General features: G+C 45.3%; 1 protein-coding gene and 1 pseudogene across 5 annotated transcripts; both read left to right on the top strand.

Moving 5' to 3' along the window:
• Positions 1–27,092: 27,092 nt before the first annotated feature.
• LOC123122646 (uncharacterized) lies at positions 27,093–39,933 on the top strand. Of its 5 annotated transcripts, none has more exons than XM_044542936.1 (13): positions 27,093–27,472; positions 28,209–28,847; positions 29,274–29,623; positions 30,340–30,609; positions 30,732–30,905; positions 32,351–33,416; positions 33,488–33,576; positions 34,677–34,781; positions 34,879–36,015; positions 36,754–37,473; positions 37,574–37,769; positions 37,887–38,882; positions 39,597–39,933. In XM_044542936.1, the coding sequence occupies exons 2-12, from the start codon at positions 28,244–28,246 to the stop codon at positions 38,795–38,797; spliced, it is 5,622 nt and encodes a 1,873-aa protein (XP_044398871.1). In that variant the 5' UTR covers positions 27,093–27,472; positions 28,209–28,243; the 3' UTR covers positions 38,798–38,882; positions 39,597–39,933. The 5 variants fall into 5 exon arrangements, with proteins under 5 accessions (XP_044398871.1, XP_044398870.1, XP_044398867.1 ...); XM_044542932.1 differs by having other exon boundaries at positions 27,094–27,472; positions 30,310–30,609; XM_044542934.1 differs by lacking the exon at positions 27,093–27,472 and adding an exon at positions 27,601–27,621 and having other exon boundaries at positions 30,310–30,609.
• Positions 39,934–70,056: 30,123 nt separating this feature from the next.
• Positions 70,057–72,089, top strand: part of LOC123125458 (wall-associated receptor kinase 3-like) — a 2,547-nt pseudogene continuing 514 nt past the window's right edge.

Consider the following 72,089-nt stretch of genomic DNA (forward strand, 5'->3'; position numbering starts at 1 on the left):
GTGCATATGACATGGCTTTCTGTGTCTAGAATACACTGCATCTATCTATCATACCATGTTCTTACATCAAAGTACTGTTGTTGTGTATCCCGCATCAGTCACTCATGATTGGACGCTTTTAACATGGCAGTTTGATAGTGGTTGCATCTTGCATTGATTTCTACGTTGTACTGCTTCTGATTTTTCGAATTGCCACTTATGACAAGACACTTTTAACTTGGCAGAGTAATATTGGTTGCATCTTTCATATAGTGTCTAGCTTGCATTACTTCTATTTTCTGGAAAATCCTTCTGCTTAGTTTGCACATCGTAGCTGTGAATATGTCATGCCGTCCTGTTTTTCTTACATATTCCATCCTCATACGGTTGTCTTACATCAAAGTATTGCTTGTCTGTATCATGCATCAATGAGTTCTGAAGAGTGATTTTATTCTTTTGTGTTGTGGGTACAGCTTGACATGGCAAAGTCAAAAAAGAGCAAGGAAAATAATATAGTAGGGAGTGCTGTTACTCGTCGGGTGAAACGGAAAAGGTTCTGCCGTCGAGATTCTGCTAGTACTTATAGTGCAGTAGAAGGTCCAAGTCCACCGGCTAAATCTACAAACACAGTATCACCTGCTCCACCAGCTGCGGCATCCGCTTCAACTGTACCAGCATCTCAACCAGTTACTCGTTCGTTTGCTCTGGAACTGGCCAGTTCCCAAGCTGCCTTCACACCTAACACTACTTCCGAAGCACTGCTGACACAACAGGACTTGGCAAGATCAGATGAACCTCATGAGCATCAACACCAAGACGGTACCTGACCGAGTCAAGTTGCAGTTGCATGCTCCTTTATATGTACTCTCACAGTTTGATGTACACTAACACTTTCCATATTTGTTGTTGAACTAGCACCACAGCGCAAGCGGAAACAGACATCAGGGATAATGCTTGACAGATTAACAAAATCTAAAGGAGGAAGAATGGAGATCCATTTTGAGGCAGGTTTAAAAAGGCCACGTGATGCTACAGAGTCAGCCAAGTTAGTATCAGAGGCAGCCGTTGCCGTTAGGTGTCATGCACGTATCCTCCCAACGTGGATCCAGTACAGGAATGAGAAAGACAATACCCAGTTTAACACCTTCCTTGACCATTTATCCGTAAGTAATGTTATTCATCGCAATTAGTAATATTGTCTTCCTCTGTCCCATACTTTCTAGCTTCCTCCTAATAAGACTCACATTCTTTTTTCAACATATGAGGTTCAAGTTGGATCAGAAAGATGATGCAACTAAACAAGCATGCACTCATGTTTTTCAGTCTGCTCTGCGACAGTATCGGTACCACCTTAGAAAATCTCACTTTGAAGGCAAGGCTAACAATGAAATCGCCCAAACATCTCCAGTGGAATATATTACAGATGAAGACTGGACAGCCCTCGTTAAACACTGGTCTGATCCAAAGTATCAGGTAGGCTATATGTATTTGATCAGACCACATATTGAACTTGTATTTATGTATGTGCCTTACAAGTGTATCTTCTTCTAGGCTAACTGTTTGAAGAACAAAACCAACCGTTCTAAAGTGAAATTCCAACAGACAACAGGATCTCGTAGCTATATTGCACACTGCGAGGCTCTTGTAAATAGCTGCTACTTCCTTCTTTTTTTGTGCCATATTATCGTATCTATATTGACTTGTTCCAAATACAGAGGAAAGCCCGTGCGGACCAAAAAGAACCTGAACCGAATGCAGTGCAAATCTTCAAGGATTGCCACACCAGCAAGATGAAGGGCATGAGCACACCAGTTCAAGCCGCTGTTGTAAGTCCTTACTCCTCCTGCCTTGAACTGATTGGTACTGTGATGTGTTCATTTAACTACTTGGTTTGCAGCCAATGTCAGTTACTCTGTTCACTTTTATTCACAGTTGTCTTAACGTATCATTTCACCTTACATGGTTTAAAAGAGAGAAGGATATTCTTTTGGTCTTGATATGTAATCTAGTTGTTATGTTCACGTGCGCACACAATGATAAAATAGCCTGTTTGTTTTATATCTGTTTGCCCATGATATGAATGATGTCATACTATGTTCATCCTACTTTAAACCATGTCTCTTTATCCTTAGATGTCAACGAATGTGAGGAAATAGACAATACAGTAGGCATGCTACATGGACATATGTTCCAAAAGTGATTTTATTATGTAGTTGGCACTACAATACATGCTAATGTATTATAGTAGTTCACCAAAATAAGTTATGTATAAACGTTTAACCTACTTTGTTTGTTTTTGTCTCATTAGTAAATTATCTGGTACACTAATCTACAAGTTCAAACTTTCAGGAAGCTATGGAACAAATGATTGAACAGCCACAACCATCTGAAGGTGACGAGGCTACTACAGGCGCAATGTCACCTCTTGCTGCAGTGCGTCAGTATCTCTCCACTAACAGTGCAAAAAGCACCTTCCTGCGTAATTCTGGGTTGGTTGTCAAGGTAACCTCGTCCAAATCGCCTACTGAACAAAATCTTCCTGCTAGACAGAGTGATATATCTGTGCTCCAGACACAAGTCCAATCCCTAATGGACGTTGTTTCGGAAACAAGAATAGTGGTTGAGAAATGTCGTCAAGATATGAATGGTTTTGAAACCAGACTATCAGACATTCGCTTCGTTGTTCAAGAGCAATGGCGGAAAAAGGTTGGAGATTGTGCTGCTCCATCAGATTCTACAACTTGAAACATTAGCACTCAGGTCAAATGATCTGTGCTTCTATACATCTGATGGTGCTTTTATCTGGAAGGACTGTAAACTTTATGCCAACAGGCCTTTTGTTGTATGGTTGGAATTTATTTTGTTGTGATACAACATTTATGATGCTGCCTCAGGCTGCAGTAATTACGATGCTATTTTTGTATAGTGTAGGTTTATCTTAGTAATGTATTCGGCCGAAAGCTTCATAGGAGCCCAACATGCCAACATTCGTCGGGCCCATTCCAATTGGGCTAAAAACGATTACGGGCCGAAATTGGCATGTAGCCCACTAAAAATATCTGGGCCTAAATCATCATAAGCTTTCATATTTTTCTGGTAGGCCTGTGCCCATAGTGGGCCTTTAACAGGCTAAACATAATTTGGGCCCCAGTAAAAATAGGCCGTTTACAGGTGTAAATATCTCGAGCCCATAAAAAACATGGGCCTTTAATAGACCGAAAGTGAGATTGGGCCCTGATTGTGCCAAATAACCCACTGGACTTAGCAGGCCGAAATGGTGGCCCATTTACGATGCGGATCTTTGACAGGCCGAAATTCGGACGGGCCGTAAATGCGCCGACCTAATACACGGGCCTTTAACAGGCCGGAACTTCGGTCGAGCTAGATTATCGTCATTTTTATATGGGCCGTTAATGGGCCCGATATGACGTTGGGCCACATATGGCCCATGGTTTACGTCCGGCGTTAACAGGCCGAAAATGACAACAGGCTGAAAGTGGCCCAAAGCTATAGTGGGCCTCTAACAGGCCGAATGTCAAACATGGCCGAATATGACCCAAATCCTTCACGGTCGTTTATGGGCCAAAAGTTTTGATGGCCTGTAAATGGGCCCAAATGAAGTCGGACCTTTAACAGGCCGGAAATACACCGGGCCGTAATTCGGCCCAATTACTTAGCGGACTGTTAACGGGCCAGAAGTGACCATGGGCCGCGTTGATGACAAGTTTAGGACAGGCCGTTGACGGGCCGATTTGACAAAGAATGTTGGGCCTTTAGCTGGGCCGGCCCATTATGGTCTACAGAATCTTGTGGGCCTTTAGCTGGGCCGGCCCATTGTGGTCCGCAAAAATCTTGTGGGCCTTTAGCTGGGCCGGCCCATTATGGTCTGCAAAATCGTGTGGGCCTTTAGCTAGGCCGGCCCATTATGGTCTGCTAAATTTTGTGGGCCTTTAGCTGGGCTGGCCCATTATGGTCCGCTAAATCTTATGGGCCTTCGGTTGGGCCGGCCCATTTAAACTTTGTGGGCCACTTTTGGGCCGGTCCACGTGTCAACATATCATAGGCCCATCTCGACCGTTGGATGAGTGACACCTGTGCCAACGCGGAGCTGACGCGTGGATCCGTCAGCCAATGAGAATTTTACACGTGGAAAATCGGCATTGGTCGTGGCTGTTAACGGGTTATCGGATCCAAAATCCGACCCGATAGCTTAACGGCGTTCCATTACGGTGGATGCCACGTGTCGGTCACCCTTGACGAAGGCACTTCTGTGACGCGCGATTTATCGTCATGGAAGTGGACACTTCCGTGATGATAATTTTGGCAATGTCATGGAACACTTCTACGACAGCACAGGTATGACTATCTTGATTCTGTCATAAATTTGTCATGGATGTACATGCATGACAGAAAACGCGACCTACTGTGACAAACACGTATCATCACGGAAGTGTATTTTTTTTAGTGATTCCACTTACCAAAGGCGCTTCACTCCCCGGCAACGGCGCCAGAAAAGAGTCTTGATGACCCACAAGTATAGGGGATCTATCGTAGTCCTTTCGATAAGTAAGAGTGTCGAACCCAATGAGGAGCGGAAGGAAATGACAAGCGGTTTTCAGTAAGGTATTCTCTGCAAGCACTGAAATTATCGGTAACAGATAGTTTTGTGATAAGGTAATTTGTAACGGGTAACAAGTAACAAAAGTAAACAAGGTGCAGCAAGGTGGCCCAATACTTTTTGTAGCAAAGGACAAGCCTAGAAAAACTCTTATATAAAGGAAAGCGCTCCCGAGGACACATGGGAATTATCGTCAAGCTAGTTTTCATCACGCTCATATGATTCGCGTTCGTTACTTTGATAATTTGATATATGGGTGGACCGGTGCTTGGCTACTGCCCTTCCTTGGACAAGCATCCCACTTATGATTAACCCCTATTGCAAGCATCCGCAACTACAAAAGAAGTATTAAGGTAAACCTAACCATAGCATGAACATATGGATCCAAATCAGCCCCTTATGAAGCAACGCATAAACTAGGGTTTAAGCTTCTGTCACTCTAGCAACCCATCATCTACTTATTACTTCCCAATGCCTTCCCCTAGGCCCAAATAATGGTGAAGTGTCATGTAGTCGACGTTCACATAACACCACCAGGGGAAAGACAACATACATCTCATCAAAATATCGAACGAATACCAAATTCACATGACTACTTATAGCAAGACTTCTCCCATGTCCTCAGGAACAAACATAACTACTCAAAAATAATATTCATGTTCATAATCAAAGGGGTATTAATATGCATAAAGGATCTGACCATATGATCTTCCACCAAATAAACCAACTAGCATAAACTACAAGGAGTAATCAACACTACTAGCAACCCACAGGTACCGATCTGAGGTTTTGAGACAAAGATTGGATACAAGAGATGAACTAGGATTTGAGAGGAGATGGTGCTGGTGAAGATGTTGATGGAGATTGACCCCCTCCCGATGAGAGGGTCGATGGTGATGACGATGGTGATGATTTCCCCTCCCGGAGGGATGTTTCCCGGAAGAACAGCTCCGCCGGAGCCCTAGATTGGTTCCGCCAAGGTTCCGCCTCGAGACGGCGGTGCTTCGTACCGAAAGCTTCCTCCCGATTTTTTCCAGGGCGAAAGACTTCACATAGCAAAAGATGGGCACCGGAGGCCTGCCAGGGGGCCCACGAGGTAGGGGGGCGCGCCCAGGGGGTAGGGCGCGCCCCCACCCTCATGGATGGTGGGTGGCACCCCTCTGGTTCTTTCTTCGCCCAATATTTTTATATATTCCAAAACGTGCCTCCGTGAAGTTTCAGGAATTTTGGGGTTGTGCAGAATAGGTCTCTAATATTTGCTCCTTTTCCAGCCCAGAATTCCAGCTGCCGGCATTCTCCCTCTTCGTGTAAACCTTGTAAAATAAGAGAGAATAGGCATAAGTATTGTGACATACTGTGTAATAAATATCGATGTAAAAGCATGATGCAAAATGGATGTATCAATGATCGGGTGTGATAAGCTCTACGTTCACATACAACGGGTGCAAGCAAGTTTTGCAGATGCAGAATACTCGGGTTAAACTTGATGAGCCAAGCCTGTGCAGATATGGCCTCGGAACACTGAGACTGAAAGGTCGAGCGTGAATCATATAGTAGATATGATCAACATAGTGATGTTCACCATTGAAAACTACTCCATCTCACGTGATGATCGGACATGGTTTAGTTGATTTGGATCACGTGATCACTTAGATGATTAGAGGGATGTCTATCTAAGTGGGAGTTCTTAAGTAATTTAATTATTTGAACTTTAATTTATCATGAACTTAGTACCTGATAGTATTTTGCATGTCTATGTTGTTGTAGATAGATGGCCCGTGATGTTGTTCCTTTGAATTTTAACGCGTTCCTAGAGAAAGCTAAGTTGAAAGATGATGGTAGCAACTACACGGACTAGGTCCGTCACTTGAGGATTATCCTCATTGCTGCACAGAAGAATTACGTCCTGGAAGCACCGCTAGGTGCCAAACCCGCTGCAGGAGAAACGCCAGATGTTATGAACGTCTGGCAGAGCAAAGATGTTGACTACTCGGTAGTTCAGTGTGCCATGCTTTACGGCTTAGAACCGGGACTTCAACGACGTTTTGAACGTCATGGAGCATATGAGATGTTCCAGGAGTTGAAGTTAATATTTCAAGCAAATACCCGGATTGAGAGATATGAAGTCTCCAATAAGTTCTACAGCGGCAAAATGGAGGAGAATAGTTCTGTCAGTGAGCATATACTCAAAATGTCTGGGTATAACAATCACTTGATTCAACTAGGAGTTAATCTTCCTGATGATAGTGTCATTGACAGAATTCTTCAATCACTGCCACCAAGCTACAAGAGCTTCGTGATGAACTATAATATGTAAGGGATGGATAAGACAATTCCCGAGCTCTTCGCAATGCTAAAGGCTGCGGAGGTAGAAATCAAGAAAGAGCATCAAGTGTTGACGGTCAACAAGACCACCATTTTCAAGAAAAAGGGTAAAGGGAAGAAGGGGAACTTCAAGAAGAACGGCAAGCAAGTTGCTGCTCAAGTGAAGAAGCCCATGTCCGGACCTAAGCCTGAGACTGAGTGCTTCTACTGCAAAGGGACTGGTCACTGGAAGCGGAACTGCCCCAAGTATTTGGCGGATAAGAAGGATGGCAAGGTGAACAAAGGTTTATGTGATATACATGTTATTGATGTGTACCTTACTAATGCTCGTAGTAGTGCCTGGTATTTGATACTGGTTCTGTTGCTAATATTTGCAACTCGAAACAGGGACTACTGATTAAGCGAAGATTGGCCAAGGACGAGGTGACGATGCGCGTGGGAAATGGTTCCAATGTCGATGTGATCGCAGTCGGCACGCTACCTCTACATCTACCTTCGGGATTAGTTTTAGACCTGAATAATTGTTATTTGGTGCCAGCGTTAAGCATGAACATTATATCTGGATCTTGTTTGATGCGAGACGGTTATTCATTTAAATCAGAGAATAATGGTTGTTCTATTTATATGAGTAATATCTTTTATGGTCATGCACCCTTGAAGAGTGGTCTATTTTTGTTGAATCTCGATAGTAGTGACACACATATTCATAATATTGAAGCCAAAAGATGCAGAGTTGATAATGATAGTGCAACTTATTTGTGGCACTGCCGTTTGGGTCATATTGGTGTAAAGCGCATGAAGAAACTCCATTCTGATGGACTTTTGGAATCACTTGATTATGAATCACTTGGTACTTGCGAACCATGCCTCATGGGCAAGATGACTAAAACTCCGTTCTCCGGAACAATGGAGCGAGCAACAGATTTGTTGGAAATCATACATACTGATGTATGTGGTCCGATAAATATTGAGGCTCACGGCGGGTATCGTTATTTTCTCACCTTCACAGATGATTTTAGCAGATATGGGTATATCTACTTGATGAAGCATAAGTCTGAAACATTTGAAAAGTTCAAAGAATTTCAGAGTGAAGTGGAAAATCATCGTAACAAGAAAATAAAGTTTCTACGATCTGTTCGTGAAGGAGAATATTTGAGTTACGAGTTGGTCTTCATTTGAAACAATGCGGAATAGTTTCGCAACTCACGCCACCAGGAACACCACAGCGTAATGGTGTGTCCGAACGTCGTAACCGCACTTTATTAGATATGGTGCGATCTACGATATCTCTTACTGATTTACCGCTATCATTTTGGGGTTATGCTTTAGAGACGGCTGCATTCACGTTAAATAGGGCACCATCTAAATCCGTTGAGATGACACCTTATGAACTGTGGTTTGGCAAGAAACCCAAGTTGTCGTTTCTTAAAGTTTGGGGCTGCCATTCTTATGTGAAAAATCTTCAACCTGATAAGCTCGAACCCAAATTGGAGAAATGTGTCTTCATAGGATACCCAAAGGAGACTGTTGGGTACACCTTCTATCACAGATCCGAAGGCAAGACATTCGTTGCTAAGAATGGATCCTTTCTAGAGAAGGAGTTTCCTTCGAAAGAAGTGAGTGGGAGGAAAGTAGAACTTGATGAGGTAACTGTACATGCTCCCCTATTGGAAAGTAGTTCATCACAGAAATCTGTTCCTGTGACTCCTACACCAATTAGTGAGGAAGCTAATGATGATGATCATGTAACTTCAGATCAAGTTACTAACGAACCTCGTAGGTCAACCAGAGTAAGATCCACACCAGAGTGGTAAGGTAATCCTGTTCTGGAGGTCATGTTGCTTGACCATGACGAACCTACGAACTATGAGGAAGCGATAATGAGCCCAGATTCCGCGAAATGGCTTGAGGCCATGAAATCAGAGATGGGATCCATGTATGAGAACAAAGTGTGGACTTTGGTTGACTTGCCCGATGATCGGCAAGCCATCGAGAATAAATGGATCTTCAAGAGGAAGACTGACGCCGATGGTAATGTTACTGTCTACAAAGCTCGACTTGTTGCGAAAGGTTTTCGACAAGTTCAAGGAGTTGACTACGATGAGACATTCTCACCCGTAGCGATGCTTAAGCCCGTCTGAATCATGTTAGCAATTGCTGCATTTTATGATTCTGAAATTTGGCAAATGGATGTAAAGACTGCATTCCTGAATGGATTTCTGGAAGAAGAGTTGTATATGATGCAACCTGAAGGTTTTATCAATCCAAAGGATGCTAACAAAGTGTGCAAGCTCCAGCGATCCATTTATGGACTGGTGCAAGCATCTCGGAGTTGGAATAAACGTTTTGATAGTGTGATCAAAGCATATGGTTTTATACAGACTTTTGGAGAAGCTTGTATTTACAAGAAAGTGAGTGGGAGCTCTGTAGCATTTCTAATATTATATGTGGATGACATATTGTTGATTGGAAATGATATAGAATTTCTGGATAGCATAAAAGGATGCTTGAATACGAGTTTTTCAATAAAAGACCTCGGTGAAGCTGCTTATATTTTGGGCATCAAGATCTATAGAGATAGATCAAGACGCTTAATTGGACTTTCAAAAAGCACATACCTTGATAAAGTTTTGAAGAAATTAAAAATGGATCAAGCAAAGAAAGGGTTCTTGCCTGTGTTACAAGGTGTGAAATAGAGTCAGACTCAATGTCCGACCACTGCAGAAGATAGAGAGAAAATGAAAGTCATTCCCTATGCTTCAGCCATAGGTTTTATCATGTATGCAATGCTGTGTACCAGACCTGATGTGTGCCTTGCTATTAGTTTAGCAGGGAGGTACCAAAGTAATCTAGGAGTGGATCACTGGACAGCGGTCAAGAACATCCTGAAATACCTGAAAATGACTAAGGATATGTTTCTCATTTATGGAGGTGACAAAGAGCTCGTCGTAAATGGTTACGTCGATGCAAGCTTTGACACTGATCCGGATGACTCTAAGTCACAAACCGGATACGTATTTATATTAAACGGTGGAGCTGTCAGTTGGTGCAGTTCTAAGCAAAGCATCATGGCGGGATCTACATGTGAAGCGGAGTACATAGCTGCTTCGAAAGCAGCAAATGAAGGAGTCTGGATGAAGGAGTTCATATCCGTTCTAGGTGTCGTACCTAGTGCATCGGGTCCAATGAAAATCTTTTGTGACAATACGGGTGCAATTGCCTTGGCAAAGGAATCCAGATTTCACGAGAGAACCAAGCACATCAAGAGACGCTTCAATTCCATCCGCGATCAAGTCAAGGAGGGAGACATAGAGATTTGCAAGATACATACAGATCTGAATGTTGCAGACCTGTTGACTAAGCCTCTCTCATGAGCAAAACATGATCAACACCAAGACTCCATGGGTGTTAGAATCATTATTGTGTAATCTAGATTATTGACTCTAGTGCAAGTGGGAGACTGAAGGAAATATGCCCTAGAGGCAATAATAAAGTTGTTATTTATATTTCCTTATATCATGATAAATGTTTATTATTCATGCTAGAATTGTATTAACCGGAAACTTAGTACATGTGTGAATACATAGACAAACAGAGTGTCACTAGTATGCCTCTACTTGACTAGCTCGTTGAATCAAAGATGGTTAGGTTTCCTAGCCATAGACATGAGTTGTCATTTGATTAACGGGATCACATCATTAGAGAATGATGTGATTGACTTGACCCATTCCGTTAGCTTAGCACTTGATCATTTAGTATGTTGCTATTGCTTTCTTCATGACTTATACATGTTCCTATGACTATGAGATTATGCAACTCCCAAATACCGGAGAAACACTTTGTGTGCTACCAAACGTCACAACGTAACTGGGTGATTATAAAGGTGCTCTACAGGTGTCTCCGATGGTGTTTGTTGAGTTGGCATAGATCGAGATTAGGATTTGTCACTCCGATTGTCGGAGAGGTATCTCTGGGCCCTCTCGGTAATGCACATCACTATAAGCCTTGCAAGCAATGTGACTAATGAGTTAGTTGCGGGATGATGCATTATGGAACGAGTAAAGAGACTCGCCGGTAACGAGATTGAACTAGGTATTGAGATATCGACGATTGAATCTCGGGCAAGTAACATACCGATGACAAAGGGAACACGTATGTTGTTATGCGGTTTGACCGATAAATATCTTCGTAGAATATGTGGGAGCCAATATGAACATCCAGGTTCCGCTATTGGTTATTGACCGGAGACGTGTCTCGGTCATGTCTACATAGTTCTCAAACCCGTAGGGTCCGCATGCTTAACGTTCGGTGACGATCAGTATTATGAGTTTATGTGTTTTGAAGTACCGAAGGTAATTCTGAGTCCCGGATATGATCACGGACATGACGAGGAGTCTTTAAATGGTCGAGACATAAAGATTGATATATTGGACGACTATATTCGGACACCGGAAGTGTTCCGGTTGATTTCGGAGAAAACCGGAGTGCCGGAGGGGTTACCGAAACCCCCCGGGGGCTATATGGGCCTACATGGGCTTTAGTGGGAGAGAGAGGAGGCGGCCAAGAGGTGGGGGCGCGCCCCCCAAGCCCAATCCGAATTGGGAAGGGGGTCGCCCCCCCTTTCCTTCTTCTCCTCTCCCCCTTCCTTCCCCCTCCTATTGTGACTAGGAAAGGGGGAAACTGTTGGAAATATGCCCTAGAGGCAATAATAAAATGGTTATTATTATATTTCCTTGTTCATGATAATTGTCTATTGTTCATGCTATAATTGTGTTATCCGGAAATCGTAATACATGTGTGAATACATAGACCACAACATGTCCCTAGTGAGCCTCTAGTTGACTAGCTCGTTGATCAACAGATAGTCATGGTTTCCTGACTATGGACATTGGATGTCATTGATAACGGGATCACATCATTAGGAGAATGATGTGATGGACAAGACCCAATCCTAAGCATAGCACAAAGATCCTGTAGTTCGTTTGCTAGAGCTTTTCCAATGTCAAGTATCATTTCCTTAGACCATGAGATCGTGCAACTCCCGGATGCCGTAGGAATGCTTTGGGTGTACCAAACATCGCAACATAACTGGGTGACTATAAAGGTGCACTACGGGTATCTCCGAAAGTGTCTGTTGAGTTGGCACGGATCGAGACTGGGATTTGTCACTCCGTATGACGGAGAGGTATCTCTGGGCCCACTCGGTAATGCATCATCATAATGAGCTCAATGTGACCACGGGATCATGCATTACGGTACGAGTAAAGTGACTTGCCGGTAACGAGATTGAACAAGGTATTGGGATACCGACGATCGAATCTCGGGCAAGTATCATACTGATTGACAAAGGGAATTGTATACGGGATTGATTGAATCCTCGACATCGTGGTTCATCCGATGAGATCATCGTGGAACATGTGGGAGCCAACATGGGTATCCAGATCCCGCTATTCGTTATTGACCGGAGAGGCGTCTCGGTCATGTCTGCATGTCTCCCGAACCCGTAGGGTCTACACACTTAAGGTTCGGTGACGCTAGGGTTGTAGAGATATTAGTATGCGAAAACCCGAAAGTTGTTCGGAGTCCCGGATGAGATCCCGGACGTCACGAGGAGTTCCGGAATGGTCCGGGGGTGAAGAATTATATATAGGAAGTCCAGTTTCGGCCACCGGGAAAGTTTCGGGGGTTATCGGTATTGTACCGGGACCACCGGAAGGGTCCCGGGGGTCCACCGGGTGGGGCCACCTATCCCGGAGGGCCCCATGGGCTGAAGTGGGAGGGGAACCAGCCCCTAGTGGGCTGGTGCGCCCCCCATGGGCCTCCCCCTGCGCCTAGGGTTGGAAACCCTGGGGGTGGGGGGCGCCCCACCTGACTTGGGGAGGGGGAGTTTCCCCCCCTTGGCCGCCGCCCCCCCCCCCCATAGATGGGATCCCAGGGCCGGCGCCCCCCCCAGGGGGCCTATATAAAGGGGGGAGGGAGGGCTGCTGTACCCTAGCCCCTGGCGCCTCCCTCTCCCTCCCGTGACACCTCTCTCTCCCGCTTGCGCTTGGCGAAGCCCTGCCGGGATCCCCGCTACTTCCACCACCACGCCGTCGTGCTACTGGATCTCCATCAACCTCTCCTTCCCCCTTGCTGGATCAAGAAGGAGGAGACGTCGCTGTTCCGTACGTGTGTTGAACGCGGAGGTGCCGTCCGTTCGGCGCTCGGTCATCGGTGATTTGGATCACGACGAGTACGACTCCATCAACCCCGTTCACTTGAACGCTTCCGCTCGCGATCTACAAGGGTATGTAGATGCACTCCTTTGCCCTCGTTGCTAGTAAACTCCATAGATGGATCTTGGTGATGCATAGAAAATTTTAAAATTCTGCAACGATCTCCAACAGTGGCATCATGAGCCAGGCCTATGCGTAGTTTCTATGCACGAGTAGAACACAAACTTGTTGTGGGCGTAGATGTTGTCAATTTTCTTGCCACTACTAGTCTTGTCTTGTTTCGGCGGCATTGTGGGATGAAGCGGCCCGGACCGACCTTACACGTACGCTTACGTGAGACAGGTTCCACCGACTGACATGCACTAGTTGCATAAGGTGGCTAGCGGGTGTCTGTCTCTCCCACTTTAGTCGGAACGGATTCGATGAAAAGGGTCCGTATGAAGGGTAAATAGAAATTGGCATATCACGTTGTGGTTTTACGTAGGTAAGAAACGTTGTTGCTAGAAACCTATAGAAGCCACGTAAAAACATGCAACAACAATTAGAGGACGTCTAACTTGTTTTTGCAGCATATGCCTTGTGATGTGATATGGCCAAAAGGATGTGATGAATGAGATAGATGTGATGTATGAGATTGATCATGTTCTTGTAATAGGAATCACGACTTGCATGTCGATGAGTGTGACAACCGGCAGGAGTTGTCTTTATTTTTTGTATGACCTGCGTGTCATTGAATAACGCCATGTAAATTACTTTACTTTATTGCTAAACACGTTAGCCATAGAAGTAGAAGTAATCGTTGGCGTGACAACTTCATGAAGACACGATGATGGAGATCATGGTGTCATGCCGGTGATGAAGATGATCATGGCGCCCCGAAGATGGAGATCAAAGGAGCAAAATGATATTGGCCATATCATGTCACTATTTGATTGCATGTGATGTTTATCATGTTTTACATCTTATTTGCTTAGAACGACGGTAGCTTAAATAAGATGATCCCTCACTAAAAATTTCAAGAAAAGTGTTCTCCCTAACTGTGCACCGTTGCGAAGGTTCGTTGTTTCGAAGCACCACGTGATGATCGGGTGTGATAGATTCTAACGTTCGCATACAACGGGTGTTGACGAGCCTAGCATGTACAGACATGGCCTCGGAACACACGCAATACACTTAGGTTGACTTGACGAGCCTAGCATGTACAGACATGGCCTCGGAACACGGAAGACCGAAAGGTCGAGCATGAGTCGTATAGAAGATACGATCAACATGAAGATGTTCACCGATGTTGACTAGTCCGTCTCACGTGATGATCGGACACGGCCTAGTTGACTCGGATCATGTTTCACTTAGATGACTAGAGGGATGTCTATCTGAGTGGGAGTTCATTGAATAATTTTATTAGATGAACTTAATTATCATGAACTTAGTCTAAAATCTTTACAATATGTCTTGTAGATCAAATGGCCCACGTTGCCCTCAACTTCAACGCGTTCCTAGAGAAAACCAAGCTGAAAGATGATGGTAGCAACTACACGGACTGGGTCCATAATCTGAGGATCATCCTAATAGCTGCCAAGAAAGCATATGTCCTTGAAGCACCGCTAGGTGACGCACCTGTATTCCCAGCAACTCAAGACGTTATGAACGCCTGGCAGTCGCGTAGTGATGATTACTCCCTGGTTCAGTGCGGCATGCTTTACAGCTTAGAACCAGGGCTCCAAAAGCGTTTTGAGAAACACAGAGCATATGAGATGTTCCAAGAGCTGAAAATGGTTTTCCAAGCTCATGCTCGAGTCGAGAGATATGAAGTCTCCGACAAGTTCTAAAGTTGTAAGATGGAGGAGAACAGTTCTGTCAGCGAGCACATACTCAAAATGTCTGGGTTGCACAACCGCTTGTCTCAGCTGGGAGTCAATCTCCCGGATGATGTGGTCATTGATAGAATCCTTCAGTCGCTCCCACCTAGATACAAGAGCTTTGTGATGAACTTCAATATGCAGGGGATGGAAAAGACCATTCCTGAGGTATATTCAATGCTGAAATCAGCGGAGGTGGAGATCAAAAAGGAACATCAAGTGTTGATGGTGAATAAAACCACTAAGTTCAAGAAAGGCAAGGGTAAGAAGAACTTCAAGAAGGACGGCAAGGGAGTTGCCGCGCCCGGTAAGCCAGTTGCCGGGAAGAAGCCAAAGCATGGACCCAAGCCTGAGACTGAGTGCTTTTATTGCAAGGGAAACGGTCATTGGAAGCGGAACTGCCCCAAGTACTTAGCGGATAAGAAGGCCGGCAATACTGAAGGTATATGTGATATACATGTTATTGATGTGTACCTAAACAACGCTTGTAGTAGCTCCTGCGTATTTGATACCGGTGTGGTTGCTCATATTTGTAACCCAAAACAAGAGTTGCGGAATAAGTGGAGACTGGCGAAGGATGAGGTGATGATGCGCGTCGGGAATGGTTCCAAGGTCGATGTGATCGCCGTCGGCACGCTACCTCTACATTTACCTACGGGATTAGTTTTGAACCTCAATAATTGTTATTTAGTACCAGCTTTGAGCATGAACATTGTATCCGGATCTCGTTTAATGCGAGATGGCTACTCATTTAAATCTGAGAATAATGGTTGTTCTATTTATATGAGAGACATGTTTTATGGTCATGCCCCGCTGGTCAATGGTTTATTCTTATTTAATCTCGAACGTGATGTTACACATATTCATAGTGTGAATGCCAAAAGATGTAATGTTGATAATGATAGTCCCACATACTTGTGGCACTGCCGCCTTGGTCACATTGGTGTCAAACGCATGAAGAAACTCCATGCAGATGGACTTTTGGAGTCTCTTGATTATGAATCATTTGACACGTGCGAACCATGCCTCATGGGCAAAATGACCAAGACCCCGTTGTCCGGAACAATGGAGCGAGCAACCAACTTATTGGAAATCATACATACTGATGTGTGCGGTCCAATTAGGGTTGAGGCTCGTGGTGGTTATCGCTATGTTCCCACCCTCATGGATGACTTAAGTAGATATGGGTATGTCTACTTAATGAAACACAAGTCTGAGAACTTTGAAAAGTTCAAGGAATTTCAGAGTGAGGTTGAGAATCAACGTGACAGAAAAATAAAATTCTTACGAAACCGCTAGCTGCCAAGAAAGATTATGTCCTAGAAGCACCGCTAGGTGAAGCACCCATCCCAGAGAACCAAGACATTATGAACGCTTGGGAGTCACGTGCTGATGATTACTCCCTCGTTCAGTGCGGCATGCTTTACAGCTTAGAACCAGGGCTCCAAAAGCGTTTTGAGCAACACGGAGCATATGAGATGTTCGAAGAGCTGAAAATGGTTTTCCAAGCTCATGCCCGGGTCGAGAGATATGAAGTCTCCGACAAGTTCTTCAGTTGTAAGATGGAGGAAAACAGTTCTGTTAGTGAGCACATACTCAAAATGTCTGGGTTGCACAACCGCTTGACTCAGCTGGGAGTTAATCTCCCGGATGACGCGGTCATTGACAGAATCCTTCAGTCGCTTCCACCGAGCTACAAGAGCTTTGTGATGAACTTCAATATGCAGGGGATGGAAAAGACCATTCCTGAGGTATATTCAATGCTGAAATCAGCGGAGGTGGAGATCAGAAAGGAACATCAAGTGTTGATGGTGAATAAAACCACTAAGTTCAAGAAAGGCAAGGGTAAGAAGAACTTCAAGAAGGACGGCAAGGGAGTTGCCGCGCCCGGTAAGCCAGTTGTCGGAGTAAATGGCCACGGGTAGCCTAACCGACTGCCCCTGGTTCTTCTGAAAAAATTATCAAGCCTTCAGGCCTCCAAGCACTCCGAGCAATGGGCCTCCCTCCCCGGCCGGCTACCACTAAAGCCGACTCCTGGAAGGCGACCCAGCCTCACCAACTCCTCCCCAGGACGACTATGGGGTGGCCGACTCCAAGAAGCCGGCCAAGAAGGACGCCGACTCCTAGCAGCCGGCCAAGACCACAACCACCCCAAACCACTCCCACATAACGGCGACGTGACGGGGTGTGGCCAAAGTGCGGCCTACTACCCCCGAAGCCCGAGGCGGGCATGGCTACAGGAGGCCGTACGGGACGGACGTCTCCCGTGCGGCTCGGCACTGTAGCCATGTTGGCCTCGACGTCACCCACGACCGACTCCCGTACGGCCTGTGGGCGGCGGGCCCCTTCGGCCAGAGAGAGGCGTGAAGGCGGCCCGGCTTTTCCCAGTCGGCCAAGAGCGTAGCCGGCCTCCAGAAGCCGGCTACTCCCTTCCTCGAAGCAGGAGCCCCATTAAGGAGACAAGGCGAGGTAAGGCTACAGTGATAGCCCCCGAGGCGGCCCACTGTAGCCACGCTTACCTCGACAAAGCCCTCGTCATCACAGGCGAGGCTACAGTAAGCAGCCGCAGACAAGACCCTATGCAGTGGGGCCGGCCTGTCGACCGAGTAGCCGGCAGCCGGCGGGACCCACCAGCCAGCGGGACCCACCAGCCGGCGGAGAAGCCGGCGAGCGTAGGCACTGACGGCTGGGGCCAGAGCCCAGCCGGATTACCATTGTACCCCTGGGGGGTAGGCCTATATAAACCCCCCGGAGCACCCATGCAAAGGGTTCGCACCCAAGCATAGTTGGCCTCTGAGCATAGAGCTGCCTTCTAAGCATAGCACACCCACCATAGATAGAGAGAAGCAAGAGCTAGCCTTGTTCTTCTTCTCCCTTGATCTCAACAGCTCTAGGAGCGATTGTAGCTACCTTTTACCGATCTAGTGATCATGCGGAGAGCCCGCAGAGCAGGACTAGGGGTGTTATCTCCTCGGAGAGCCCCGAACCTGGGTAAGATTCGCCGGCGTGCATGTCTTCGCCTCATCCCGTTTCCAGGCACCGGCGACGTTTTATTGGCTCCCACAATGATAAGCCATCCCTTGGCGTATGTCGCACCAACCACCCGACACCAGTTGCCGGGAAGAAGCCAAAGAATGGACCCAAGCCTAAGACTGAGTGCTTTTATTGCAAGGGAAGTGGTCACTGGAAGCGGAACTGCCCCAAATACTTAGCGGACAAGAAGGCCGGCAACACCAAAGGTATATGTGATATACATGTAATTGATGTGTACCTTACCAGTACTCGTAGTAGCTCCTGGGTATTTGATACCGGTGCGGTTGCTCATATTTGTAACTCAAAACAGGAGCTGCGGAATAAGCGGAGACTGGCGAAGGACGAGGTGACGATGCGCGTCGGGAATGGTTCCAAGGTCGATGTGATCGCCGTCGGCACGCTACCTCTACATTTACCTATGGGATTAGTTTTAAACCTCAATAATTGTTATTTAGTGCCAGCTTTGAGCATGAACATTGTATCAGGATCTCGTCTAATTCGAGATGGCTACTCATTTAAATCCGAGAATAATGGTTGTTCTATTTATATGAGAGATATGTTTTATGGTCATGCCCCGCTGGTTAATGGTTTATTCTTAATGAATCTCGAACGTAATGTTACACATATTCATAGTGTGAATACGAAAAGATGTAAGGTTGATAATGATAGTCCCACATACTTGTGGCACTGCCGTCTTGGTCACATTGGTGTCAAACGCATGAAGAAGCTCCATGCAGATGGACTTTTGGAGTCTCTTGATTACGAATCATTTTACACGTGCAAACCATGCCTCATGGGCAAAATGACCAAGACTCTGTTCTCCGGAACAATGGAGCGAGCAACCAACTTATTGGAAAAATACTGATGTGTGCGGTCCAATGAGTGTTGAGGCTCGCGGTGGCTATCGTTATGTTCTCACTCTCACTGATGACTTGAGTAGATATGGGTATGTCTACCTAATGAAACACAAGTCTGAGACCTTTGAAAAGTTCAAGGAATTTCAGAGTGAGGTTGAGAATCAACGTGACAGAAAAATAAAATTCTTACGATCAGATCGTGGAGGGGAATATTTGAGTCACGAATTTGGCACACACTTAAGGAAATGTGGAATCGTTTCACAACTCACGCCGCCTGGAACACCTCAGTGAAATGGTGTGTCCGAACGTCGTAATCGCACTCTATTGGATATGGTGCGATCTATGATGTCTCTTACCGATCTACCGCTCTCTTTTTGTGGCTATGCTTTAGAGACTGTCGCATTCACTTTAAATAGGGCTCCGTCGAAATCCGTTGAGACGACACCGTATGAATTATGGTTTGGGAAGGAACCTAAGCTGTCGTTTCTAAAAGTTTGGGGATGCGATGCTTATGTCAAGAAACTTCAACCTGAAAAGCTCGAACCCAAGTCAGAAAAATGCGTCTTCATAGGATACCCTAAGGAAACCATTGGGTATACCTTCTACCTCAGATCCGAAGGCAAGATCTTTGTTGCCAAGAATGGGTCCTTTATGGAGAAAGAGTTTCTCTCGAAAGAATTAAGTGGGAGGAAAGTGGAACTTGATGAGGTGATAGTCGCCCCTTCCGAACTGGAAAGTAGCGCAGCGCGGTAAGATGTTCCTGTGGTTCCTACACCGACTGGGGAGGAAGTTAATGATGATGATCATGAAGCTTCGGACCAAGTTACTGCTGAACTTCGAAGGTCCACAAGGACACGTTCCGCACCAGAGTGGTACGGCAACCTTGTCCTGGAAATCATGTTGTTAGACAACGGTGAACCTTCGAACTATGAAGAAGCGATGGCGGGCCCGGATTCCGACAAATGGCTAGAAGCCATGAAATCCGAAATAGGATCCATGTATGAAAACGAAGTATGGACTTTGACTGACTTGCCCGATGATCGGCGAGCCATAGAAAATAAATGGATCTTTAAGAAGAAGACATACGCGGATGGTAATGTGACCATCTATAAGGCTCGACTTGTCGCTAAGGGTTATCGACAAGTTCAAGGGGTTGACTACGATGAGACTTTCTCACCCGTAGCGAAGCTGAAGTCCGTCCAAATCATGTTAGCAATTGCCGCATTCTATGATTATGAGATATGGCAAATGGACGCCAAAACGGCATTCCTTAACGGCTTTCTTAAGGAAGAATTGTATATGATGCAGCCGGAAGGTTTTGTCGATCCTAAGAATGCTAACAAGGTATGCAAGCTCCAGCGCTCCATCTATGGGCTGGTGCAAGCATCTCGGAGTTGGAACATTCGTTTTGATGAGATGATCAAAGCGTTTGGGTTTACACAGACATATGGAGAAGCCTGAGTTTACAAGAAAGTGAGTGGGAGCTCTGTAGCATTTCTCTTATTATATGTGGATGACATACTATTGATGGGAAATGATATAGAATTCTTGGAAAGTATAAAGTCCTATTTGAATAAGTGTTTTAATGAAGGACCTTGGAGAAGCTGCTTATATATTAGGCATCAGGATCTATAGAGATAGATCAAGACGCCTCATTGGTCTTTCACAGAGTACGTACCTTGACAAGATATTGAAGAAGTTCAATATGGATCAGTCCAAGAAGGGGTTCTTGCCTGTATTGCAAGGTGTGCAATTGAGCACGGCTCAATGCCCGACCACGGCAGAAGATAGAGAAAAGATGAGTGTCATCCCCTATGCCTCGACCATAGGGTCTATTATGTATGCCATGCTGTGTACCAGACCTGATGTAAACCTTGCCGTAAGTTTGGTAGGAAGGTACCAAAGTAATCCCGGCATGGAACACTGGACAGCGGTCAAGAATATCCTGAAGTACCTGAAGAGGACTAAGGATATGTTTCTCGTTTATGGAGGTGACGAAGAGCTCGTCGTAAAGGGTTACGTCGACGCTAGCTTCAACACAGATCTGGATGACTCGAAGTCACAAACCGGATACGTGTATGTTTTGAATGGAGGGGCAGTAAGCTGGTGCAGTTGCAAGCAAAGCGTCGTGGCGGGATCTACATGTGAAGCGGAGTACATGGCGGCCTCAGAGGCAGCGCAAGAAGCAATCTGGATGAAGGAGTTCATTACCGACCTAGGGGTGATTCCCAATGCGTCGGGCCCGATGACTCTCTTCTGTGACAACACTGGAGCTATTGCCCTTGCCAAGGAGCCCAGGTTTCACAGGAAGACCAGGCATATCAAGCGTCGCTTCAACTCCATTCGTGAAAGTGTTCAAAATGGAGACATAGATATTTGTAAAGTACATACGGACCTGAATGTAGCAGATCCGTTGACTAAACCTCTCCCTAGAGCAAAACATGATCAACACCAGAACTCTATGGGTGTCCACCGGAAGGGTCCAGGGGGTCCACCGGGTGGGGCCACCTATCCCGGAGGGCCCCATGGGCTGAAGTGGGAGGGGAACCAGCCCCTAGTGGGCTGGTGCGCCCCCCATGGGCCTCCCCCTGCGCCTAGGGTTGGAAACCCTGGGGGTGGGGGGCGCCCCACCTGACTTGGGGGGGGGGGTTCCCCCCCCCCTTGGCCGCCGCCCCCCCCCCCTCATAGATGGGATCCCAGGGCCGGCGCCCCCCAGGAGGCCAATATAAAGGGGGGAGGGAGGGCTGCTGTACCCTAGCCCCTGGCGCCTCCCTCTCCCTCCCGTGACACCTCTCTCTCCCGCTTGCGCTTGGCGAAGCCCTGCCGGGATCCCCGCTACTTCCACCACCACGTCGTCGTGCTGCTGGATCTCCATCAACCTCTCCTTCCCCCTTGCTGGATCAAGAAGGAGGAGACGTCACTGTTCCGTACGTGTGTTGAACGCTCGGTCATCGGTGATTTGGATCACGACGAGTACGACTCCATCAACCCCGTTCACTTGAACGCTTCCGCTCGCGATCTACAAGGGTATGTAGATGCACTCCTTTACCCTCGTTGCTAGTAAACTCCATAGATGGATCTTGGTGATGCGTAGAAAATTTTAAAATTCTGCAACGATCTCCAACAGAAACCTACTCCTAGTAGGAGTAGGAATCCCCCCTTGGGGCGCACCATGGGGGTCGGCCGGCCCCCTCCTCCCCTCCTTTATATACGGGGGAGGGGGCACCCCATAGGCACACAAGTCGATCATTGTCTTAGCTGTGTGCGGTGCCCCCCTCCACATATTCCACCTCGGTCATATCGTTGTAGTGCTTAGGCGAAGCCCTGCGTCGGTAACTTCATGAACACCGTCGTCACGCCGTCGTGCTGACGAAGCTCTCCCTCGACACTCAGCTGGATCGAGAGTTCGTGGGACGTCACCGAGCTGAACATGTGCAGATCGCGGAGGTGCCGTACTTTCGGTACTAGGATCGGTTGGATCGCGAAGACATTCGACTACATCAACCGCGTCACTTGACGCTTCCGCTTTCGGTCTACGAGGGTACGTAGACAACACTCTCTTCTCTCGTTGCTATGCATCACCTAGATGGATCTTGCATGTGCGTAGGAATTTTTTTGAAATTACCGCGTCCCCAACAAAAACACCCGCAACATGCACAATCAAATGAACTCAATTACTCTAAATAATTTTAGAAAAGCGTCTACAGCAAGACATAGCTAATGTGACCTCAAATACGTTCGCAGACGCGCCTGAGCGTGTCCACAAATAGTGACGGGTCAATCCTCAAATACCCACACCCACGAAATTTCGGAACATAGAACAGACGGACATAGAACAAATAGGCAGTTAATCTGGACCAAAATACACAGCTTAAACATCACAATTCAGCTTGCAAATTGAATAGAGATTTAAACTAAAATTGCTAGATATGTGAATGGAGACGGAGAGGGCCAATGAATTCGCCACTTCCTCACCGGTCCTTTTCCCTTGCTGTCATTGGAGGGGCTGTAACCCTCGTGTAGGCGTCAACGGCTAGAGGGGGTCATCGGAGCCATCTGTGACGTCGGAGTTGTCAGAGGAGGATGAGATGTAGCCGCCCATCCTCCGGATGCCACGGTTGTGCTGCTTCGCCAGCTGGACAACTTTCACTGTCGCCGTTGCCTTCTCCTTCGCTTGACGATCCGACTGCTCGATGCCGAGCCGGAGCGCCTTCGCGTTCTTTCGTCGGAGGCGGTGGGCATCCCTCTCTGCCGTTGTCAGCGAGCGATGGAAGACGGTCATAAGGAGTTGCTCCCCCACATTGGGCGCCGCCAGCAATCCACACGTGCTGGAGGGAGGAAGATGCGGTCGCCCCCGATGCCCTCTCCCTAGCTGGCCCGCTGCCTCTCGCGGTGGATGGCGTATGCCTCCGATTCGAGCATCCACGTCAATGGCGTTGGCGACGCGGGGATGAGCACCCACAGATGCCCATGAGGAGCAGTCGTCGGAGGGGTAGGAGTGCGTCGAGCGAGCGGAGTGGAGTGGGCCGAGCACGCGAACACTACTACGAAAAGGCCTGCTAGTAGCGCACCTGTTTTGGCTACTAATGGCGCACTACAGGTGCGCCACTAGCATGACGCCATTAGAATTTAATACTAATGGCGCACTCAGATAGTAATGGCGCACCACATAGAAGTGCGCCATTACTAACATTTTTTTCAAAAAAAATTCAGATTTTTTTTTCAATTTTTTATTTTTTTTCTTAATCTCGGGTCACTATGGCTTAATCTCGGGTCAATATGCTTAATCTCAAGTCAAATCGCACTAAGTGGTCAAATTTCCCGGAAGGTCACCCATCCTCACACTACTCCAGCCCAAGCACGCTTAACTTCGCAGTTCTATCCAACCCCAGCACCACCTCACTTAACAGGCACTTGTTGATATATCTATCATATCAATCCTATTAAACCTTGTTGATGTCTAGGACTTTGTTCATGTTCATGAGTATGATGAAATTTTGAAAAATATTTCAAACTTCCCGGTCATATTACGTATCATTTTTTGAAAAAAAATCAAAAAAAAAGTTTGAAACCAAATTTTTTTTTCTGTTACTAGTGGCGCACCTAGCAAATGGTGCGCCACTAGTAAGTTTGAAATGTTTTCCATTTTTTCCCCTCTAGATCTTAAAAGCCCCGTAACTTTTTTCTGTTAGATTTTTGAGGATTTTGAAAATGTTTAACGGGGTTCCCCCAGTTAAATTCGGATGTAACTTTTCGAGTAGATGATTTTCATCTAAAAAACTTTTTAATCCGAGGTCGGTTGCAAAAGTTATGCCCATTTTACAAATTCCAGAGAGATTTTGCAAATAAAGTCGAAATTCATATTTGTAAATTTTCCCAACAAGTAGACCACATATCACATGGGAAACTTATTTTCTTTTATTTTTTTTGACATTTCCATCATTTTCTTTTATTTTTTTAAAACTGAAAAGGCGGTCCATGGGGGGTGCATTCGGTGGATTTTTTGGGCCAAGTTAATAATGGCGCACCAACACATGGTGCGCCATTAGTATATAGTAGTGGCGCACCACATGTGTGGTGCGCCATTAATGTCAATATTATCTATAGCCCTTTTCCTAGTAGTGGAAGCTGCATGTGATGCAAGATGGGTCGGCACTAGCGTCCGCGTTGCAACGCTGGTCGACAGGGGACAGAGCAGAGCCTGAGCTGCCGACATCGTCGACTCATGAGCGTGTCGGGGAACGTTGCATGGAAAACAAAAAAAATTCTACGCACACGCAATGATCTATCCATGGAGATGCATAGCAACGAGGGGGAGAGTGTGTCTATGTATCCTCGTAGACCGTAAGCGGAAGCGTTTCACAACGCGGTTGATGTAGTTGAACTTTCTTCACGATCCAACTGATCGAGTACCGAACGTATGGCACCTCCGCGTTCAGCACACATTCAGCTCGGTGACGTCCTCCACCTGGCGCCCCCCTTTTCGTTTCTCCCATGAGAGGGAAAGACAGGAGGGGCTAGCCCTCCCCCTTTTCCTTCCCTAGGGTTGGCCAAACAAGGGAGGGGGCGCACCAGCCCCCTTTGTGGGCTGGTTTGTCCCCTCCTTTGGCCCATAAGGCCCATATCTTGTCGGGGGGGGGGGGGAGGGGTGCCTGGAACCCCTTCCAGTGACCCGATTCCTTCCCGGTACATCCCGAAACACTTTCGGTGTCCAAATATCATCGTCCTATATATCAATTTTTACCTCTTGACCATTTCAAGACTCCTCGAAATGTCCGTGATCTCATCCGGGACTCCGAACAACATTCGGTCACCAAAACATATAACTCATATAACACTATATCATCAACGAACGTTAGGCGTGCGGACCCTACGGGTTCGAGAACTATGTAGACATGAGTGAGACACCTCTCCGATCAATAAACAATAGCGGAACCTGGATGCCCATATTGGCTCCTACATATTTACGAAGATCTTTATCGATCGAACCGTTATGACAACATACGTAATTCCCTTTGTCCATCAGTATGTTACCCGAGATTCAATCGTCGGTATCTTCATACCTAGTTCCATCTCGTTACCGGCAAGTCTCTTTACTCGTTCCGTAATACATCACCTTGTGACTAACTCCTTAGTCATTTGCTTGCAAGCTTATGATGTGTATTACCGAGAGGGCCAGAGATACCTCTCCAATACTCTGAGTGACAAATCCTAATCTCGATCTATGCCAACTCAACAAACACCTTCGAAGATTCCTGTAGAGCATCTTTATGATCACACAGTTACGTTGTGACATTTGATAGCACACAAGGTATTCCTCCGGCATCCGGGAGTTGCATAATCTCATAGTCGAAGGAATATGTATTTGACATGAAGAAAGCAATAGCAATAAAACTGAACGATCATTATGCTAAGCTAACAGATGGGTCTTGATGTGATCCCGTAATCAAATGACAACTCATGTCCATGGTTAGGAAACCTTAACCATCTTTGATCAACGAGCTAGTCTAGTAGAGGCTTACTAGGGACACGGTATTTATTTATGTATTCACACATGTATTTAGGTTTTCGATCAATACAATTATAGCATGAATAATAAACCTTTATCACGAATAAGTGAATATAAAATAACAATTTTATTATTGCCTCTAGGGCATATTTCCTTCATAGCGCTACAACACGATGCAGAGGACCAGCTGCTCATCGTTGTCTGCCTCCGCCTCCCGAACGAGGGCGTCCCAGTCGATGGGATCGTCCTCGCTGTCGGATCCCACGCCGACGCCACTGCCAAACATTGTGGGGAGAGGGAAGGGGAAGAGACAGAGAGTGGAGCGGAAGTGAGAGAGTGAAGCTAGGGTTTGATCTGGGTGTGGATATTTTTCTAAGAAATGGGTGTGGATATTTGTGGGATAGAATGGGGTTCGTGAGGGCTAGGGTGGGCCGAGCTGACATAATGGGTGCGTCTGGGCCTTGCATATCCACCCATATATGGGCAGGAGTGCCGATTAGTTCAGCGTATAGGGGCCTTTTGAGAAGACCAGTTAGGTCGAACAAACATGACCGATCACTGATCGGCCCGTCCTTGCGGTCAGTATAGGGAGTCTGAAGTAAATTATACTTGTATTTCATAATATCGCAACACACAGAAAAAAAACCCAAAGGTACATGTGAAAGAAGCCGTGCGCCCTCGATGATTTGATGTATGGGGAGTAATGCTACATCTCTAAAAGGGTTACTTAAATTTTATTATAGGCGTAATAGAGGATGAAAGGGCCTACCTCTATTAAATTCAGCAGGAGAGAGTTTTTCTAGTACAATGTAATTGAAGTTGTTTACATACAAGTGAGCATGCACTCATCCTATATATATAATCGCACGCATCCACCTTATGAGCATCTCCGAGAGACTGAAACACATAGCATGTTAAGATTGATGAAGTCATCATAGACGCCTCATAATCGATGGAACATCTCCTTCAACTGAACAAACATCATCGAAAAATCTGAAATAAATAAAAAATACGAGTATCAGTGTTAAATTTAGGACTTAACCCTGATGGCCTCGAGATATACTACTAGTTGAGGGGTGGGTGTCCCTGCTCCGTCATCATTTGGCTGCGTGGCCAGGCCACCCGTCTTTGGCCCCAGAGTTATGACGAAATTACCCATGTTTGCCACTGTGAAAATCCTAATCGGTGCCCAGTCCGGCAGGCCCCGTCCCCGTCCAGCGTCCACGCAATAGTCAACGCAGACGCAGTCCCCATTTCTAGGGTTCTCGTCCGCCGTCCAGCGGCTGGCCACCGGCGCGCCCCCACGTCGCCGCCGGCGGGCCGCCGCAAGACCGCCGTCGGCCGCCTCCACCCCCTCATCCACCTCCATTCGCTCCGGCCTCCTCTCCTCCGCTCCGCGGCCACCCCCGTCCACCTCGACCACAGTGACCGGCCGCCGCAGGAGCTCGACCAAGACGACGGGCCGCCGCAGGAGCTCCACCCCCGCACCGCCTTCGCCGTCTCTCTTCTTTCGCTCGGCCTCCCTGTGCCGGCCGGCTCGACCACGACGGACGGCTCCGTAGCAGTTCGACTCTGAGGTAAAAAAAAGCATTTCTTTTGTGTGCTGTACATGGCCTAGGTAGCCATTTGATGTCCCTGTGCACCCCTGGCTGTTCTCAGACTTGTGCTGTTGCCATGCAGTCTAGTTGCTGGTCATGTGCAATACGAGGTCCTGCAAAACATTTGGGTTTGTTGCTACAGAATTTTGTGCGAGTTTGTTTTCTGTTTCCATTTGTGTGCTCAACGTACTGATGCATTGATCCATGAGAATGCTCCTTTGATATGCCGAAATTCCATAATGATCAACATAGCCGCATAATTAGTCAATTATGTTTGTATTAGTGTTCTTATAGGAAAATTTTCATTCTCATTCATATGCAATGACTCGAAAATTCCATTGAATAATTAACTAGGTAATTTGTCGAATAGCTGTATTTATAAACTAAGTCAACCTCTAATATTGTTCTTCTCATTAAATAGTATGCAACCAATCTTTCAGCTTTTGCGGGTATTTCAGAAATTTACCCCACAGCCACATTTCAGACAGCTGGTTTGCCAAATGGTTTTACAGCTTTCTCACAGCACACAGCCTGCACAGCTTTTCCACAGCACATCTCCCGCAGCTGCTTTCAGAAAATCCACAGCCTAACCATACACGACCCAAGTCGCACTGCTTACGCATCGCAAAATTAAACAAATTCTCTGTTTGATACCGTGCTCCTTGACCAAATATCTGACCCCCCCCCCCCTCTGCTTCTGATTGCGTTATTCTAGGTGCCCTGCCTAGTGCGTTGATTCTGCGGAAGCGGATGGCCAATACCCGGTCAGGAGGGGCGAACAATGAGGGAGCAGGGGGCACCAGTGCAAGGAAAGGCAGCGCCGCCACCAATGCAAAAGACCCCATGTCTGCAACGACCTCCACCTCGTCTGCCAGTGGAAGGGAGTCTAGAAGCTTGTCCACACGTGAAACAAGCGATGAGCAGAAGCCAAACCTCAGGAGGTCGAAGCGAGAAACAAAAGGAAAGAATCCCATTTTGACCACCAGTTCTGCCTCTACACCTGTTTCGCAGAAATCTATTAGGGGCAGGAGCAACCCCAGCACACCTGGTACCCCGAAAACGTCAGCAAGGAAGCTAAAAGGGTCGACGAGGAAAGCTAGTACCCCAAGAACGTCCGACAGAGTAAAGAAAAGTACTGTTTCAGCTTCTACTGATTCAAATGATTCAAATGGAGTTTCTAGTCCAGTGGCTACTCCCGACAAAACCGTAAAAGGAGAAATTGATGAACATAACTCAACAAAGAATGATGCTTCCGAGAGTGGTACTATGCCATTGAAGAAGCAGAAAAGGCTAACCGCACAGAGCTATACAAATCCCTTCAAGACATCTTCTGAAGAATATGAAAAATCCCCTGGTACTTGATTTCCCTGTGACTTTGAGCTCATGTTTTGCTTTTCCAATTAACTGGGATGATAGTCACAGTTTAGTTTGCCTGTTTCATTATCACGATTGACCTGTTTGTTCTAAATAGCCATTTCCAAGACTTTGCTTTTTGCTGCATATGATGTAGGTTCATCTTAGATAGCTGAAGGCGTAAAGCTTAAAGTGTTCTTGTGACAGATTTGGTCAGGATGAAGTGTTACTAGCTTGCTGCATGCTCTAAAAACAATGCAAGACGTTCCATGCAAAGCACTTTTGTTGAAATAATTAACGTAACATTTTAATAGGCTTGTATAGCTTGTTATCAACAAAATTTTGGCATATCAATTCTTTTCATCCTAATGCCTTCGCCCCTTTTAATTTTCCTTTGGTGATGTATTCTCTGCTGCTACTTTCAAAGCCTATGAGGGAAATGCTTCCAAGGTGCACGCAGAAGACAATGGCTGTGTTTTGAGGTATGAAGAAAGTGGCGCACATGAAGAAGATAACCAGGCACATTTAAGTCAAGTCGCCAATAAATTTTTGGAAGGCTATACTTCTGGCCTGTGTGAAGTTCCCAAGGTGATATTGGAGACAGATGGGTTGAAATCTGATGTTGAAAAATCTGAAGAAGATAAGCAGGCATATTTAAGTCAACGCGTCGATAAATTTTGGGAAGGCTATACTTCTGGCCAGTGTGAAGCTCCCGAGGTGATATTGGAGACAGATGGGTTGAAAACTGATGTTGAAAAATCTGCTCCCATTTCAGAGGTTTGCTCAACTATCTTCTATTCTTTTGAGTTGTCAGTTTTTTTGATTCTACTCTTTATGAAATCAAGGCCTTGCTGTAAGTACCAGTCCTCTCTGCCTTCATCCTTTGTAGGTCTTAACCCTGGAGTAGCAAAATAGAATTAAGTAACATATTTTGGTAATAGATTAATAGTACGTTCTTTGATTGCTCCTAGATCATATATCACCTCTTGGGCTTAAATTATTACAACTCTTGACCTTAAATTATTACAAAGCATTACTGTAAGTATCATTGTTATTTTCCTTCATCCTTTATAGGTCGTAAGTCTCGAGTAGCAAAATAGAAGTAAATAACTGAACACATATTCAGTAATACATCAAAAAATTATTTATTTGCACCTGAATTATCTCATATAATGTCATGAGGTTCTTACTTAAGTACTCCCTCTGTAAAGAAATATAAGAGCGTTTAGATCACTAAAGTAGTGATCTAAACGCTCTTATATTTGTTTACGGAGGGAGTACAACTTATGCAGGACTCAGCGTTCACCTGACGGGATACTTTGTATAGTTCCCTTTTAGCAACCTGAATTTCTATTAAGCATATGCTTGATTTTTTTTGTAACATCGTTGTTGCTTCAGTATGTTGGCTTGTTATTTGCAATGTAGCTTTTCTTTCTCTTATCATCCTACCATCTGTATCAAAGGACTTGGTTACATTATCAAGTCCTGTACAGGCACATATGACTGCTGATCTGTGCTCAAGCAATCCTGCAATGGATGCTACAGACCCAACTGATGACTGTTCAGAGCTAGCACTTAATGTTGCAATGGGCCAGAAAGCGGATTCATCAAAATTTGTGGAGTATTGGGTTCCTGCTCGCCTTTCACGAGTGCAACTAGAAGTCTACTGTTATACCTTACTTTCAAACTCACCAGCGCTTCGATCACATTCAAAAACTGACAGTGTTGGTGCTCTTCGCAACATTCTTGTATCCCTCCGGAAGGTTAGCTATTAAAATTTCTGAGCATGCATGACACCTTTTTTCATAGTAGGGAGTTAGATGGAATCTGCAATGGCCCTCATTGTGCATAGCTAACTGTCTTTAATGATCTTATCATGCAACAGTGCTGTGACCACCCTTATCTAGTAGATAAAACGTTGCATTTATTACTTACCAAGGGACACCCAGTAACTGATATCCTAGATATTGGAGTGAGTGCAAGTGGCAAGCTACTGCTTCTTGACAAAATGCTCCAAGAAATCTGGAAAAAAGGGCAGAGAGTTCTTATCCTTTCCCAGGTGAGCGTTTTGTGTTACCATTCCTCAGATAATCTCTTACTTCTATTATTTAATTTTGGCCCTATTTATGTAGTAATGCCTGTTATGTGTGATCCATTACTAGTACTTGTATCCAAAGAGTTGGCACGGATTAATATTTTTTATTTCCGGAAAGCACGCATTATTTTATTTTTGGCAACTGAAGCAGTGATGATTTCCTTTACTTATTTGTCAATGTTATGCACAAGTGTTATCAACTTGTCATACGACGAGAAGTTTCAAGCTGTCTTTGCTCTTTGGTACATTTTGTCAAATTGTTAGTAATAACATCTGGGTATCACTTTCCTCAGTCGCAAAATCAAGAGCTGCAGAAAGACTAGTGATGTTTCACTTTAGTACAGTTATGCACATAAGAATTCCGCAGCATGGAGTATTGACACCAAAGAAATTATAGCACGGCGGCACTTCACTGTCTCCAGTGATAACTCTTGTGTACTTTGCAGCAACGAACAGTAGAAAAGCAGCATCCATCTGTCCTTCAGATGCCTGTTTGATGTCAGCTGTTGGAACAAGCTTAGCATTCAGTACGGCGGACCAGCAGAGAAACGGTATCGAAGACATGCTGCACTATCGTACTGCTGGTTTTTTGAAATAGATTTTTGGGCATCTTTGTCATGGCCTGCTGGCTTATATCTGGAAACAAAGAAGTACATGTTCAATCCTTTACATTTAAGGAGGCATTCTCCGGCCCTTCTCAGGGTCTGGGCTGACTCTCTTGCTCCCTTGTAGCCAGCGTCTTTCTCAGTCTTGTGTTCTTACTTGAGCCCCCCCCCCCCCCAATGTTGTCTACATGAATGACATGCATCTGATTCTATTTAATCTTTTTTTAGTTTTTCCTTACCACACGGATCCACTAGGATGGTTTTTTTTTTAATACCTAAAAATGCACCTGTGAAAATGCTGATATCTCGAATCCCTATCTTATTAAAATGGGAGGTCAGTGCAGGTATAAGAAAGGCTGAGAGACGAGAAAACGGCTGTCCCGTGGCTATCGAATTAAGAACGATAACAGGACTCGTTAATTCTCTTTCTCGATGGGACGGGGAAGGGATATAACTCAGCGCGAAAGCCGTTGCGCGTTAGCGCATCCGTTTTCTTGCTCTTTCTCCGGGCTGTACAATGAACATATGGTTCACTTTAGAAACAACATTTTGCAAGCACATGTGCTAGCATCGTGTGGCGTCTGTTAAAAAAAGATGTTGCCACATTTTTCCAAAATGCACAATGTTACTTTTTAAGTACCTTCTGCACTTTTTAATTCCTGAAGGGTATATGATATATCCCTTATTAAGCTCATTGTTTGGGTAGTTTCTGATTCATCATTGTTAGAATCAAATATCATGATATTTTTTAAAGGTTTCCCAAGCTTAACAGTGCAATATAATGTTACTTTCTTCTATGTGCAGTCTTGTGGTGAGGCTGGCAATCCAATGGGTGACATTTTAGATGACTTTGTCCATCAAAGATTCGGGTTTGAGTCATATGAACGCGTGGAGCGTGATCTCAATGTACGAAAGAAACAGGGTGCAATGAGTATGTTCAATGACACGACTAAGGGCCGGTTTATTTTCTTGATTGATAGTCGTGCGTGTGTCCCAAGCATTAAACTATTATCAGTTGATGTCATCATCATATATTGTAGTGATTGGAATCCCACAAATGACTTGAGAGTCCTCCAGAAGATCAGCATAGAGTCACAATCCGAGTGTGTGCCCATTTTTCGTTTGTATTCGTCTTGTACAGTGGAGGAAAAGGCTCTTATACTTGCAAAGCATGATCATATTCTTGACAGCACTGTCCAGAATATAAGGCCTATCCTGAGCCATTCTCTGCTTAGCTGGGGTGCATCATTTCTCTTCAGTAGACTCGAAGGGCTAAAAAATTATGCATGTTTACACAAGGATTCTGATGCTGAGAAACTGTTCATGGATAAAGTACTTTTGGACTTAAAGAAGTTATCCACGAAAGATGATCCCAGCACTAAGATGAGCAATGCTGCCATATCACAAGCTCATCTGAGTGGACCTTTTTATTCTAGAGATAGTCTTGTAGTAGGTGAGAGGGAGGGGATCTCTGCACCTGATAGTGATCTGCCAAAGTTCTGGGTAGATTTGCTAGATCAGAAGTCTCCTCGTTGGCAGTATATAACTGAGCAGGCACAAAGAAGCCGTAGAAAGATACAAAACATGGAAGATGGGAAAATTCCTGCCGATGAGGCTGATGAAGCCAGTACCAAACGTAGAAAAATTGCTGGAATCTTGGATTCATCTGCAAATGTTTTAGCTGGTGAAGACAAGGACTCAATATTGCGTGAAACTAATACGACATCTAGTTCTCACCGAAAAATTGCTGGAATCTTGGATTCATCTGCAAATGTTTTAGCTGGCGAAGACAAGGACTCAATATTGCCTGGAACTAATACAGCATCTAGTTCTCATCAAACATCAGTTGACGACACATGGCAGGAACAAGGTATACTACTGTAATACCGGCTCTGTTTTTGGCGCGAATAATGCACTGTTCTAACAGAGTCCATTTTGTAGGGGTGGAAAATCTTCAGGACACACAAAAAAGTCTTCACATCCAATTGAAGCCAGAGCTCTCAAAGTTATATGAATTATTTGAACTACCGGTATGCTGAATGTAACGACTTCATTGTTCCCTTGATGTTTGTGTTGAAATATATTGCCCGCCCTTCTCCACCAGTTCAGACTTTTGGGGAATGGTCCCAGATGGCGCGCTCCTTCTCAGTGTCCATCTCCTGTGCTGCTGCCCACGCCACCTTGAAGTTGGCCCAGAAGGCGTGCTCCCTCTCTGCCGCGGCCCGCCTATGCCAGAGGCGGCAGCCTGGTGGGCATCCCAAGCCGCCCTAACAGTGAGGGACCGGCGGGAAACCGGCCGTGGGAGCTCTTCCCGGCGATCCCACTCCTCTGCAATGAGGGCAGCCTCCTCCTGCGCGTCCTCCTCGTCCAGCTGCCGTGCCTCCTCCGTGAGTGGCAGCCAGTCTGGCCTTGGGCGAAGCGGTTTGGTGAGGACGAGGAGGGAAGTGGAGCTGTGGGCGGCAGGGAGATGAGCTGGGATGGGGAGGCGCCAGCCTTTCTATAGCAGCGAGTGGTGGGAAATGTGGGGGGGGGAGGCCACGCAGGAGGACGAGGAGAGAGGTGAAACTTCCCTCCCATGCAGGCGGTTGGATATAGAGCGTGCTCCAAAGCAGCCCCGTGCAGCCTCCAAATATGGAGGCTACGCCCTACTATTTGGAGCACGCTCCGAAAACCATGGAGGCCGAGGGCGATATGGCGACTCTTTTAGACCCCTTTTTTTGGCCCCGAACACCATAGGTGGTTATTATGGCGATCGGGCCGTTTTGCTGATTCTGCCAGAGTTGCTAGTGTTTTAATATATTCTTTTGGTCAGAAGTAGTAACCTAATTGGTAGTATTGAAAGTTCTGTAAGAACGATACTAAGAACCAAATACATCCCGAAGACAAGTATAATGTTAGGTTGTTTGTAATTGATCAACAATCATAAACTCTGCCTAAACTGAAGAGTGCAGCATTCTGAACAGCAATACATTATGTGTAGCAAATAAATACACAGACAAGTTATCAAAAAGTGATTCACCCTACCATTTCAGTGAGGTTAAAATTCCTGAAGACGCATTATTTAATATAGTCATCATTTTGCTATTTTAGATGATTGGATTCTTTGATGGAACTGTAGCATGTTGTGCAGGGGAGTGTTAAATGTTTATGTGAGGAACTTCTTGAGTATACTTTGAAGAATCACCAAGTCAGTCAGGTGCCGAAGGACATACTGCATGCATTCAACATTGCACTGGTTAGAGAAAAGCCTTCTGTAATTTTGTACTACATGTTCAATGTTAAATGTTGCTGTTCTTCATGAATGTTTTCCTTCTTTACATGCTTTACTTCAGTGCTGGCGTGCTGCTTCTCTCTCAAGGCATAAGGTTGATCATAGAGAATCACTGGCCCTTGCTGTAGAACACTTGAAGTATGAGTGCAGTGAAACTCTTGCTGAGAAGGTTTATAAGAAGCTAAGGATCCTAAAGAAGGAGTTCTCACATAGAGTAGGCAGAATAAGCAAGAGTAATCAATCAATTTCAGTAAAGAACATATCACCATACCAGCAGGAGACCTCAACTAAATATGGAAGTGACAAATCAATCCCTAAGCAGGCAGCATCTGTTGGTGGGAACGAATCACATCAAGAGGATTCACATGACTTAGTGATTGAGCCTATCGTACCAGGAGCGAAGGAAGTGCTATATGTTCCAGAGATTCATGAAAAACAACATTTATCAAAGGATGCACTTCTTAATAGAATCACAGAGAAAAGAATTAAATTAGTTGACATGGTTTTCTCCTTGAGAGAAAAGAATATCCATGATAAACAAACAAATGAGGTCGCAATGTTTGACATGCACAGGCACAAGGGAGTGGACAAACTGAGAGAAGCATGCAGAATAGTTGTGGAACATCTTCGTAGGTCTCAAGCTGATCCAGAGGACAGAGGTGGTCAAACAAAGCTAATAGTTGAATGGTTCACTATGCTATTATATGCGTTTCTGAAGCACATGAGGTACCAGCGTGAGAAGCTTGACTTGCAGCAATCAATGGTGTGGACTAAGGAGTTACAGTTGAAGGAAAATTTCCTTCACGAAGCAAAATTTGGCCAATTAGATCTTACTTTTGATGAACATATTTATTTACCAGATTCAGGCTTTGCTATTGAGGAGTTCAGCCACTTTAGCTCCTGTGTTGATACAGCAACTTTGGCAAACTGTCAGCAGTCTTTGCATGAAACCTCAGCGATGGAAGTTACATTGGTTCGTAGTGTGATTCCATCTGATGTTATCAATGCAGAAGCAGCAAGAAATGGTTCTGCTGAAGTTCTTATCCACAATGAGGGAATGCCAGCATCAGACGGTATTGGTTTGACAGAGAACAGGACCAGCAATAGTTTTGATTGCATCGACTCGCAAGGAGGGGCATCTCTGTCTGTTCAACACCAAGTAAATTCTAGTCCTGCAATTGATAATTCTATTAATCAGGTAAGGTGGATTAATCAAGTAGACTTGCTAGTTCTTTGGAGTGATTTCATTCTGATTTTATAAGCTTATCCACATGTAGGAACTGTCAGCTTAATTTCTTTCAATGAAAACTTCCAACATAATTAGCAGTCAATTTATGTAAGATTATACGACACATTGAAGCTTCGGTTCAAGTTTCATGTCATGTTTCATGGATTGTAGATTTTTCATATAAGTTCTCCTTTGTGATAGCGAAAAGGAAAGGAGTTGTTTAGTAGGCTCATCTAGGATTTAGTTTTTGCTCTTTCCACGTGGCAATGTGAACATAGTTACTTGCTCATCATGGGCTGTACAGTACACTAGGCATAGAAGGTGGAACTGTATGTAGTATGTTGCCTTTCATGCTATGTCATGTTTTACGGTTTGTAGATTACTCATTTAAGTTCTTTGTAATATATCGAAAGGACAAGAAATTTTAGTAGGCTCATCTGTGAGCGTCTGTGACTTTGTGTACCTATTTACTTGTACGTACTTCCAAATAGTGGACATCCCAGTTGATGCAGCACTTATCTTTCCATTAGAGTCAGTGTTGAACACATGGTCTTCATGTTTCAGTTCATGGTACTCCATTACATTATGGTTGCACTAGTATTCATGGAACTTCATTACATTATGGTTGCACTAGTATTCCTTTTGACCGTTTTTATTATTAGTGTCGATTATGGTACTATAATCCTATGTACCTGTGACATTTATCAGGAATCTTCAAGTGGTGACCGTAGAAGGACTCAACATGTTGAGCAACAGAGTGGTGTGGCTTCGCAACCATTACCCGGAGAGACTGACCAACATTTAGGAGATGCTGAAATGGAAGTTAACACCAGCAATGGGGACAATACTCAGGCAGATCCACCTTGCCTAGAACCAGAGACTCTGGCTCCTGTGCCCAGCCAGGCTTCCTTGCAAATGTCCAAGGAAGTTGAAGCTGAGGCCAATCTTGTACTGCAGTCAGCCCAACCAATTGCAGCTCCAGCACAACTTCTGCAAAGAGAGGCAGAACAAGTAGACCGTTCTGGTATGATACCAGCTCAGACTTTGCAACCTGAAATGGAACCATCAGCATCCAGGGAAGCTTATACGCAGGCAGATCTGATAATTCAGTCTGCACAACCAAGTATGGTGCCAACTGAGCTCTCACAGAGAAATGTAGAACAAGCAAGCCTTTATCATGTACCATCATCTCAGTGTTTGCCATCTGGAATGCACCCATGGGTTCCACTATCCAGTATTCTGCTTGAAAGAACACACTCTGATCAGTGTCAACCAAGTCATCAACCCGAGGCTGCACTTGGTTCTTCAGCAAAAATGGTGGCATCAATGGTGTTTAATCATCCACCTGTTGGTGATGAACCACTGAAAAATGAGTTGCACAGATTACGGTCATACATTGACTCGCTTAATAAAACCAACGAACTAAAGGTTTGCTATTTCTTCTAGCTCATGTATATCTATCTTGGTTGTGAGTTTCTTACACTAGTTCTTGGATTCATCTTGTTCTCATTTTTTCACTTATGGACAGAAATCACAACTTAGGACTGAGTGTAGCCAAGAAATAGACAAGGTCAAACAAAAGTATGATTTGTTACTTCAAGAACAGGATTCCACTCATCTTCAGCAAACAAAGACAATTGATAATTTATGTGAGAAAGTTCTCCTCAACCAGTCAATAGCTGACTATTTTCGGGCTAAATTCATATCTTCTTCTGGTGCACAAGGTATTTAGTATTGACTACAAGCAATCATATTTGATGTCCTGTAAATGATTATGCTGACATGATTTCCAAACATCCTCCCAAATATCTATCGCTAATGCTAATTACTTTGATTTGCAGCTAGAGCCCACAGCCCTCCAAATCACCAGACACCCCAGGCCTCTCAGCAAGTTTCCCCGTGGCCTTCAGCGGTGGCATCGACTGCATCACCAGCTGCGTCGTCGTCAGCTGGTCGACCACCAGTGTTGACACATCATATCCAACCATTACAGGTCGATCGACCATCACCATCATCACCAGCTGGTCCACTACCACATGTCCAACCATTAAAGGTCGATCGACCATCACCATCATCACCAGCTGGTCCACTACAACATGTCCAACCATTAAAGGTCGATCGACCATCACCAACATCATCGCCATCTTCGCAAGTTGTCAGACCTCGCCCCTCCATACTTAACAACATTGTTAGATCACCGTCAACTACTTTTAGTCTTGCGCCAGTTCTGCCACGGGGAAGCTTTGGAGTCCAGAGTGAACTAGCACGTGCACGTGCACCTGCTCCTCATCTTCGGCGCAGGTTGCCTCCACAGGTGCATTCGATGGCATCTGCAAATCAGCAGCAGCTTCCAACTAAGCTGGAGAGCATGTCTGCATGGACACGGGCTACCCCTGTGACTCCAGTAAATATAAGACAATCATGCCCACAGGCAGTTCCCCCAGGGAACCCATCACTGTCAAGTTTGCACCCAAGTTTATACCCCACTTTAGCCGCACTCTTGGGGCCATCAAGTTCACAGCAAATTCAGCAGGTTCCACTACTGCCATCAAGTTCACAGCCAACACGCTTGTCGTCGCCAGTACCTTCAACTCCAAATCCAGTTCTGCCACTAACATCACCGCGAGGTTTGACTATGACATCTAGCGTTACCTCAGCTGCGTCGAATGTGTTGCCAAGTAGGGGTGTTGGGCCTTCCGCATCAGGCACGACGCAGTCAGATTCTGATTCAGCACGCTGGATGAATGGCTAACAAGAAGGCTTGGGCTGCACAGTGATCCCCATGGCGTGGCTGCTCCTGCAGATGTGGTATTGCCTATCTGATGATGAAGAGACCGGTACGTTCACATTTCCTTGACACCGAGTGGCGAGTGTAACTGGTTGCTTGAAAAATTGGAGGTCTCAAGGATAGCGCCATTACAAAGATAACAATGTAATTTGATATCATTATCTCAGGCGCAAATAACACGCGAATGAGTTCGTTGTCTCAAGTGCAGATTTACAGCAGAAAACTCACTGAAATACTATTTTAGAACTAGCAGTTCACAGTAACTAAGAGAAAAAAGAGAGAAGTGTTAAAGATTAGATTGTCAACTGGAGCTGACATGTACACAATGAGCCGATCCATTGTTCTTCCATGATATCTAGTAGGAAATTCAATAACAGATCTACAATGCGATAACCGATAGTTAGATATACATATGTTTTCAGTTGCTACTAAACTATAGATAATGATGAATATTAACTAGCAGGCACTTAGGATACACACACTTAGGTGTCCTGTGTATTCCTTTAAAGCTGCCATGTGCAAGCAAATACATCTGCACGTAAGGAACTAGCTAAACAAACTAGCTCATGAGTCTCAATTTAAGCGAACCAGCTCTGTAGCATAGTTTTATTCATAGTTTCTGTTACTTATTATTCTTTATAATTTACAATTTTCGTCTAGCAAACTGATGTGCCATAAATGATCATGTGATGCGACGGATGAAAAGTTCAATTTTTATGCACATGTTATGGATCTCTAACCAATACAATCATTTGCCCTATAGATGAACAAACCAAGCAAAAATGACGCTCATCGCTGAAGAGCTCTCCAACAGAAGGGCTGCTTGCAAACAAAATAAACTGATGTCCGTGTAGTGCGACTGTTTGTTTCTGCTAGAGTTGTATTATGTTCCATGTGTAGCATGTATATTCTCCCCGTTATATGAGGGGTTTCCTGTGTATTTACCACCTATATATGTATATATGTACTGACCAAAGATTTCAAGTTGCATGTTTGCTAACATGGTATCAGAGCCCAAAGGTTTTCTTTTTCACATGCACAACTTGTGCTTGATCGCATGATCATATAACCATATATATATAGTACATGTTCAGTGTCAACAAGCATGAATTTTTTTTTTACAACTACTCCCTCCGTCCCATAATACGAAGATGTTATTACAACTGGTATGTCGGTATATCGGTTGTAATAATGTTTTATATTATGAAATGGAGGGGGTAACAACTAATATGTTTGGTGTAAGGGTTTAGAGAAGTTCATCAGTTGCATAATTATGCAATCATCGTATTAACACATATAAGTCTGTAGTTTGCTATGCAGAAGATGAGTCAACCAGTTTTGGAGGGTAATTCTATTTTTCGGAGGTTCATGCATCAGTTAGTTTTGCTTGAAAACTACTGCGTACTCGTGATAGGAGACGAGTCAACCATTGGGCACAAATACTACTAAAGAATCGAAGTGCCAAGAACACCCCAAATGCTTTAAAGACCTACAGTATCAGGGATGCCCTGTAGCCACCAGGAACTTGTAAGGCACACATTAGAATGCCCAAACAATAAATACGAAGCTGCCGGAGCACACCTTGCCACCCATGCACCCGTTTTTCTCGCATGTTCTTCTCGGACGAGTAAAGCAGCAGGTCTGCCACCTCCTCTCAGTTTTCAGTGCCCATGCACCCGTTGTTTCTGACGAGTAGGAGTAGTTTATAGTGAGATTCGCCACCAAGAACTCCTCGCCGCTGCGGGCGATGCCAACGCCTTCACGCCGGCCTATCCAGTGGAGTAGACGAGGTAGATTCGGCATCCATGGCCAGCGAGGGTCTATCCAGTCGACGGGAGAGGGCAGAGACCGCAGCCACGGCGTGTCCGTGTCGGCCTTGTAGACCAGAAAGTTGTCCGGGTAGTTCCCGGGAACCTCGTCTTGGACGGCGACGAGCATGTTGACGAGGAGGAGGTCGCGGTCCGCGGGGCACATATTCATCAGGATCACTCGCGAGGCAGAATCCTCGATGACACTGGCTCGCATGCACAAGCTAGCTAGGTAAAGATAACCAAAGCCCTCGGTTCGTCGGTGGATTCGGCCGGCCTCATCGATTCACTGCCGAAACGAATCTACCAGTACGACTGCTAGAGAGCAAACTGTAACTAACCAAAAACAGTTTTCGTCTCGCTTTATAATCTATACTAGCTTAGCCCGCGCGGCGACACGCCGCGCCAATCGATCACTCGCGATTATGTAGACTATGGTCCAAGCAATAGAGTAATAAATACTTACGATGAAATTTGTTGCATAACTTGAGGCTTTTTAGCAAATTGTTTTGTTCACAACAATTTATAGACACAAATATCTATCTTTCATGGAAACTTTTAGTTTATTTTGTACATAGCAAGGGGCTGTCCACCAAGTTGAAACAAATACACAACATGACCAAAAGTAAGGAACTTCGGAACAGTGCTTTCGTAGCTAAAATTTAATAAATTTTCACATTACTTAACTAAAACTTACATCTGATCCCAAGTACAACCATTGAGACAGTAAAAAAAACAACTATTTTGATCATCACAGAAAAATTAATGTGCATTTCATGGAAAAAGTTTAGAGACAAAATAATTTAGCCAAGAGAAAAACTATTTCAGATCACAAAAGGCGCTCCAAAGAGTAATTGTGTATATTATTCAAAAGAACACTTTGTTACCTTCAGGCTTTAATTAGCCCCGTTGTATCTTGTGGAATCATGCAGCAATACAAATTCTTACCATAAACAGCAAAATCAAGCAGCTCTTAATATAGAAACAACCATATCACTCTGAATCAAGGGAGCATGATGCGATGAACTGATGATGGGGAATCTATGGTAGCATATACCCAGGAAACGGTGTTCATGGAAACTTTGTTAAACAACCACTTGCTCAGCTTAAAAGTATTCCTTCCTGTGTCTCCACTGAAACAAAGCAATATTTATACACCCACAGGTCAGAACAATATGAGCCATTGTTTGATATAAAACTAACAATGCTTGAACATACTTGTTTCTCTACCTCACCATGTGGCGGCCAGAAAAGCTTTAACAAATTAAAAACCACTTGCAAATTGAAGTTGAGAGCCTCCTCTTATTTCTCGAAATGGTATTACACAGTCATGCTGAAGGAGGGAACATCAATAAAATTAGGCATAAGCAATCCATCAAATGAAGAGAGATGTACTTAGAAATAAGAATAACAAACATTCTTAGATACTATGTACCTTATCCTGCCACTAAGAATATGTCAAGGAGGTGAATCATTCACTTTTATGTTACCGTTGCTGACAACGGACAACTGTGGATGGAAACAAAAAATTCTCAGCAATGCATATATGAAACTAAGTAACATGACTTAGAAAATATAATGTAAAATATCACAATAAACTACTGCTAAGTATGTTCAATAGTAATACAACCTCAGTTTGTACCCCAGAAATTTCTATCACCAAAACATCTTAGAATGTTCAGTGCCAGTGATGTGCCTGCCATAAAACCGAATGCCAATTTTCAGTTAAAAAATAACCGCGCAAGACCATATTCTTCTGCCGCCAAGGGTATATGATTGAGTGGGACCAACTAAAGATAGGCCCCACGATTCCATTTTTTAATGTATGTTGTTGTATAATGAATGACGGGCTTGTATGCTTAGATGACTATTTGGTTTTTGATGTGATGAAAATTGGAGGGAAAGATGCTGGACGGACTAATTTGATCAATCGGGTGAGTAGAAGTATTAGAGTTTTGGCCATCTCGTCCATTAAATTTGGATGGAGGGTATGCATGTTAATATGATAAACATATATGCATATTGTATATGGGTTATATACATATAAAAATCAGTGCAGCAGGCCTTTTTTCTGAAACTAAACATGTTGGTGGCCGAGTTCCAGTGTGAAAATATTGGTTTTAGTCCCTGGTCAAATGGACTGATGCATATGATGTTTGGTTGTACCACGAAAAATAATTTGGTTGCTTGAAGATATTCAACTGAGGTAGACGATGCAATTTTGGCTGACATGAAGTTTTACGATCATCAATACAGCAGAATATGCAAAAGATGGGATAAAGCAAGTCATATCTACTCCCTCAGTCCCATAATATATATAAGAGCGTTTTTGACACGACAGAGGGAGTAGTTTGTTTATTTGTTTGAGGAACACTTATTTGCTTGGAGAATAATGAAGTGTGCTTGCACCAGTAGACATGAGATGAACTTGAACAAACGATCTGCATTCATATATGCATTGTACCAGAAATCGGTGCTGCTCTGACTTGCCTCTGCATTGCCTCTGAACCAGTGCTGATCTGTACCGGAGATCAAGAATTTACTCATCAGGTCACTGCATCTACTTTATTGCGGTTAAACCACCAAACTCAAAGAAATACCTGCAATTTATTTAATAGTCGTATCGGATTTTTTATTCAGAATGTGTTGAGCTATTTCTTTTGCCGAGCTACATTCTTGTAAATTGGATTCTCAAGGAGCATCACTTGCGAGACATGTCTTCACATACTACCATTTCAGAACACCACTCCCTTGACGCACAGGACATACATGTTGTACATCCACCCCTCACACTCCTAATTTCAAACCGAGTTGGCAGGCAATTGTAAGGCAGGTAAGCAACCTTGTAGATGGAATGTTGGATTTTACTCTGGCAAGGTAGGTCTTAAACATATTATCATCTGCCTATCTATTGTTTGAGCTCCCCATGCTGCTAACACCATCAAATATTGTTTGCTCCGGACATCTTCATATGCCAATTTGACCTTTTTCTTTTGGCAGACACAGTATCTGAGAACATCTAAATTGACTCCTTGCACAGGTCTCTGAATTGACACAATCAGAAGGATAAAACAATCGCTAGAGCTCTTATGGGCAGTCACCCATCATTTGACTTAGACTGAAGAAGGTGTCTATCAGAAAAAAAAAGTAAGTGCAAAGAAACACATGTAGGGTTGCACATAATTTGTAAGAGATGATCAAGGCATATAGTTGCAGCAAGTAGCAAATGGCATGAATTTATTCATGATGCACTCACGTATCAAGGGTGTAAATCTTCTTTAGCTAGGTCCAAATGCAGATAGATACAGTACAGGAATGATGTGTGATATGTCATTGTAGCTAGGTTTCAGACCTGATGAAAAGCTTATTACAGTACAGGAAAAATATTCATGAAACGGTTATACAGTACAGGAATGATGAGAAATCGTACAGGAATGATGTACTCCCTCCGTCCGGAAAAAGTCGTCCGGCCGTAGTTCAACTTTTTTTTTTGCAAAAAACCCCTCAGAGATCTAATTCTCGTGCAAATCACCCCGCCTCCACCTTCCTTCTTCCCTGTCGGCACCGTCGAAAGCTTCCCCAAGCGGAGCCGCCGTCACGCCTCGCGCGCTACCGCCGGCCCAGCTCGCAGGACAAGCGCCGCCGCCGCTCACCTGCATCACCCCTGCATAACGTGTACGCCTCCGCCGCCTCGCCGGAGCCCCCACCGCCGGCCTCCATCTCTCCTCCGTGCAGCACAGGTGATGCCACCCGTTGAAAAGACGGCGTACAGGAGTCGCGCCCCGAGCTCCCGCTGGTGCGCTTCCTCTGGCCGGTGCGCTTCCTCCATCGGCGCACTTCCTCTGGCCGCTGCCACCCAGCTGCTCGCAGGACGAGTGCCGCCTCCCACCTCTGTTGCTGACTGTGCTTCTAATCGATTGGCCTCGACTCCTGCCCGCCTCCTCTTCTGCCTCTTCCCGCCTCCATGACTTTCTCCCGCCTCCTCTGCTGCCTCTGCTGCAAAGTGTATCATTCAAGTGAAATTGAGCAATGGATCAGAAAATTGAGCAGTGTGTTCAATTGATGCTCGTTAAACTCAGATCATTTAAGCACTGAATCGAGTGGATCAGGAATAATCAGTGTATACCCAGGAAGAACTGTTAGAGCATTACTTGATCCTGATTCGCCTAATCTTGTCTAAGAAATTTATTTGCAAGAGTAATTCTGATTCGCTTAATTTTGTCTGAGAGCTACAACCAAGAGTAATTTGATGGAGTAAGAGAAATTTGATGGTAACTTGATTCAGTGTACAAACAGACAAATGCAGAGACTGTATCTAATTTGATTCAGTGTACAAACAGATAAATGCAGAGACTGTAGCTAAGTGTACAAAAAGACAATGCAGAGATATGTACTGAATTTGAAAGTGAAATTCAAATTCAAATTAAGTAAAGTTTGCTGGAAAATTCTGAACACTTAGTCTGATACTCTGATGCAAAATCATTCTGATGCTCTGATTCATATTGAATTTCAGAATGATGCAAAATCATTTGCTCTGATGCAAAATCATGCAGTGCAACTCTTGTAATTATTCTGATGCTCTGATGCAAAGCCATTCTGATACAAAACCATGCTAGTACCATCCTTGGGTGAATCCAAAATTAACAGTACCTCATTTGGCTAACATAAATCAGAGCCGTCGAAAGTCTATTTTGCATCTAGCAGCTCAACTCCAACTGGATGACGGGCCTATGTGTAACCTGTAACTAGCCCAACTACAGGGGAGAGGATCACAATTAATTTTCAGCAAGAATGTTTTGTTGAAAGTTTTCTGGAGTGATAAATGCACTCAAAAGAAGTTCAGTTAACTGTTACTGTCTGAATTTACACTGTCAAGAAGAATCAGTAAGATATGTAACAAAGTCAAGAATATGTTGAGTCATCAGTCAGTCTGTAAATGCATATTCCAGCATGGTCATATAGCAGCACCACTACATATAGCAGCAGAACAATGATTCCTAGATGCAATATGTAAATGCATCCCCACGCCGTCGACTTCCGCAGCAGCTGCTCGGGGTCTGGAGGAGGAACCGGTGGATGAGGAAGTCGACGGCATGGGGAAGACGACCACGGCATGGGGAAGACGAAGACTTGCTCCAGCCGCATGCAAACTTGGCCTCGAGCGCAGCCCACATGTCCTTGCCTTTTTCAAACGATATATACGAATCCACAATGGAATCATCCAGAACACTCAGAAGAGCGCCTTTAAAGAGAGTATCGATCTTCTCAAAAGCTTCTAGTTGTGCTGGATTAAAATCGCTCTCAGGCTTACCCTTGGTGGCGTCATAGCAGCCCATGGTCTGAAACCAGTAGACTGCTCTCACGCGCCACCTCTTATATTGCGCCCCCTTAAAGGCAGGCGGCTGCGCAGCAAAACCACTCGGAGTAAATTGCCTATAAGCAGGTTTTTGGATTGTTGGAAATATGAGCAAATTACTACGAGATTTAATCCGAATAAACAGAAGATAAATCATGACTACAGTAGCAGAGATTAAACTAATCATGCGAACTAGCATAGCAGATGAACAGATCACATCTAGGGCACATACTAGAAACATGAATTCTACCACGATCTCGAACAAGAAGGATAGAATCACATACGGTGCAGCGGGAGCAGCACCGCCGGCGTTGACGTTGTCGCCCATGTCGTCGAGGATGAGGTTGCCGAGGTCAGGGAAGAAGTCGTCGTTCGCGAAGTCGTCGCTGCCAACAGTCGCGCGAGTGCGCTTCCCAAAAACCTGATCGCCCCTCTCCCGTACAGGATCACGAGAGGCGGGGTTCCGGAGGCCTGCTGTCCCTTTTTCCGGTGCACGCCGAAAGGAGGGATGGAGAAGACTTGCTTAGCGGCGCAATGATCTGGAACGGTGGTGAGAAACCATACGAAGCGGCGGCGGCTAGGGTAGACGTCTGCCTGACTATATAGTGCGGGCCGGTAGGTCGTGGGAGTAAACTCGCAATCCGCATAGCTCTGTCCTCGGCTCGGCTCAATCCCGCAACCCGCGGCGCGGTGCGTCGTGACGAGGCGTGGCGTGGCGAGGCGAGCGAGGAGGAGGAGCGCGCGTGTAGGTCTCCTCTTCTCATCCTCATACAAGTGGTATAAGAGCTCACCCTATAAAGAGGTGCAACTCTCTCTCAACTTATGAGGTGGGACTAAACTTTGCCTCACTCACTTCACTCACATGTGTGCATGAATGGGCTAAGATAATTTCAGAATTTTAGTTGGGTTTTGGGCCAAAAGCCCACTAGCAAATTTCAACACACCTCATATCCCACCACCCGAGCCGTGCCCCATAGGCTCTCCATGGGTGCGAGCAATGAACCGACCGACATGCTCCAACTACCAACAGAGCCGCCAGTGACCGGAATGACCAAATCAATTAGGGAGCCACCAGGTCGGAGAAGAGGTGTAGCGGGAGCAAACCACGTCGACGACCGGCACCCCTGCCGGTGACGGGTGGCCCGACCGCATTGGCGCTGTTAGGATTAATTAATTAGTTTAATTAATGGAAATCTCTGTTAGCAAACCGACATGCGGTTTTCTCTCCCGTTGGGTCACGTCCTATTGTAACGGACGCGCCCGATCCCATCTCTTGTAAACGTCGTGTCTGTGCGACGCGCCCCTTCCAGGGGTATATATTTGTACATCATCACAATCAATCTAGATCAGTGATTACTGTTCATTCTTCACACGTTATCACGCACGTCTCTCAGCGAGAGCGACAGGCCACATGAATCTCGTCGGAGAAGAACTCGGAGCGAACTTCAAGGAATAATACAATGGAGGAGGAAATGTGTTTAGTGGATAGTGGATCTACTAACACGATACTTAGGGAGATGAAGTATTTCCAAACACTACTAGAAAAAGGGCTATAGATGGGATTGACACTAATGGCGCACCAGACAAGCGGTGCGCCATTAGTATATACTAATGGCGCACCACCTTCTGATACGCCATTAGAGTTGAAACTACTAATGGCGCACCTGGCCCAGGGTGCGCCATTAGTATAAATTTTTTATTAACTAGTGCGCCTGTTCAAACATACTAATGGCGCATCTAGAAGCAGTGCGTCATTAGTAGTTGAAACTACTAATGGCGCACCTGGCCCAGGGTGCGCCATTAGTATCAATTTTTTTTTAACTAGTGCGCCTGTCCAAACATACTAATGGCGCATCCAGACACAGTGCGCCATTAGTAGTTGAAACTACTAATGGCGCACCTTGCCCAGGGTGCGCCATTAGTATCAATTTTTTTAACTAGTGCGCCTGTCCAAACATACTAATGGCGCATCCAGACACAGTGCGCCATTAGTGGTTGCAACTAGTAATGGCGCACCTGGCCCAGGGTGCGCCATTAGAATCAATTTTTTTTAACTAGTGCGCCTGTCCAAACATACTAATGGCGCACCACCGGAAGGTGCGCCATTAGTAACCTGGATTACTAATGGCGCATTTAGAGTTGGTGCGCCATTAGTAAGTGGGCAGCAACAAGATATTTTGGACAGCCTCTCCTACCCACACTCACTTTCTCCCCACTTCATTCTCTCCACCTTCTCCTTGTCTCGGGTGCCTCCTCTTTTTCACCTCATTTCCACCATAGATTCATTCAATTTAAGTGGTTAAATTACCTTGTTTTGATAGGTAAGTAAGGGGGGAAGCTATATTTATGTTGTTCTCCCTACAACAATGTGCACATGCACTTTTTATGGCCTAGCTAGATCTATGTATGTTCGTGGTGTTGCATATGTTTGTGGTGTTGCATATGTGTTTGTGTTTGGAGGTGTACCGGTATTTGAAATGCGATAGTTGCCAATATTTTGCCGGAATGTTGATTCATTTCCGTTTCGGCGAGAATTTTGGCATTAAGCATTCTTTTTGGTCCTATTTTTAGGGAAAGTCATGCCAAATTTTTTCTTGGTTCTAAAATATCGTTTTGCTCTACCCCGCAGGCAACCATGGTCCGCATGATGACCGAAGGCATCGTGAATAGGTTTTTGAGGTCCGCGAAGGCCGAGATGCTTGAAAAGAACGAGACGGAGATAAGATGTCTGTGTCGAAGATGCAAGCTGAAGAGCCTTATTGCGGACCCGGAATCCTGGCAGGTGCGGGACCACCTGCTCTTGTGTGGTTTCATGGATGGCTATCGGTGGCAAGGTGATGAAGATGACTACGAAGTCGTCCATGGGGGCCGGGCAAGAAATGAGGAAGGGCAGCAAGACAACCACCGCGGCTCGGGCGGGCGAGAAGACGAAGAATCCCCAGGAGATGATCACGACGGTGATGCTGTACACAGTCATCATGTAGAAGATGCAGGACATGATGATGAGGAAGATGCCGGAGCAGACGACGGGCATGATCATGAAGATGATGATGCCGGCGGAGCAGACGACGCTGGACCATCGATGGGCTGGGTGCAGGACCCTCATATTCAAGAGCTGCTTCTCAAGCAGACGGATAACGCAAGAGCTGCCGCCCGAGAGAAAGCCAAGCTAGATCAACTGGAGATAGACGCGATTACTCCATTGTATGAAGGATGCAGGCCCGAGGATACCCGCCTGAAAGTAACGCTCATGGCTCTGGAGATGAAGGTAAAGCACAAAATGACCGACGCATGCTTCGACGAGAACATGTCATTCTGGCACGAACGTCTTCCCAAGGGGAACAAGTGCCCGACCAGTTTCGAGGAGGCGAAGAAAATCGTGTGTCCTCTGGATTTACCGCACGTGAAATACCATGTGTGCATGAACAATTGCATCATTTATCGGGACGAGCACGCGGAGTCTACCATATGTCCGCTGTGCGGCGTCACTCGATACAAGAAGAGGAAGAAAGCTCCTCGAAAAGTGGTGTGGTACTTTCCGATCACTCCTCGTCTGCAGCGGTATTTCGCGGACCCTAAGGTAGCAAAGCTCCTGCGTTGGCACGCGGATAGGGAGGAGAAGAAGCAAGAAGATGACGCAAATGATCCGGAGATAGATAAAAAAGACAAGATGCTGAGTCACCCTAAGGATGCGAGCCAGTGGCAAGCGTTGAACTTTGAAGACCTAGAATTTGGGAACGATCCAAGGAACATCGTGCTGGGCGCGAGCACCGATGGAGTCAATCCGTTTGGCAGCCAGAGAAGCACACATAGCACCTGGCCTGTGTTTGTGTGGATGTACAACCTTCCCCCCTGGTTGTGCATGAAGAGGAAGTACATTCACATGAGTATGCTAATTGAAGGACCGAAACAACCAGGGAACGACATCAATCTGTATCTGGGGCTGCTGAAAGAGGAGCTTGACACGCTGTGGAAAACGCCAGCCAATACGTGGGACGCCGCAGAGAAAGAATATTTCCCTATGAGAGCCGCACTGCTCACGACGGTGCACGACTATCTCGGTTTCGGATATCTCGCGGGGCAGGTGGTCCACGGATTTTCTGGATGCGTCAGGTGCATGGATGACACAACGTATCGCCAGCTATATAGAGATCCCGGGTCTTCGAAAACCGTGTTCATGGGACATCGAAGGTGGCTTCGCGACGATGACCCGTGGAGGAAACGCAAGGATCTGTTCGATGGTGAAACCGAACCCCGAAGACGCCCGCGTACGAGGAGCGGCGAGGAAATAGACGAGCTGTTGAAAAATTGGAAAGACTGCCCACTGCCGGGAAAGAAGCAAAAGGCGCCAGAGCCGGGAAAGAAGCGAAAGGCGCCAGAGCCGCTGCTGAAGGTATGGAAAACGAGGTCTGTTTTCTGGGACTTGCCGTACTGGAAGATCCACCGTGTGCCTCACAGCCTTGATGTCATGCATATCACGAAGAACGTGTGCGAGAGTCTGCTTGGTACCCTGCTCAACATGCCAGAGAGGACCAAAGATGGGCCGAAAGCAAGGGCAGACTTGAAATCAATGGGCATCAGGCAGGAGCTTCACGCTATATATGATGATGATGATGATGATGAGGCGAAGCAGGACACGGAAAGTCGTCGCAAAGGCAAAAAGGCCAAGAAGACCGGAAATGACTACCCTCCCGCGTGCTTCACTCTAAGTCAGGAGGAGATCGAGCAGTTTTTCACCTGCCTCGTAGGAGTAAAACTTCCTTACGGTTACGCGGGGAAGATAAGCAGATACCTAGACCTAGCGAAGCTGAAGTTCAGCGGGATGAAGTCTCACGACTGTCACGTGCTGATGACGCAGATACTTCCAGTTGCAATCCGTGGGATCATGGACGCGCACGTCCGTGAAACGCTATTTGGCCTATGCAACTTTTTCGACGTCATCTCTCGGAAGTCTGTTGGCGTGAGGCAACTCAGAAGGCTACAGGAAGAGATCGTGGTGATACTATGCGAGCTTGAGATGTACTTCCCGCCCGCATTCTTCGACGTTATGGTGCATCTGCTGGTCCATATCGTGGACGATATCATCCAACTCGGGCCGACGTTCCTGCACAGCATGATGCCGTTCGAAAGGATGAATGGTGTCATCAAAGGATACGTTCGCAACATGCCACGTCTAGAGGGAAGCATAGCCAGGGGCTTTCTGACCGAAGAGCGCATCTCCTACTGCATGAATTATCTAGGCATCGAGAACCCCGTTGGTCTGCCCGTCAACAGGCACCTCGGCAGGCTCGCTGGATGGGGTCACCGTGAGGGTCGCCGCGAAATGCATGTCGACTTCGAGGGTCGACTCGCCGACTTTGAAAGAGCAAACCTAGTCGCGCTACAACACATAGACGTGGTCGATCCTTGGGTGGTAGAGCACAAAACCTTTATTAAGAAGACGTACAATGACCGAGGCCAACAGAGGACGGACGGAGATATACTCAAAGAGCACAACTCATGTTTCACGCGTTGGTTCAAGCAGAAGCTTCTGCCGTACCCTTTACATGAGGATTCTTCCGCGGAAGAACAACTCATATTCGCCTTGTCACAGGGCGCCGAGCACAACCTGATGACCTATGAGGCGTACGATATCAACGGCTACACATTCTACACCGAGGCCAAGGACATGAAGAGCGATGGTTATCAGAACTCCGGGGTAACGATGGAATCCTACACCGGTAACTACAAGGACAGATACTACGGAAGGATCGAGGAGATCTGGGAGCTGAGCTACGCTGGAGAGAAGGTCCCGATGTTCCGTGTCAGATGGGCCAAGAGCGTCCTAAAAGAAGACCGGTATTTCACCACCATGGTTATACCCGAAGCCAAATCCAAGACCGCAGGCGCAAACGTCACCGCGAAAAATGAGCCATGGGTACTGGCTTCCCAAGTGAACCAATGCTTCTTCATTACCGACCCGTCAAAGCCCAGTCGTGTTGTCGTGAGGAGAGGCAAAAGGAAGATCATCGGAATGGATGGAGTAGCCAATGAGCAAGACTTCGACAAGTACGGCGACCCGAGAATCGAACATGACGACGATGATGATGAAGTAGCAGCATACACCACAAGAAGAAGCAGGACCACCCTACCTAAAGGACGTCCGTTCCACAGAAGAACTCCATTTGCGAAAAAGAAGGGCAAGAAGATTGTGAACAGATAGCTAGCTAAGATCGATTGTATTTAAATCGTAGCCTTCATTTCTCGATTGTATTTCATGGGCACTTTTTGAACTATCATGAATATTTTTAAATTTCATGGACACTCGATCTCGATCCCCCTCCATCTCGATCGCTAGCTATCCCACCTCGCCAGATCCGGTCCCCCTCGCCGCCGAGCACCCTCCGGTCCACCGGCCCCCCGCACCCCGCGCACCCTCCCCCGCTCCACCGGCATTACTGTTTGATGATATTTAAAAAAAAATTATTATTGTCTTATAAAAAAATTATTACTGTCTTATAAAAAATTATTACTGTCTTATAAAAAATTATTACTGTCTTATAAAAAAATTGTGGAGCCTAGGAATCGAACCCAGGACCTCCTGGTGTGAGAACTGGCTGCTGACCAGTCGAGCTAGTAGAGGGGACTTGGTGTGGATCAGGTAAGGTGGAAGATAACCTGTTGGCTCGAGCAGAAATAAAAAAAAAATACTAATGGCGCACCAGGGTGAGGTGCGCCATTAGTATGGATGTACTTATGGCGCACCGAGGGGTGGTGCGCCATTAGTATTGTGCCCTCGCCCTCGCCTATCCCCGGCCCAAACCTATCCCCTCTCTCTCCCTCGCCCTCGCCCTCGATCCCCTTCCCCTCTCCTCTCCCGACGTCGCTGCCCCGCCGCCTCGACGCCGCCCCGTCGTCCTCGTCTCCGCCCCGACGCCCCGACGCCGCTGCCCCTTCCCCTCTCCGCCCCGTCGTCCTCGTCTCCGCCCCGACGCCCCGACGCCTCGACGCCGCCCCGTCGTCCTCGTCCTCGCCCTCCTCCTCGTCCGCGCCACCGCCGCGCCGCTCCGACCTCCTCCTTGTCCCCTCCGGCCTCCTCCGCCTCCTCAGGTACTGCCCCACCTCTCCCTCCCCCTCCGGCCTCCTCCTTCCTCTCCCTCCACCACATTTGCAGGCAGCTACTGAGAGTTAGGTTTAAAGATTATTGATGGTGCTTTAAAAAACTCTAAGCATTTTGATTGATCACAAACTAAAAAAATTGACGATTATATATGTGAACCTCATGTAGTGGGAATGTCGCAAATAGCAAGTTGTACTTTTTGTCCCCAGGATGAACATGCACATAGCAGAAGTAAAAGTCAAGTTGGGAGTTGTATATTTTAGACCAAAAAGGATCTTTATTTATTTTCTTAAAAGGGTCCTTTATAGTTTATTTTTTTGTCAGTAAGAGTAAGTAGGAAGACAAGATTATGGTGGAAGTTCTTTTTCTCTCTTTCTCTGTTCTTGTGGACTGCAGGAGTGATAAAATGGTTTCTTTTGTTTTAAGCACTAAAATATTACTTGAGCACACGAGCGATAATATTTTCATTTAGTTGATAAATCATCAAACTGTTTTCTTTGCTGGAAACCATGTGTGCAATGTAGGCCAGTTTTACAACGTGAGCAATAGCATCAGCAAGGAAAGTAATATGTAATTACAGAGAGCTAAACCCATATATGTCCTCTCAAAATCTATATTCCAATGAACTGTCATTGTCTTACTATCCTTCCTATAGTATTTATAATTATTTTGAAGGAAAGCTTCACTCAACAGTTGAGAAACTTGCATGTTCCATTTAAGAGAAAATTTGAGACATGGTTTTCTATGCATTGATCTATCAATGATGTTGACAGCAAGGAATAGTGGTTCACCCAGTAGCTCAAGCTTATAGTGCACCTACATTGGACAATGAAACATTGGGGTTCCTAAGAACTTTCCATTCCGGAGCATACTAAGTTAAGACTAATTTGCACAAGCAGTATCACTAAACTATCACTTTAGAACCAGAGCATGCCTTGTGCACCCAATTTTATCTTTCCCAACGAGATGTTTCTCATTACCAACTATCATGTGAAATTTGAAAAGTTACACTATACTGCAGTCAAATATTCAGCAAACGAGTCCATCAAACAAAGATCCTCTAGTAGAAGAAACTCTTCTTTTTCTATCAGTACTAAGCTACTGTTCATGTAAGTAAAACCAGCATACTACTGTTCAGTTGTGTAATTGCATATGTATCGAAGCACTAGGGGGTAAACCAAGAAGGTAGATAGCACAAAATTCTTCACTAGGACAGTGACAACAGTGACTTTCTGTTATCCCTACTGTTCCCTTGGTAAAACGTATAGGATGTACTTCTCACGATCAGGACTGCAGCTAAGATGAACATGCAATCTCTCTTTTCTTTTAATTTTCAGAACATTTACAGTCTTTGATTTTTACAGACAAGTGTGCTTTGATTTTTGTTTAAGATTGCAGCTATCTTCATGTTGTTTGTTCCATAAATATTCTTATATACCATCAAAATAACTTCTGTTAATTATGTTCAGTACTGATGAATTTTTCATTGACTATTTTGAACACTGTCATTCTCAAGTTAAGTTTGTACTCTGTAACCTCATAACCTCATAAAGAGCAATATATTTGTTTGGCTGTCTTCTGTTAACAATATTTACCCCTGTTCTTTCATGTGCAATTTGTAATCATCTATCTAACCATGTTTCCATTAGAAGTTAGAACGTGTCTGTTTGTCTATTCTAAAACTAAGGTGTAGCATCCAAGAGCTTGTCTTCATTTAGTATGCTTCAGTTTGCCGGAATGATACTGCTTGGAGATGATACTGCTTGGTGTATTTTCCATGTTGTGATGGAGGCCTTTTTTGCCTTGTCCACCCGAGAGGCCCTTGAGTTTGCCGGAATGTCGATTAACTTCCGTTCCGGCAAATTCGGGTACTCCATATGTCCTATTTTCAGCAAAGGTCATGCTGAAATTTTCCGTGAATTTTAGCATGACTTTGCTAAAAATAGGACATATGGGGTACTTGTGACTAATGCATGGGCCGGGGTATCTTAGTAGTTAATTAAGTAGGATCAAGTGCCCCGGCGTACTTGTGACTAATGCATGGCTTTTAGGGTGCCTCGGTGTCGATAAAAACCGAAATGATGAAAGCTTAGGCTTTTAGGGTGCCTCGGCGTCGAAAAACCCTCAATGATAAAAGCTTAGCTTTTAGGATGCCTCGGTGTCGACAAACCCTAAATGATGAGACCATGATCTTGTTCCTTGACAATAACCAACTTTTTGACCAAACTTTGTTCCTATTTAGAGAGAAACATGGCCAACAACGATGAGGCCGGGGGTTCGAGCGTCAAGCCATTCTGGATGCTGTCCCAGGAGATGGAGGAACAACCTCACTTGTATGAGGACGCCGCCTTCCCCACCGATCCTGAGACCATTGATGGTACCGCCGAGGATGACCCCACTGATGCCACCACTGATGGTGCCGCCGAGGATGCCACCACTGATGGTGCCGCCGAGGATGCCACCACTGATGATGGCGGCGCACGCACAGATGGCAGCCAACCGAAGAGGCAACGGAAGGACCGGCGCCCGACCGTGCTCCGCACCCTCAAGGAGGAAGTTACTGAAGTGGACTCCGACGGGAATCCAACGGCGCCCGAACGAATAGTCAAGGGGTACTCGCTTCAGCTCGGGTGCATTCTCCGGAGCACCGTCTCGATCAACACCGAGAACCTGAGGCATCCTGACCGAGGGAATTTGCGCAACCTCCTCTTCACGAAGCTGCACGAACGATACAAGTTCCCCGCTGAATTTGAAAACACAAGCCTCAAAGGGAATAAAGTGAACAATGTTGCCCTCACGAAGATGAGCAAGGCCCTGTCTACTTGGAAAAGCAATGTGAAGAGAATGGTCGAGAAAGGTGAGAGTTATGAGAAGATCAAGGAGAAAAATCCTTCGATCACCGAAGATGACTACAATGACTTCAAGATCAATTGCTCGAGCACCGCAAACTCCGAATCAAGTAAGTGGGGGAAACAAATGCGGTAGCTGAACTTAGGGGAACACACGCTCGGTCCCGGCGGTTACAGAGTGGCGGAGCCTATATGGGACAAGGAGGAGGCGGACCGTGCCGAGCAAGGCCTACCGCCCCTCTTCGATAAATACGGTGACAAGCAGACCAGGAACTTTGTCAGGGCCCGGTACAAGAAGGACCCGAAAACAAAGGAGCTTACCACGGATCCGAAGACCAGGGCGCTTGAGCTTGTTCTGGTAAGGAATACACCCCTCGTAATTAGCTCCATATGGTTGCATTCTAATTAATGAAGCCAAATTTCTAAATGGTTCACATTCCTTCCGCAGGCGACTGAAAGCAGTAGCGCGGGGTCGACTAAGAGCAACCCTTGGGACACCACTCTAAATAGGGCGTTGAATGTAATGAAGAACAAGGATAAGCTCAGTAAGCCGACGTCAGTTGGTCGTGTGGCCGGCAAAGGCTTGTCGACAAAATGGTCGTCATACTATGACACTGCTGGGCGAAAGGAGAAAAAGACCAGCTCGGAAAGCCAGGCGCGCGAGGTTCAAGAACTCAGGGCATAGGTGGCGCGGATTCCGGAGATTGTCCAAGAGCAAGTGCAACAACAACTCGGAGCGACGATCACCGCCATTGTGCCTACCTTGATCCAGGGGATTAGTGCGTGGATTGCGGGCGGCCAACAGGGGCCGCCCCCGATTCCTAGCTTCACGGCCAGCAACTCGCAGAACGCGATGGCGGGGCCATTGGTGTCTCCGGCGGAGCCGGCATTGGTGTCTCCGACGCCGGCACGGGAGCTTAATGCACCCGGGTGTACGCCGGCCGGCACCTCTGCAGCAAGCGGCCCCTCCGTCAACTGCACGCCCGCCGTTGGCGGTGCCTCGACATTAGCCGAGCTCGACGCCATCATCACGGTAACTAATTAAGCCTCTCTCGGCCGAGGACTTCATCTCCTTGCCTTTGACTGGGCATCCCTAACGCCCTACATGTTTTCGCAGGGCGCCGCCGACGTTCCGTGCACTCTCCTGCACTTCGTGAACAACGAGTTGGTCGATGTCGCCAAGGGCAAAATCGTTCAACCGGGCAACCCCTTGTTCCACGGTACCCAGATGCCACCCAACTTGTTTAGGGTTCAACTGGTTCGGGTGCTGCCAGGCTGCGACGAGGTGTTACCTCCGATTCGACCAATGGGGGCCGACGATGATGACGTGATGAACCTCAGCGCCTGCCTGAGCTGGCCCCTGCTTTGGCCGAAGAGCCAGATTCGTTTGGGGGCGGGGGACACCACCCCAAAGACAACACAGCCAGTCGTGCCGGCGCCAAGTCGGCCCCATGGCAAGACCGCGCAACGGTGCCGGACATCCCTATGCCACTGGATCCAAACATGCATATGGCACAGGATCAGAACAACGACGACGACGATACATTTGCCAACGTCGATCAGTACTTTGCCGATCATGGGGATGGTGGCGACTTCATGGGGCCTCCTTCTCAAGAACCCAACCCAACAAAAGACGTGTGCGATCTAGCTGGTACCGCGGAGAAGCCAAGTTGCAACAGGCGTCGTCTGCAGTTCAGCTCTCAGGAGACGCCTCCAGCTGCCGACTTCACCGAGCCTCAGATAGGCGAGGTGCCAAATATGATCAGCCCCAACACACTCAAGAAGGCGGTCTGTGAGCAGAACTCGGTCCCATTACAGGAGATCAAAAAGAAGGCACGCAAAAGAAAGACTAACAAGGGTGCGGGCCAGCCGGCACCGAGTACGATCCGTGCTCAGGACGGGCCACCTTCAACTGCGGATATCTCGAGGAGGGTGCATGTGGCGGGTAGGCCGATGCTACCGAGAAATATGCTCGATGCTGCAACCGGTGCTATGCGGAGTCTGCATGACAGTGTGCTTTCTTTGGAGAAGCGGCGTCTCTGAGAGAAGGATGTGGCATACCCGGTTTTCGCGGCCAAGGTGCCAGAGGGCAAGGGCTTTGTGGATAACTCCATCGGGGGTACGATCGTCCTGCGGTTTGATGACATCCACGCTATGTTGAACCTTCATCCGCTGCACTACACCTTCGTTCGGCTATTTTCGCTGAGTATGGAGATGCGGATCATTCGCGACAAGACCCCGGACATCGTGATAGTCGACCCCTTCTACATGCGTGCCAAGATCTTGGGCAGCGCTGGGGACCGGCAAGTCGCGAGTTCTTACCTCGAAGGCGTCATTCTGGCAAACCAAGATAAGGACAACTTCCTCGTGCCTTACTTTCCCGAGTAAGTCCTCCCCTCAACCGCCCCGTAACATATGAATTCTTAGATTTCGATCGTTTTTCTTTTAACATTCCGTGTTTTCTGCAGTGACACACATTGCACGCTCATCCTCCTAAGCCCCAAATATTCCATGGCCACGTATTTCGACCCGGACCGTCAGTCGAACGTAGACTACACAAATGTCAAGAAGGTTCTTGATGATGTTCTCCCCGGCCACGTCAAATCTGGAGGCACCTTCACCAGGCCTATTCGTAAGTACGGCAAGCACGTGTTCTCCCACAACACGACGTTCTGCTGCGTCAAGCAGCCGCCTGGCGGTCAGAAGGGTGCCTACTACGCCATCCATCACATGCGGGCGATCGTACGGGACCATCATCAACTACTGCTACCGAGTAGACTCAAAGATTGGGCCACGAGCGTGTCGGCAATCCAGGACGCGGACATCAGACAAGAATTCTTTCGCATCCAGTCGGAGTTTGCGGAAATCATCCATCAAGATGTCCTTCGTACCTCGGGGCAGTTCTACCTCAGAAATAAACCGTCCAACAATGACATCGACACAATCCTACAAATGCAGGCTGACAACGCCCGTGGTTTCATGACTCCCACGATAGACGGCGGCTTCATCCACGCTCCGGTCCCTTGAGTCGAGTCGAAAGCAGTGATGATGTGTCTAGTTCTGAAACATCGATTGGCTCATGTTGTAATTAAACTTTAATGAACTTGTAGTATGTCTCTTTGGTTTCGAGAGTCCTTCAACTTAGATGTAATCGATGCTATTAATGTCTTGCTTTTCTCTTCCGATCGTTCTGTTGCATACTTATATATTGCTTATGTATTGTCTGTGAATTGGTACTAACGTTTCGTTTGGCTACTGCATAGCGATGCCGTGGTATGTCGTGTACAAGGGTAAGGTTCCCGGAGTCTACGACAACTGGGAGGAGTGTCGGAGACAGGTTCACCGATTCAGCGGTAACAGTTACAAAGGGTACGCCACTAGGGTCGAGGCCGAATCTAGATACGCCCGCTATCTAGCGGGAGAGGGGAGGGAGCGTTGGAGGAACCGGATGAAGATGAGTTTCATCGTGACGATGCTCATCGTGATGACCGCAGCTCTCTTCTATGTGATGGTAGTTTAGATGATCGATATCGACTTGTAATGTGAAGACAAACTCGCGGTCTCGAGACTTGTAATATAATGATTCATACTTATACATTTTGTTCGGTCTTTTCAATTCGGAGACTAATATGATGAATTGTATTCGGAGACTAAAATGATGAATTGTATTCAGAGACTAATCTTTTATTGTATTCGATGAATCTGTTGTTGATATGTGCTGTCTATATTTTGTCCAATTATACATTTTGTAACCTGTGCAAAAAACAGAAAATAAAAAAAATAAAAAAACCTAATATTCATACTAATGGCGCATCACATCATAGTGCGCCATTAGTATGCCAAAGGATACTAATGGCGCATCACTAAACAGTGCGCCATTAGTATGCCGAAGTTACTAATGGCGCATCCATCTGTAGTGCGCCATTAGTATGCCAAAGCACCTGGGTATACATGGCCCCCTGGGAGGCATACTAATGGCGCACTGTTGTATATACTAATGGCGCATCTGGGGTGCGCCATTAGTAAAATATACTAATGGCGTGCTACTAATGGCGCACCACTGATGCGCCATTAATGGCCAGATTAGGTGCGCCATTAGTAGGCCTTTTTCTAGTAGTGAAACACTCAAGAAGAGTAATGGAAGTGTCATGACAATTGCTGGTCGAGACACGGTAATTGTTGGTTCTGGTCAAGCTACAATTACACTCCCTATGGGTACTAAATTGGTAATCCCGGATCCTCTACTCTACTGTATCCAGATTCTACTCGTACCTTGCTGAGTTTTAAGGATATCCGCAAAAATGGTTTCCATGTGGAAACTAATGAAGAGAGTGGGGCTGAATGCCTACTCATAACTCAGCAAAAGGGATTTCGAAAGGAAGTCCTTGAGAATTTGCCTTCTTTATCGTGTGGGTTGTATTATACATACATTAAACCAGAGACACATTTGGCGTATAAGATAGTTTTTCAGAATTTTGATAAGTTCAAGATTTGGCATGGTCGCCTGGGTCATCCTGCTATTGGGATGATGAGAAAAATTATTGATGGTTCTGTTGGACACAACATAACGGATAGAAAGTTCCCAAAATCATCGGATTTTGTATGCACAGCATGTGCAACTGGGAAATTGATCACAAGGCCATCTTATGTGAAATTAAAGGATGAGCCGCTTAATTTCCTTGAACGCATTCAAGGAGATATTTGTGGTCCAATACAACCGTTATCTGGACCATTCAAATATTTCATGGTCCTAATTGATGCATCAACGAGATGGTCAAATGTGTGTCTACTGTCAACAAGGAACCATGCTTTTGCAAAGCTAATTGCTCAGATCATTAAATTGAGAGCAAATCATCCTGAGCATAGGATAAAAACCATCAGAATGGATAATGCTGCGGAATTTAGTTCACGAGCATTTAATGATTACTGCCTAGCTTTGGGCATTTCTGTGGAGCACTCAGTACCTTATGTACATACCCAGAATGGTCTTGCGGAATCACTTATCAAGAGGATCAAGTTGATAGCAAGACCGCTCCTGCAAAATAGTAATCTTCCAGCTTCATGTTGGGGTCATGCAGTTTTACATGCTGCAGAATTGATACAAATTCGACCAACTGCATATCATACGGTCTCCCCGTTGCAATTAGTACGTGGAAACCAGCCAAGTATTTCCCATCTGCGGCAATTCGGTTGTGCGGTATATGTATCGATCTCACCACCGCAGCGTACATCAATGGGCCCTCATAGACGAATGGGGATCTATGTGGGGTATAATTCTCCGCCAATCATTAAGTACCTGGAACCCCTGACAGGGGATTTATTTACAGCTCGGTACGCTGATTGCATTTTTGATGAGGACAATTTTCCGGCATTAGGGGGAGAGAATAACCACAAAGAATGCCGGGAAATAGATTGGGATGTGAAAGGCATCCAGTCCTTAGATCCACGTACGAATGAATCTAAACTGGAGGTTCAGAAGATTATAAATTTGCAAAATATTGCAAATAATCTGCCAGATGCATTTACTGATTATAAAGGTGTCACAAAATCAAATGTTCCCGCTATGAATGTGCCAGAGAGAGTGGATGTGACCCATAGATCTACTCAGCCACCTAAGAGGGGGAGGAATCTGGACACAAAGGACAAGGCTTTGCAGAAGCGTCCAAGGGGAATGAGGAATCCTCAAATAGTAAATGCAAGTCAACAAAATGTTGATAGTCAACCTAGGGTTGAAGGACACATGAAGGATGTTGGACATCCAGAACCCAGCACGAGTGTGCACACAAATTTTGGTGTTGGGACATCGGAAGACCTTGATCCAACTGTTGAGGGAAATCACAAAGGATCAAAAGGTATTGATGAGATATCCATTAATTATATTGATTCAGGAGAATCATACAATAGAAAGACTACAGTGGTCGATATTTATTTCGCCTCTAGAATTGCAGAAGGCCTTGATTTGGATCGAGAACCTAAGTCCATGGCAGAGTGCATGAAGCGCTCAGACTGGTCCAAATGGAAGGCAGCAATTGAGGATGAATTGCGCTCGCTCATAAAAAGAGGGGTATTTACTGCTGTAATACCCACTCCTCAGCATGTGTTCCCTGTGGGAGCAAAATGGGTTTTTGTTCGTAAGAGGAATGAGAACAATGAGGTGGTGAGATATAAGGCGAGGCTTGTAGCACAGGGGTTCACGTAGAGACCCGGCATCGATTATGATGAAACATATTCTCCTGTTATGAGTGGAACAACGTTCCGATATTTAATATCACTGGCAGTGAAAATGAATTTGTCTATCCAACTGATGGATGTTGTGACTGCATATTTGTATGGGTCACTGGATTCAGATATTTATATGGAAGTTCCTGAGGGAATGAAGCTTCTGAATCCAAAGGCTAATTGCAACATGTATTGCGTAAAGCTTCAGAAGTCATTGTATGGCTTGAAGCAGTCAGGAAGAATGTGGTATAACCGACTGAGTATATTCCTTCTCCAGAAGGGTTACTCAAACAACAGTGATTGCCCATGTGTGTTTATTAAGAAATCTAAGAATGGATTTTGCATTATTTCTGTGTATGTGGATGATCTGAATATCATTGGGACTACACAAGAAATACATGAGGCAAGTAATCATCTTAAGACGAAGTTTGAGATGAAAGATCTAGGTAAGACTAAATTTTGTTTGGGCTTACAACTTGAACATCTTCCTTCAGGAATACTTGTTCACCAGTCTGCTTATATCCAAAAGATTCTTGAGAAATTTAATATGGATAAAGCATATCCATCGAAAACACCAATGGTTGTTAGATCTCTTGATAGAGATAAAGACCCATTTAGACCTAAGGGTGATGATGAAGAGGTATTAGGGCCTGAGTTTCCTTACCTCAGTGCTATTGGAGCACTAATGTATCTAGCAAACTGCACCAGGCCTGATATATCATTTGCAGTAAATTTATTGGCTAGATTCAGTGCATCACCAACAAAGAGGCATTGGGTTGGTGTGAAGAACGTTTTCAGATATCTTCAAGGCACCAAAGATCTTGGTTTGTTCTATCGGAAAAATCAAGATAAAACCATGGTGGGATATTGTGATGCTGGATACTTATCGGATCCCCATAATGCCAGATCACAGACTGGTTTTGTCTTCTTGAGTGGAGGTACGGCCTTTTCTTGGAAGTCGACAAAACAAACTCTGGTGGCTACGTCCACGAATCATTATGAAATTATTGCTTTGTTTGAAGCATCATGTGAATGTGAATGGCTTCGCAGAATGATTAACTTTATTGAAAGTACAAGTGGGATTGGATCATTGGAATCACCCACTATTATCTATGTAGATAATGCTGCATGTATTAGACAGATGCAGACAGGTTATATAAAGAGTAATATTACAAAGCATATTTCTCCTAAGTTATTTTATCCCCATGAGTTACAAGAAACCGGGGAGATAAATATTTTGCAAACGAAGTTATGTGATAATCTTGCTGATTTGTTTACAAAGTCATTACCAAGTTCTTTATTTGAGAAGTACATCAATGGAATTGGTATGAAACGACTTCGGGATTTGCAAAGTTCAGGGGGAGTGTCACCCTGAATGATAATTTGTTTGTGATCCTTGGATCTTTGATATTGCACTCTTTTCCTTTATAAGTTTTCCTAAATGGTTTCTTATGGAAGGTTTTTAATGAGGCAATAATAATGCAGGCATTGTGATATGTCAGTTTCTCCTTATTTTCCCACTGGGTTTTGGAAGGAGTTTTTGATGGCATATTGTATATATCTCCTCAGATTTTTCCTATAGGGTTTTTGGAGGAGACTGATCATGATGATGATGACCAAGATGTTGATGATGATGTTTACAAGAATAATTGAAGCAGAGATTAGGGGGAGTGTTAGGATTAATTAATTAGTTTAATTAATGGAAATCTCTGTTAGCAAACCGACATGCGGTTTTCTCTCTCGATGGGTCACGTCCTATTGTAACGGATGCGCCCGTCGATTCCATCTCTTGTAAACGTCGCGTCTGTGCGCATAGACGCGCCCCTTCCAGGGGTATATATTTGTACATCATCACAATCAATCTAGATCAGTGATTACTGTTCATTCTTCACAGGCGCCACCCATCTCTCCCACCACCTCTCTAAACGCCACCCCCTGTGACGCCTAACCGCAGCTCCCCGCCTGGATCCGCAACTGGCCCGTCCCGGCCACCCACCCAACGACGCGAGGTGTCGGATCGGCCAAAGCCTGCATTCGCGGAAGGGCACCTGACTACCTGAGACATCCACCGGAACCGTGCGCCAACAGACCGACACCGGAGCATGTCGAGCCGCCGCTGCGAAATGACCCACACCGCCACCATGGGCTGCCACTACGCTGGCACAGCCCACATCCATGCAACGACCAGGACGGCCGCTGCCACCACCCCGAGCAGTCCGCCGGCGACCAGGTACCAGATCCGGGCGGATCTGACCTGACCGGATCGTCGGAGGCACCCTCCACCCCTAGGTACTTACAAACTAATTGCTGACGCGGCACTTTTTTGTGAATGGCTCAGCTGGAGCGGGTGGAATCATGAGAAACCAACGAGGTGAAGCCATGGTGGGTGTATTTTTGGAGTTGGATCATCTAATGGACACGGCAACGGCTCTCCTAAAGGGATTGAATCTCATGGAATCGCTGGGACGTTCTCCAGTTATAATTGAGACGGACTCACTTGAAATCAGTAAAGCATTTGCTGGAGAAGTTGATATAATTAATGGGCTCTAATGCAGCAATCATGATGGAAAGCTTTCATAAAATTCAGATGCTTGGCACGGTTTCTGCCCAACACTGTTCGAGCGAAGTTTACAAGCGCACAATCTAGCTAGACACCCTTTTGATTCTTATTCATTTTTTGTTTTGGATGGTGTTCCTCCCGGGTTTATTTTGCAAGACATTTTGAATGATGTAACTCTACTCCGTTTGCAATAAAGTGCACCATGAGTGCTTTCCGTCAAAACAAAAAAGAGAGAAGCCACTCAACTACGTATGTACGCCCACCATTGAACTACGTACGTGCGTACGTACACCACCAGACGGCACATCGCCGGATCAGCATCACGCAGAAACCATAATTTAAGAGTACGTACTAGTAGTATAATATAGGGAAACTTGCCCAGTGGAAGTTCAGTAAGCGATGCACATGCACGAACATGCATGTTCCAATTGACCATCGATCGAAGTCGAACCCATCCCACTTGGCATTCTTGAGATCCAGAGTTTGTCAACAACGAGATCACACGTCCAGTCGCTCGTGAAATAGATAATTCAAGTCGTTGATTCGCCGCTGCAGGGTCAATGATTCACCACGCACTAACTGTCGGTTTCATTCCCTCAAATTTTCTTGGATTCCACTGTGCATCTGTCCATCTGATATTCAATCTGGGGAGCTCCCAGCGAACCAGTGCCCTTCCCTGGGAACGTTTGCTGTAATGGAATTCCAGCGCGATCCCAGTTGGCCCATTTCGCGTGCATGAAAAAAATTGCTACACCTAGTTCATTTTTTTATTATTAAAAATGCCATTAACAAAATTTAAATTTGCCATGTTCCAAAGACGGGAAAACTTGCAACAAAATTGCCATGGTCTATTTAATAAAATTGTCATGCTACTTACAAATAAACTACCAATGTCTACTTAAAAATTTGCAATGGTAATAAATAACTAAATTTCCATGTTACATACAAAAAACTACCATAATATAATTAATAAAATCTCCATGGTCTAAATAATATAATAAAATTGCACACGACAATTTTAGGAAGTTTGTTCTATAAAAAAACATAGTAACCTTTTGAAATTTTGTAATAGCTACATGGCAAAATTAGGGATTTTATTCTTCTAAACTAGATGGCAAATTTATGAATTTTGTCCTTTTGAAAAGATGGAAAACTTAGAAATGTACCATGGGCACATGGGAATTTTTAGAAATGTTGTTCTCTAAAACACACATTGCAACTTTTTGGCATTTGTAATGGGTACATGGCAAAGTTAGGGATTTTATTATGGCAAATTTAAATTTTTGCAATGGACACAAGGAAAATTTTGGTTCTCTATTTTTTTTCAAGATTTGGAAATTTGCAAATGGGCACATAGGAATTTAGGAGATTGGCTTTGTACCAAAAGATGGCAAATTTAGCAAATTGGCATGGGCACATGGCGAAATTAGGAGATTTGCTCTTTCAAGAAGATGGAAAATTTAGAAGACTTGTTCCATTAAAAAAGATGGAAAATTAGGAACTTTCCATGAGCGCATGGAAAAATTAGGAGATCTTAAGCCATCATGTGACAAAACAGGGAAACAACTACTAATTGTCATGGGTCAAAAATTTAGTTGCCATGTCAAACATCTTAATTTAACATGGATACATCAACATAATTTGCCTTGGGCACACAATATAATGTTCCATTTGATGTTTTGTGGTTTAGACTAATTTGGAAAAAGATCTAAATTGCCATGGTATTGGCAAAAGAGCTAACTTGCCACGAGAAAATTAGGAAATTGTTGTTTGTAAAAAGCAAGTAAATATCAAGGAAAATTAGCTATCTAGATCGTGGCAAATGGGGAGAAAAAACTACTTGATTCATGGCAACCTATAGAAAAATCATGGCAAATACTACCCTCTATATTATTGAGAGAAAAGTACTATGTTCAAAATGGTTGATTATACTATGTAGATGAAAGAAAAATGATCGTATCAATAAAATGGGAATTATGGAGGGAAATGTAAATTGTTACATGGCAAAATTAGCACATTTCGTGTGCTAAACCATCGCAAAAATTGAGAATGTTGAGAAGGTCACATGGCAATTATGCATGGGCTGCTGCATCACATCTATCGTAGAATATAGTGGAGAAGCTAGAGGGGCAAACAAAACCTCCATGGCGTATGCGCCAGCAGCAGGGTCTGAGCAGCATGGAGCATCTGGTCCTTCCCCTCGTCGCGATGTTTACGGGTGTAAACGTGGCGAATACGGGAGGAAAAATGTCGGACGATCGGAAAAAATGATGATCCATGCAGCTGGTCAGGAAAAATAGTAGCTAGCCTCCGTAAATTATACACCTGTTTTTGGCACGAACACAACAAACCAAGCGAATCCTAAGGGAATCCGTTCGCACTAACACACGGACGAACGCTTCGGAAATCTCACGTGGCAACCAGCCTTGATCCAAGATATGTGAGCTCCATCTGACGGTCTGTAACGTCATATATATAACATTTGGGATTTTCTTTGGTTGGTTTCACTTTAATTCACCACACACTATTAAAGTGTTATTAGAATTATCACAATTACTGAATCATCATGGAGTATTGGAGTAGTTAACGATTTTGTTAGAAAAGGAGGATCACCCCCGGTTTTTGCATGAGAATGATGCATTCAGCGATTTTATTAAACAAAATATCCAAAAGGTCTGCGGTGTAGTACAAGCTCACTCGGGGCTTAAAAAGTAAAATAAGGTACAAATTGTCACAACCGGCAAAAATATGACGAGATGACTAAACTCCTAGCCTATTATTGGACCACCATCCAAACCGGTTGTGGATATCCCGAGCTACCATCTCCCATCGGGTGGACCTAGTAACCAAAAGCCCCTTGGCTTCCGCAAGAGTGAGCAATGGCCATGTAGATAACCTGCAAAAATTTTAGACGAGTTTGTCTGTTAAAAACCATATCATTTCTGCAGTTTCATATAGCCCAAAGTAATGCACATACTCCTATTCGAATATGTCTCGCAGTGTTTGGCTCCACTCCATTTAGCCACGTCCCAAATAATGTGTGAATAGTATTTGGAGGGATGATATGAAAGGTTATATGAATCGAACCCATAATAGTTTGGTTAGCGGACAATCGAGAAATAGTTGTTTAATAGTTTCATCTTGATCACAAAAGCAGCATCGTTGACTACCCTCCCTTTTTCGCTTTGCCAAGTTATCCTTAGTTAGAATCACCTCCTTATGACCAAACCACATGAAGACTTTGATTCTTAAAGGCACTTTAATCTTCCATATATGTATCAATTTCGAAATTGGACAAGAGTCAATTAAGTATACATACATAGATTTCACTGAGGAAATTCCGTTCACAGATAGTCCCTAGTGAATAGTATTTGGCTCATCAGAGCAGTGGACGTCCATCAACCTCCGCACCAGATGTAGCCATGCGTCCCATCAGTCTCCTACTAAAGATCTCCGGAATTGAATGTTTAGAGGAGTAGACTGTAACACTGTAGCAACATAAGCTTTCTTACGCTGTACAATATTATACAGAGACGGATATTGTGTGACTAAAGGCGTCTCCCCTAACCAAGTATCCTCCTAGAATCTAGTTGAATTACCGTTTATAACGATGAATTTAGTCGAATGAAAGAAGGCTGCTTTCGCTCTCATTAACCCCTTCCAGAAAGGTGAATCATTGAGTCTAATGGTGACCTGTGCCAAGGTCTTAGATTGTAGGTACTTATTATGCAAAATTTGTACTCACGCGCCTTCGGTCTCAACAGAAAGCCTGTACAATCATTTACTAAGCAGGCACCTATTCTTTACCTCTAAATTCTCAATCTCGAGCCCACCCTGGTCCTTTCATCTACAAACGATATCCCACTTAATGAGCCTTTACTTTCTCTTTATTTCATCGCATTGCCAAAAAAATCGTGACCGATAGAAGTCTAACCTTTTCCGTACCACTACAGGTACTTTAAAGAAAGACAAAAGGAACATCAACATACTTGTGAGCACTGAGTTCATCAGTACCAACCGACCTCCGAAGACATAAGCTTGCCCTTTCAACAACTTAGTTTTTTTTTCAAATTGATCTTCAATGCACTTCCACTCCTTGTTAGAAAGCTTGTGATGGTGAATTGGTATGCCCAGATAACTAAACGGTAGGTTACCAATTCACATCGGAACAATTGTCTATAAGCATCCTGTTCATCTTTGGCTCTCCCAAAACAGAATAATTCACTTTTGTTAAAATTGATCTTCAATCCCGACAATTAATCAAACAGGTGTGACGAAATTACTTGATGAAGCTTAGTGCTGATGCCTAGCATCTTGCGACGTGATTCAATCCATGTGATACATTAACAATAGAGCTCTCCAAGATCATCGCATATCATTTTTATCACCGCAGCATGGCCGGTGCAACCACATTTCACATGGTTGTACAGGCTGTCTCTGTGGTGATCTCGTGTATAAACTATCAGATCCGTCTAGTCTATTTTTGCTACCCGATGACTACAAAAATTAACCCCCTGTTACATGTGTTTGACCCCAACACACAACACTCCATGTATTTGAAGTCAAGATCCTCAAAAATAAAATAAAAGAGCAATGCTATTTCTACACACCGGTTGTACAAAAAGTTTTACGCACTAGTTCATTATGGTGACAGTTAGCTAAAAATGAGGGGAGTAGTTATGGATGGGAACACACTAGTACGTAATTTTTTTGTAGAAGCTTTATGTAAGAATAGGATTTTCGTTTTAAAAATATATTTGAAGTCAAATGTAGCCATATAAGTATTTCATTAGCAGAGAAAAAGTCCGAAAACTTTTGCCTTGCCTCTTTCTCAATTTCTCATCACAAGTCGGAAATGACGCAGCAGAACTCATCTTATTAGCTTGAAGTATTAGCCTCCACATCGATGGATGCACACAACAAAGAGTATTACTTGATGATGGACACATACAGATTCTTTGGCTATGCATTGGTTAAAGAAATCACTAATTGCTTGAACCTGTAAAGTAATGAATATGCTTTTAGGATGGACGAGTCAATTTTATGTTTGAGGGAGTGGAACAAAGTTATTACATACCTAAATTAGCTACTTTCGTGTTTACGGGTACTAGTTTCGTTCACTAGCACCGCTTTTTTTTGTTTTTTTTGAAGCACCAGGTTGGCTCCCCGGAGTACTATATATTGGATACACAGAAATTGGCTAGCTCTAGGCTCTAGCTAGCTAGAGGTACACAGAGAGACACAGTCGATCCATCTCCATATTGCCGTCATGGTAGGCCCGCGTCGATGCTTCCACTCGCCCGAGTTCAAGCTCACCTGCGACCGTGGAAGCGAGCTCCCGCGGCTGCTCCTCGGCAACGACAGCGGCGGCGGTGCATTGGAGGTCGTCAGCATCTCGCCAGAGAACAACACGATGCGCGTCATCAGCCACGGTGTGCATGCCATGAACATGAGCGGCTCCGGCGGCCAGTGGAGCTGGAGTCTCGGTGCCGGCTTGCCATACACACTCTTGGGGTGGGGCATAAACGAGTTCATCCTCTTGGGGTGCAATCTGCAGGCGAAGCTGCTGAGCAATGGGAGCGGCGGCAGTATCATCAGCGGCTGCGCCTCCTTCTGCTCCACGGAAACGATGGAGTGGTACGAGGCTTATGACAAGCGCTGCTCCAACAACGGCTGCTGCCTGTCGTCCATCCCCATGGGAGACGCATTCTACGGAGTGGAGCTTAGACGGCTTGACAGGGGCCTTCCAGAGAAGGGCATGCAAGCCGAAGTGCCCGTGAGCGTGCTCATCGCTGAGACGGGCTGGTTTCACAGGGATTTGTCCACAGATCTGACAGACCCAACGCGTGGCCAGTGGCAGAAGACCATTCTGCGGGTCCCCTTGATTCTCAGTTGGGTGGTGCCGCAGGGCACGTCCCATGATATGAAATACCCCGGTGAGGCAGCCTGGAGAATCTGCAAGAGCACCAACAGCGAACCCAGAGCCGCCGCATATTTTCCAGTAAGAGGCAATTCGTGCGAGTGCAAGGAGGGGTACCAGGGCAACCCTTATATCACCGGCGGATGCCAAGGTATGCATGCATGCGAATCATGTCGTTGTTGTTCATAATGCTACTTTTTGCTACTTTTTTAATAAGACATTGGATTAATTTTTCCATACATATATAAATATAGATATCAAAGAGTGTGATCAGAAAGAAGAACATGGATGTTTCGGAGACTGCGAGGAACTACCGGGGACGTTCCAGTGCCGTTGCCCCGAAGGGTACCAGGGCAACCCTTACCTCACTGGCGGATGCCAAGGTATGTATGAATGTGAATCATGTTGTTGTTGTTGTTGTCGTTCATAAAGCTACTTTGTGCTACTGTAAGACATTGGATTACATTTTCTATACATATATAAATATAGATATCAAGGAGTGTGATCAGAAAGAAGAACATGGATGTTTCGGAGACTGCGAGGAACTACCCGGGACGTTCCGGTGCCGTTGCCCCGAAGGGTTCCATGGCAACTACTCCATATCCGGCGGCTGCTTTAAGTCTGTAAACACAGGTATGCAACAACTGAGAAGTTCATGGTAATTATTTCAGGCATACCATCCAAACGTGACTGAGCAAACAATAGCAGTTAAACAAATGTTGTGTATTATTTCTCAGGTCGCTCGGGTTTAATCATTGGTCTTTCCGTTGCTAGTGGCCCATGCATTCTACTTTTGATTCTTGGCGCACTTCTCATAATCCGTGATATTGAGCAACACAAGGGAAAGATGATGAGACAGAAGTTCTTTAATCAAAATCGTGGACAATTGTTGAAGCAGTTAGTGTCTCATAGGGCAGACATTGCGGAGAGGATGATAATCCCCTTGGAGGAGCTACAAAAGGCCACCAACAATTTCGATCAAGTTCGTAGGCTCGGTGGAGGAGGGCATGGCACTGTTTACAAGGGGATTTTGTCAGACTTGCATGTCGTGGCCATCAAGAAGTCAAATATCGTGGTCAAGAGAGAAATCGATGAGTTTATAAATGAGGTTGCCATACTATCGCAAATCAACCATAGGAACATTGTAAAGCTCCATGGATGTTGCCTCGAGACAGAAGTCCCTTTACTAGCCTATGAGTTTATCTGCAATGGAACCCTTAGTGACCATCTTCACACGGGAGCACTAGGATCACTATCTTGGGATGATAGGTTAAGGATCGCAAGTGAAATAGGCAAAGCTCTTGGTTACCTTCATTCTTCCGTAACAGTGCCTGTTATACACATGGATATCAAGCCTTCCAACATACTTCTTGACGATGCCTTGATAGCAAAAATTTCAGATTTTGGAGCTTCGAGGTACATTCCCATGGATAAAACAGGGTTAA

Source organism: Triticum aestivum, chromosome 5D, assembly GCF_018294505.1.
Source record: "Triticum aestivum cultivar Chinese Spring chromosome 5D, IWGSC CS RefSeq v2.1, whole genome shotgun sequence".
NCBI lineage: Eukaryota > Viridiplantae > Streptophyta > Magnoliopsida > Poales > Poaceae > Triticum > Triticum aestivum.

Coding starts and splice junctions, on each gene's coding strand:
- LOC123122646 (XM_044542935.1), top strand. CDS start 28,244: ATGGCCAATACCCGGTCAGGAGGGGCGAACAATGAGGGAGCAGGGGGC. Junction 30,906..32,350: donor GAGTTCTTATCCTTTCCCAG/GTGAGCGTTTTG, acceptor TTCTATGTGCAG/TCTTGTGGTGAGGCTGGCAA. Junction 34,782..34,878: donor ATGCATTCAACATTGCACTG/GTTAGAGAAAAG, acceptor GCTTTACTTCAG/TGCTGGCGTGCTGCTTCTCT.